General features: G+C 43.8%; 5 protein-coding genes across 6 annotated transcripts; all 5 read right to left on the reverse strand.

Annotated features, from left to right (window-relative positions):
• Positions 1-74: 74 nt before the first annotated feature.
• Positions 75-1733, reverse strand: LOC115401548 (alpha-1-antitrypsin homolog). Its single transcript, XM_030109796.1, has 5 exons — positions 1702-1733; positions 1015-1618; positions 614-884; positions 376-523; positions 75-266 (listed from the first exon to the last, which is right to left on the reverse strand). The coding sequence occupies exons 2-5, from the start codon at positions 1607-1609 to the stop codon at positions 75-77; spliced, it is 1206 nt and encodes a 401-aa protein (XP_029965656.1). The 5' UTR covers positions 1610-1618; positions 1702-1733.
• A 7504-nt stretch (positions 1734-9237) lies between these two features.
• LOC115401546 (alpha-1-antitrypsin homolog) lies at positions 9238-10779 on the reverse strand. The gene is made up of 4 exons (XM_030109794.1): positions 10185-10779; positions 9783-10053; positions 9545-9692; positions 9238-9435 (listed from the first exon to the last, which is right to left on the reverse strand). The coding sequence occupies exons 1-4, from the start codon at positions 10777-10779 to the stop codon at positions 9238-9240; spliced, it is 1212 nt and encodes a 403-aa protein (XP_029965654.1).
• A 10450-nt stretch (positions 10780-21229) lies between these two features.
• Positions 21230-22771, reverse strand: LOC115401547 (alpha-1-antitrypsin homolog). Its single transcript, XM_030109795.1, has 4 exons — positions 22177-22771; positions 21775-22045; positions 21537-21684; positions 21230-21427 (listed from the first exon to the last, which is right to left on the reverse strand). Exons 1-4 carry the CDS (start codon positions 22769-22771, stop codon positions 21230-21232), a joined length of 1212 nt encoding a protein of 403 aa, XP_029965655.1.
• A 14134-nt stretch (positions 22772-36905) lies between these two features.
• Positions 36906-38455, reverse strand: LOC115401543 (alpha-1-antitrypsin homolog). Its single transcript, XM_030109792.1, has 4 exons — positions 37861-38455; positions 37459-37729; positions 37221-37368; positions 36906-37111 (listed from the first exon to the last, which is right to left on the reverse strand). Exons 1-4 carry the CDS (start codon positions 38453-38455, stop codon positions 36920-36922), a joined length of 1206 nt encoding a protein of 401 aa, XP_029965652.1. The 3' UTR covers positions 36906-36919.
• Positions 38456-47924: 9469 nt separating this feature from the next.
• LOC115401541 (alpha-1-antitrypsin homolog) lies at positions 47925-49924 on the reverse strand. Of its 2 annotated transcripts, XM_030109789.1 has the most exons (5): positions 49672-49924; positions 48953-49589; positions 48551-48821; positions 48313-48460; positions 47925-48203 (listed from the first exon to the last, which is right to left on the reverse strand). In XM_030109789.1, the coding sequence occupies exons 2-5, from the start codon at positions 49578-49580 to the stop codon at positions 48012-48014; spliced, it is 1239 nt and encodes a 412-aa protein (XP_029965649.1). In that variant the 5' UTR covers positions 49581-49589; positions 49672-49924; the 3' UTR covers positions 47925-48011. The 2 variants fall into 2 exon arrangements, with proteins under 2 accessions (XP_029965649.1, XP_029965650.1); XM_030109790.1 differs by having other exon boundaries at positions 48953-49924.
• Positions 49925-60948: the final 11024 nt, after the last annotated feature.

Below are 60948 nucleotides of genomic sequence, written 5' to 3' on the forward strand. Positions count from 1 at the left end.
CACTGATACAGACGTTGGTCACGCTCTGACGTTGAGGTAAACATGAGCCGAAGTGCTTCCCCCCTGGCTTCCTCTTACAAGGCCGTGGGGTTGTTGATCTTGCCCATGAAGAGGATGGTCTCCGTGCTGGAATCCACGATGAAGACCAGGAAGGGTCTGTTGAGTTTGACCAACCTGGGCAAGGTAAAGGGCACGAATTCGACGGTGGTCGCGGCTGCCGCCTCCGTCCCCGTCTCATCCACGCTCAGCACGGCCTGGTGGGAAACCTGAGGAACAACGGGGAGGTCAGAGTCAGAGTCCAGTCACTGCAGGCTGAACGGTTCTCTCTGATGACACCTGTCAGTTCCACGAAACATTTGCGTGTTGCGGTTCTACCTTTGAGACTTTGAGTTTAATGTCTTCAGACAAGCCAGAGAAATCCGCGGCGTTTGAGAAAGCGTCAGTTACTCCCAGTTCTTGAAGTATCTGTTCCAGGGAGGCTTCAGCAGAGATGGAGAACTTGGGCAAGGAAAGGTCGAAGATACTGAGGAGTGAAGGAAATCAGTGGCATCAGAGTCAGTCGGAACTCATCACAGAAACAAATACAGGTCTAAAGAGGACGTTTCTGACTTACTTCTTGAAGAAGGATTGTGTCCAGTGTTGGAAACGCTCCATGGTGAAGCCGTCCTCCACCTCCTTCATCTTACCCTCATCGGGCAGGACAATGATCATGGAGGTGTTGCCCTTGTAGGGCAGCCTGACGACCGTGGTGTGGTTGTCATTGTCCTTATAGATATCGTAGCGCCCCGTCCTCTTCATCATGTCCACCTGAACTGTGGTAGACTCGTCCACATGGAAGTCTTCTTTGCTCGTCAGTATGGCTTCAAAGGGGTGTTCCCACTGTCCTGCATGGGATAAATGTAGAACATGGCGTAGAAATTATCGACTGTGGTCACTGATGTTGTTTCATCGATGTGCCTTGCTTCATGCTGCATCTGTCTGGAAGAACATTGTGTGTCCAGATGTGGTTGCTACCTCTGAAGTAGACGTAGTTCAGCAGCATCATGACCGTCCCAGGGTCCAAGTCCTTCACCATGTCTTTGATCTTGTCATGCGTTTTGCTGGCGATCAGTTTGTTCATCTGGGCTGCAGCTTCCTCGGGGTTGGCGAAGTCGACACTGAGGAGCTCGCCGACGTAGTGTTGCTTTATATCCGCCACAAACTGTTGGCTGGGCTGGAAGCCTGTTCTCACTGCGACGATGTTTCCCACATCCAGCTGCTGGTTCGTCTGGTGATGTTCAAGAACGTGGAAAAAATGCTCATAACTGTCATCTACCTGGGTCTGGTTCAGAGCGGCGTAGCCCAGGGTGGACATCAGCTGGCTGCGGGTGTTACCGCGGGCCCCGGAAGATACCATGGACAGGGCGGCCGAGATGCTGATCGGAGAGTAAAAAATGTTCTTTCCAGCTGCAGTGTGGGCATCCAGCTTCTTGTAGAGGGTGAGCGCAAACTCAGCGTTGGGCTCGGACAGCTTGTGACAGGCGTCGGCTTCCTCATGGCCGTGGTGATCAGCCAGGGCTACGGCCACAAACACTGCTGCGATAACGCAGCTGGCAAAGGTACTATGCATCTTTGGAGCCTGTTCGGGAAAAGTTGAGTTAATTTCCCTCGCACTTCTACATTTGAACATATACGGAACGACAACTCGGCAGTGGGGCTTACCTTTGATGTCCACTTTGCTGCAGACAGTTCGCCAGAAAATTCCGCCTTATATACAGGAGCTGTGAGAGCCAGCTGACAGTCTGGTTAACGATTAACTGAGTGCAGATTTGTCCTGCGAAGTATCTGGCTGGGCCATCGTGACTCATGCAATACAACTCATACATTATGTCAAACGGATGAACCACCCCTGGAAGAGACCGGTCTACTCATCCACCTTACAGTTTTTCTCCATTGGTTTGGCTCATTTCTTGAAACTGAAATTACATTTTCAAAACTCGAAGATCATTTGGCAAAATGGTCTTACAGTTCAGCTCAACACCTTAGTACACTTGCAAAAGCTCATCTCTCTCCCAAAACTATTCACACATGTTTCAAAGCTACATTTCTTTCCCGTATAAATAGTCAGAGCCTCCAAAATGTAAAGATCCCTCTTAACGGCTTCGGTTCATTTCTCCAAACAGACCGGACGTTCTGAATTCTCTTGGTTCTCTTGTCAAAAACAACCTGGACGGTTCACTAAAACACCATGGTTCACCTGTCAAAGATCACATCTCTGCCAAAACAGTTCACTCAGGTGGAAAAACTAAATTTCTTTGTCAACAAATGGTCAATGTCCTCAAAATGTCATATTTTTTATTCACACACAAATTAACTTACATCCATCGGAGTTCAATATACTGTAAAATAAAAACAAGGAAACAAAAACTAAACTAAACAAAAATTGTATGTTGCCCACAGAGCTGTAAAAGATGCTGGAGTTTCAAAGCTCACGTCTTCACTGGTCTCCCTCCTCGCCCTCCTGACTGTCCTCCTCACCTTCATGCAAACAGATCCATGTCTGGTATTCCTGGTATTGAAGTATGTTTTTGATTCATTTTGACAGTTCAACAGATGATTTTGCAGGTGGTGACTGATACAATGAAATCATGCCAATTTGTTTTGGAGAGAAAAACCATCAGGCTGAGAATCAATCAATCAGTTTAGATCAACATGGCCTATTCACTTGGGAATTGTGTTAAATACATCCTTACTGTGCTTAATCATTTGCAAAGATTTTCTGAGACACTGAGACTTATACTATTTGGTGGTGGGGGGGGTTGTTTATGTTTTTGCTTTTTGTTTTTTCTTTTCTTCCTTTTCTCCTATGGAATATGGAAAATTTTGTTTTGGTTGAAAAGGGTTAGGCAAAATAAGTTTTGACTTCAGCCTAAACCCTTCGGTCACAGGATGATGAAGTTGATGATGATTTCGATGATGAATTGTTGATGTTGACGATGATAATTTATGTGGATGGCGATGATGATGCCATCATAGTACACAGTTGTTACAATGTTTACTTTTTTCTTTGCTGACCAAATAAATCTTCTACTACTACTACTATTACTACCTCTGCTCCCCGTCGGACGAGTTCTCCAGGCTTTCATACACTCCACATTTTCACATCAGCAATGCCGGCATCGTGAAACTTCTCCGCTTCTCCTCTCACCATCCTGGCACCGTCACGCCCTGAGCCCGGCCAGACTCCAGCTTTGGGGAAGTGTGTGTTGCGGAACGTCGGTGTTGAAAGCACATCGATCCCCGTGGCAAAGATTTTGACCCTTGGGTCGAGCACAAGCAAACAATAGCAGCTTGTGTTTAGTTTCTTAGAATTTCACCAGTAAAGAATATCGGTATGGAATCTGAGGGCAGTGACAGCACAGCAGACTCATTCCTTACCGGCAATACACAGTTTGGTCAACATGGACTTTGAACATGCAAACAATCAATGCAAACGGTTGTATCGCTGGAGTTTGATGGTATATGCAGTCACAGAAACATCCAGAAGGAAAGCCTGTCCTCATGACATGCGACAACGATCCTCACAACTGAGATGAAAAACAGCCAAACTGTACACATTTTCAGCCACAAATGACACATTAAGAGGCTGCAAAATGCCAACGAGCTCATTAAATACGATCAGATAAATATTTGCCCTGAGGGAAATTCGGTGACACAGATAGAGAGTGGGCCCGGCCTGAGGTGTCCCTGTTCGGCATTTTCTTCTCCTCCACTTCCTCGCCGCAGCCTCCATCACTACTACTCTGTTCTCCAACAGCTCTCCCCTGTTGCCTCTCCTCTTTTCTTCCACTCTCAGCTCCTGGCTCCGGGTCAAACTCACCTCTGTTGTTCGATATTTCTCTCAGGAAACTTTCATTCATGTCCAGATTAAACTTCCTGTGAACTTCTGACTCGTCCTCAATGAGTGATCCCTGATCTAAATCTTCACTCTGTAATGTTGGGCTCTCCAGGCCACCGTTAACTGTCTGACACGCTTCTGGATGTTTCGACGCTTCAAACATTTCTTCTGCCGTTTCCTCCTCAACCTTTGGTACTTGTCTCTTCAGCTGAATATACGGCTGAAAAACGTCTTTATTTAGGTCCAGGATGGAGCTGTAAGCGTCCTCTTCATCTGAATCCAATGCTGGCAGGGTATAGATTCCTTCCTCGGAGCTCAGGGAAATGTGATTATCGTCGGATCTCCGCTTGCCGTGGCCCCGACCTGAATCCATCTCCATCCAAGACTGGATTTCTGGACTGATCACGGTGGCGTCCAGCGGACTGGGTGGCTGCAGAGAGCTTCAACTCCTGCCAGCGTTCCTTACTAAAGGTCTCTCAGAGACGCTTTGGTCTCTTTTCCTGAAGAACACGTCTGAGGTTTCAGCTCCGTTTGTTCCGAGCAGAGCGGGACGCGTGCTTCCTGATTTCCTGGACCACCGTTTCCACAGCTGCTGCTCGCTGCTCGTCTCCAAGCCTTTGAGGAACGTTTGTGCTTCTGGATCGTCAGCGAGAGTTTCACCCAGATCGACTGACTCTGGACATCTGGACACAAAAATAGGATCTTTGTGGAAAGAGACCGGAGCTCCACAGAGGCTCCGGAGCCGGACCGCAGCCGGACCACAGCCGATCCGCGGCCGGTGTGCATCACAGCATTGATTTTAATGACTACAGATTAGCTGCGGTGTCCGGACCGGAGCCGTTCCGGAGCCGGACCGCATCCAGTGTGCATCAGGGGTTACAGTGAAGGCCACACCCTCTCCTGAAGGCACAGCGCTGCTCTGCCTTTATCTGTCATGTCGTTGCAATGATTTGTGTTCGCGCAGGCGCGGTCAGTTTCACCATCTAAAAATCATGTACGCAAAAAGGCAGATCGCTACGCTGCCTTTTTTACGATACTCTGCTTTGCCAATGCTCTACGTACCTTCATGGAGAATTAGTGGATCGGTCCTTTTCAGGTGACATCACTCTGTTGCATTATGGGATTTAATCGCCATTTCGCAGGCCGCGGTCTCTCTCTGTGATTCACGTCTTTGAGTGCGGCATTATTTCTCAGAAATGGGACGATCGTGTTGCGTGATTGGCTGCCATAATAAGTCGCATCGACGGAATGGGAGCAGGACAGAAGACAGGCTCCGCTTTTTCCAGTTTCCCACGTGGAAAAGAAATGATGGGGAGCAGACTGAGGAAATAAGGAAGAGGCGTCAGACGGCGGGGGTCGCAGCGTGACATGAAAGAGCATCACTTTCCACTCCATATCTGTCAACATGGTTGTTTGCTCTCAACGTTTTCATAAAGGCAAGTAAGCGAGTTTATTTGTTTTTAAGCAGTGTTACTGAAAATGTGGTTTCTCTCTGAATGAAGTCACGTTAGCCGCTAATGTTTATCGCACCAGCGAGCTAGCTTCACCCAGCTGCGAACCAACTTCACTTGTGAAATCCAGTCAGCGGAGGAGGGCAGTGGAGAATCACTTCATGCTACATCTGTTCACTGTGATAACTGTGTGAATGGCATGAATTAGAGGCAAGAGGAGCGGCACATATGTGCAGTAGAACTTTGAGTATGTTGTTTTTGGTTGTTGCTTTCAGGTGTTAAATGTGTGTTGGGGTGTGGACCCCAGAGAGAGAGACGTTTCAGCACCGCAGACAGCTCCGCGTTCAAATTGTCATTTTCTCACTCATTTTGCGTCTCGATCACAAACAAGGAATGCGCTGTGTGGTCATGAGATATAAAGTTAATTGGGAGAGTCTTGGGACTGCTATTAAGTCATTGTTTAAGCTTTTTTAATGGTGTTATACGATCTTGATTTTGTCAGAGTAAGCTGGCACAGTTACCTGCCTACACATGTAAATTGTCATTGGTGTGTCCGTCGCAATTTGCGACTGTCTGCCTCCCTAACCCTGGAGCTCACGGCACGTGCCTGATAAGAATGTACCTCGAAGCTGCACACGCTGATCTCTGATCTCTCCCTCTGGTTTCCTCTGTGAATCCCAGTCATCCTGCATCCTCAGTCAAAGTGAGTCACTCTGCTACTGCTCCATCGTAGTGCGACATAAAAGACTTGGAAACGTCGACAATTAGAGGAGCTCCGAGGTTTCCCCGCAGAGTAACCGTGGAGGAAAGGTAGAGCGAGGAAGACAGCCCGTCCTGCCTGAACACGCTGAAGCCGCTGGCACCACTCCCACTCACACACTAGCAGGCCGGGGTTTGGAAGTCTGCAGTTCTTCAAATGTTTAAATTATAGCTGGGCCGTTAACGGCGATAACGTGCTGCGTTATCGCCAGAGTCTTATCGCGCGAAGAAAAAAATGTCGCCGTTAATCTAATCTGTCCTGTGCCCAGAGCCCGAGAGTCACACCGCGCTCCAGCTGAGCATCAAAGAAACACACACGCACTTTTAGCGATGAAACACGGTCCATTCCTCATTACTTGCCATATTGAACTCGGCCGAATTATCAGAAAAATCAAGAGGAAAAGGCTGGTGTGAGGCACAAACTGAAATAAGGAGCGCAAATAAGAAGAAAATGCAAGTGAAACTTAAATCGTGTGTTTTGTCGGTGCAGCATTTCGGCCAGCTGGGCATTTTTAAGGCGCTGAAAACGCAAAAATAAAGTACATTTCCCTTCAACACACAATCTGGTTTAATAAAGGTAAGTATGAGGCAAAAATCGGCGTGACTGAATTTAGGCTGTCTTGGAGATAGGATGAAGTTTGAGGAAGTGAGCTAATAAGAAACTGCTATTTTTCATCGCTCTGTCATTGCTGGGGTGTGTGTGTGTGTGTGTGTGTGTGTGTGTGTGTGTGTGTGTGTGTGTGTGTGTGTTGGTGGCAATCTTGGTAAAGACTTGGTATTTTAAGCTATTATAAATCATATTTGATGAATTGTAAAATTATTTATGTAACACACATTTTGAATGGAATTGGCAGACTTCAAATGAGCCATTTTAATCGCGATTAATTGCGATTAACTCCAGGATTGGGGTGCGATTAATCACGATTTAAAAAAATTATTGTTGCCCAGCTCCAGTTTAAATGAAGTCTGAAATGACTGCTGGAAGTTACAGGCTGAGAGGAGAGCTGGAATGCTTGATTCTCCTCACACCAGGGGTGGGCAGCCAATTTTCCCAAAGGGCCACATGAAACAGAACTGCTTATTGAAGGCCGAGAGGACAGCTGACTTGAATTTTCTTCAACAACAGCTACATATCTCTTGATAGAAATTTGTTTCACAGCTTTAATGAGTTATTGTTGCTCGAGGTCACTTTTTCTGAGTCTGTCCGTCTTCATCAAGATTACATGTTTCTAAATTTAGAGTCTGATTAAATAAAAACCAAACTGTTTCATTAATCATCTTTATTTCTACTGTGAAACAACAACTTTGTAAGGTAACAGTTGCTAGATAAACAACGTGGCCAATAATATGCAAAATGTGAGCATTTTGGATGGAATGAGCCAATAGTAATAGTAATTTTCATTTTTATCAGGATTTCTCAGTGATAAATTAGCTGTCGTTGCCTCAGACTGCAGGAAGACAGTGAGGATGTGTTTATAGGCTGAAATTCCTGATTTTGTATTTTCGTTGTTTTCTGTTTGCAGAAAAGAGTTAGCAGTTTTCATGACAACACATAACTTGCAGGGTCTTAATCTAATCAGAACAACGCCACTTTTTTCCAGTGTTTCTGACATAGTTTTCTATGTTTCTGCTGCCTTTTGCCTTTTGCTTCGATGTGAACATGACTTTTTTTGGACCTGTGAAACTGCAACAGCCACACGGCTTTAAACATTATTTTATCTGTTATCAAATAAAAAAATAAAACACCTGTCAGGGAAAACAACGGCTTCATGTGAAGAAGTCCCGGCGAATGTGAGTCTTCTTGTAAACTGTGTGGAAAATGTTAAAGCTGAAGAACATTTATGCAAAGTTTTTCAAATAAAAGAGACGTTTTTCCACAGTTTCCACCTAATATAATTTCTTGGAATTGGAAACCTTGTTTAATATAGAAAATAACAGCACATATAATCACATGCATTGTTTTTATATTTGTTTTCCAGAACAGTATTTTATGTTGTATTGATGAATTTTAACAGTTTTGACTGTTTTAATGGTTTTAAAGGTGCTGTCGGCACGATTTTGCTAGTCAATGCTAATTTTTCTGTGTTTTCTTTGGATTAAATGTTAGAGTATCCATTGATAATCCTTTAGGAGTGTAGCATAACTGCACTACCGCGAGGGCGCAACGTTTCCATCTGTCTCTGTTCTCAGCTGAAAAGGAATCTCGACAGCTCCAGGTGTCTTTCACCAATCAGAAGAGCCCATGAGGCTCTAACTGTGATTGGTCAAGGGGCGTTCGTCGCATGTTCTTGTGGGAGGAGCTTAACTTGTGTAAGGGCGTGATGTCAGAGAAAACAGGAAAGGATTGGCTGTGCTGGGTTTCAAATCGCCATATTAGATGTGTCAAATCGCCATCTTGGCGGAAATGCAGAATCCTGCCTACAGCACCTTTAACTGTTCAGTTTTTTGGGGTTTTTTTTGTAGCTGCACAGCAGTTTTTGCTCTTATATTTTAGGTTTTATTAGCCGCTAAATGAAAGTATTTTCTTTTTAGGATTTGTCTGTACCGAGCTTTCCAAGACGTGCTTTTGGAAACTGGGTGTGTATCAGCTGCAGCCAAAGACAGCAGCCAATAACATCAAAAGGTGCATGCAGCTCTGGGGTCAGAGGTCAGGGGGAGCAGACTGTGTGTTTATTGGTTCTGACAGGAAAAAAAAGAAAACAGCTCTGACCTGCAGTCTGACTTGCATTGCTTCCTGTATGAGTAGATCTCTTTACACATATCACACTGTTCGTCCTTGAATGAACTGCAACCTAACAAGCAAATACGTTGTATCAGACAGTATTGTAGTGTGATCAATAAAGTACAGTTGATCCTGGTCATTTCCCTGAAAACTGTTCAAGTGTCTGTGTGTATTTAAAAAAGGAATAAATAGCTAGAATATTGAATTTTTTTATTTCACTTTGTGTTAAAACAGCAACAGTACAATAACAAGCTTGTGCGATGTGTTCATGGATGCTTTGAATGGAACCATTATTTCCAATCCAAAATGTCATGAGTTTGTTAGAACTGCATTGACCGAGGCAGGTTCAGAATACACTGATACAGACGTTGGTCCCGTTCTGACGTTGAGGTAAACATGAGCCGAAGTGCTTCCCCCCTGGCTTCCTCTTACAAGGCCGTGGGGTTGTTGATCTTGCCCATGAAGAGGATGGTCTCCGTGCTGGAATCCACGATGAAGACCAGGAAGGGTCTGTTGAGTTTGAGTTTGAATGACTCGAGCAAGCTCATGCGCTCGAATTCGATGGTGGTCGTGCCCGCTGCCTCCGTCCCCGTCTCATCCACGCTCAGCACGGCCTGGTGGGAAACCTGAGGAACAACGGGGAGGTCAGAGTCAGAGTCCAGTCACTGCAGGCTGAACGGTTCTCTCTGCTGACACCAGTCAGTTCCACAAAACATTTGCGTGTTGCGGTTCTACCTTTGAGACTTTGAGTTTAATGTCTTCAGACAAGCCAGAGAAATCCGCTGCAACTGAGAAAGCGTCAGTTACTCCCAGTTCTTGAAGTATCTGTTTCAGGGAGGCCTCGGCAGAGATGGAGAACTTGGGCAAGGAAAGGTCGACGTTACTGAGGAGTGAAGGAAATCAGTGGCGTCAGAGTCACTCGGAACTCATCACAGAAACACATACAGGTCTAAAGAGGATGTTTCTGACTTACTTCTTGAAGAAGGATTGTGTCCAGTGTTGGAAACGCTCCATGGTGAAGCCGTCCTCCACCTCCTTCATCTTGCCCTCATCGGGCAGCACAATGATCATGGAGGAGTTGCCCTTGTAGGGCAGCCTGACGACCGTGGTGTGGTTTTGATTGTCGCCATAGATGTCGTAGCGCCCCGTCCTCTTCATCATGTCCACCTGAACTGTGGTAGACTCGTCCACATGGAAGTCTTCTTTGCTCGTCAGATTGGCTTCAAAGGGGTGTTGCCACTGTCCTGCATGGGAGAAATGTAGAACATGGCGTAGAAATTATCGACTGTGGTCACTGATATTGTTTCATTGATGTGCCTTTGCTTCATGCTGCATCTGTCTGGAAGAACATTGTGTGTCCAGATGTGGTTCCCACCTCTGAAGTAGACGTAGTTCAGCAGCATCATGACCGTCCCAGGGTCCAAGTCCTTCACCATGTCTTTGATCTTGTCATGCGTTTTGCTGGCGATCAGTTTGTTCATCTGGGCTGCAGCTTCCTCGGGGTTGGCGAAGTCGACATTGAGGAGCTCGCCGACGTAGTGTCGCTTTATATCCGCCACAAACTGCTGGCTGGGCTGGAAACCTGTTCCAACTGCGACGATGTTGCCCACATCCAGCTGCTGGTTCGTCTGGTGATGTTCAAGAACGTGGAAAAAATGCTCATAGCCGTCATCTACCTGGGTCTGGTTCAGAGCGGCGTAGCCCAGGGTGGACATCAGCTGGCTGCGGGTGTCACCGCGGGCCCCGGAAGACACCATGGACAGGGCGGCCGAGATGCTGATCGGAGAGTAAAAGATGTTTTTTCCGGCTGCAGTGTGGGCATCCAGCTTCTTGTAGAGGGTGAGCGCAAACTCAGCGTTGGGCTCAGACAGCTTGTGACAGGCGTCGGCTTCCTCATGGCAGTGGTGGTCAGCCAGGGCTACGGCCACAAACACTGCTGCGATAACGCAGCTGGCAAAGGTACTATGCATCTTTGGAGCCTGTTCGGGAAAAGTCGAGTTAATTTCCCTCGCACTTCTACATTTGAACATATACGGAACGACAACTCGGCAGTGGGGCTTACCTTTGAAGTCCACTTTGCTGCAGACAGTTCGCCAGAAATTTCCGCCTTATATACAGGAGCTATGAGAGCCAGCTGACAGTCAGGTTAACGATTAACTGAGCGCAGATTTGTCCTGCGAAGCATCTGGCTGGGTCATCGTGACTCATGCAATACAACTCATACATTATATCAAACGGATGAACCACCCCTGGAAGGGACGGGTCTACTCATCCACCTTACAGTTTTTCTCCATTGGTTTGGCTCATTTCTTGAAACTGAAATTACATTTTCAAAACTCGAAGATCATTTGGCAAAATGGTCTTACAGTTCAGCTCAACACCTTAGTACACTTGCAAAAGCTCATCTCTCTCCCAAAACTATTCACACATGTTTCAAAGCTACATTTCTTTCCCATATAAATAGTCAGAGCCTCCAAAATGTAAAGGTCCTTCTCAACAGCTTCAGTTCATTTCTCCAGACAGACCGGACGTTCTGAATTCTCTTGGTTCTCTTGTCAAAAACAACCTGGACCGTTCACTAAAACACCATGGTTCACCTGTCAAAGATCACATCTCTGCCAAAACAGTTCACTCAGGTGGAAAAACTAAATTTCTTTGTCAACAAATGGTCAATGTCCTCAAAATGTCATATTTTTTATTCACACACAAATTAAATTCCATCCATCGGAGTTCAATATACTGTAAAATAAAAACAAGGAAACAAAAACTAAACTAAACAAAAATTGTATGTCGCCCACAGAGCTGTAAAAGAAGCTGGAGTTTCAAAGCTCACGTCTTCACTGGTCTCCCTCCTCGCCCTCCTGACTGTCCTCCTCACCTTCATGCAAACAGATCCATGTCTGGTATTCCTGGTATTGAAGTGTGTTTTTGATTCATTTTGACAGTTGAACAGATGATTTTGCAGGTGGTGACTGATACAATGAAATCATGCCAATTTGTTTTGGAGAGAAAAACCATCAGGCTGAGAATCAATCAATCAGTTTAGATCAACGTGGCCTATTCACTTGGGAATTGTGCTCAATACATCCTTACTGTGCTGAATCATTTGCAAAAATTTTCTGAGACACTGAGACTTATACTATTTGGTGGTGGGGGGGGTTGTTTATGTTTTTGCTTTTCGATTTTTCTTTTCTTCCTTTTCTCCCGATGAAATTTGGAAAATTTTGTTATGGTTGAAAAGGGTTAGGCAAAATAAGTTTTGACTTCAGCCTAAACCCTTCAGTCACAGGATGATGAAGTTGATGATGATTTCGATGATGAATTGTTGATGTTGACGATGATAATTTATGTGGATGGCGATGATGATGCCATCATAGTACACAGTTGTTACAATGTTTACTTTTTTCTTTGCTGACCAAATAAATCTTCTACTACTACTACTATTACTACCTCTGCTCCCCGTCGGACGAGTTCTCCAGGCTTTCATACACTCCACATTTTCACATCAGCAATGCCGGCATCGTGAAACTTCTCCGCTTCTCCTCTCACCATCCTGGCACCGTCACGCCCTGAGCCCGGCCAGACTCCAGCTTTGGGGAAGTGTGTGTTGCGGAACGTCGGTGTTGAAAGCACATCGATCCCCGTGGCAAAGATTTTGACCCTTGGGTCGAGCACAAGCAAACAATAGCAGCTTGTGTTTAGTTTCTTAGAATTTCACCAGTAAAGAATATCGGTATGGAATCTGAGGGCAGTGACAGCACAGCAGACTCATTCCTTACCGGCAATACACAGTTTGGTCAACATGGACTTTCAACATGCAAACAATCAATGCAAACGGTTGTATCGCTGGAGTTTGATGGTATATGCAGTCACAGAAACATCCAGAAGGAAAGCCTGTCCTCATGACATGCAACAACGATCCTCACAACTGAGATGAAAAACAGCCAAACTGTACACATCTTCAGCCACAAATGACACATTAAGAGGCTGCAAAATGCCAAAGAGCTCATTAAATACGATCAGATAAATAATTGCCCTGAGGGAAATTCGGTGACACAGAGAGTGGGCCCGGCCTGAGGTGTCCCTGTTCGGCATTTTCTTCTCCTCCACTTCCTCGCCGCAGCCTCCATCACTGCTACTCTGTTCTCCAACAGCTCTCCCCTGTTGCCTCTCCTCTTTTCTTCCACTCTCAGCTCCTGGCTCCGGGTCAAACTCACCTCTGTTGTTCGTTACTTCTCTCAGGAAACTTTCATTCATGTCCAGATGAAACTTCCTGTGAACTTCTGACTCGGCCTCAATGAGTGATCCCTGATCTAAATCTTCACTCTGTAATGTTGGGCTCTCCAGGCCACCGTTAACTGTCTGACACGCCTCTGGATGTTTCGACGCTTCAAACATTTCTTCTGCAGTTTCCTCCTCAACCTTTGGTACTTGTCTCTTCAGCTGAATATACGGCTGAAAAACATCTTTATTTAGGTCCAGGATGTAGCTGTAAGCGTCCTCTTCATCTGAATCCAACGCTGGCAGGGTATAGATTCCTTCCTCGGAGCTCAGGGAAATGTGATTATTGTCGGGTCTCCGCTTGCTGTGGCCCCGACCTGAATCCATCTCCATCCAAGACTGGATTTCTGGACTGATCACAGTGGCATCCAGCGGACTGGGTGGCTGCAGAGAGCTTCGACTCCTGCCAGCGTTCCTTACTAAAGGTCTCTCAGAGACGCTTTGGTCTCTTTTCCTGAAGAACACGTCTGAGGTTTCAGCTCCGTTTGTTCCGAGCAGAGCGGGACGCGTGATTCCTGATTTCCTGGACCACCGTTTCCACAGCTGCTGCTCGCTGCTCGTCTCCAAGCCTTTGAGGAACGTTTGTGCTTCTGGATCGTCTGCAAGAGTTTCACCCTGATGGACTGACTCTGGACATCCAAAATTAGGGATTTCAGGAATTTCTGAATTTGTTGTACGACCCTGTAATACAAAAAGAACTCAGTCAATCCCATAATAACCTTTCAAATGAAGCTTTAAAGTTTATCTTTGTTGTGGAGCAGAATATAACTCATGAAAATGTCAATATTTTTACAAAAGAACAACCAATTCCTCCCAAAAATGGCTAGAATATCAACATAAAGTCAATTTTTATGAAATATTCTGGTGCAATATGTCCAACAGACTTCATTGATAGCTGTTCCATGATGCATGTTTTGACAGAACCACCCTGACAGCACGGCTTTGGGTGCCTCCACTGTTGCTATTGTCCATCTACTTGAAGAAGATCTATTTACTACGGCTGTGGTCCACATGAGCAGCAGCAGTGATTCAGAAAAGTTCCACACTCTTCAACAAGCTTCTAACACCACTTGATTTAATACATGGATCCAAGTACAAAATTGTAATTAGTTGAGTTTGATAAACTTTCTAAGTTCCAAACTTATTTTTTTCAAGTTATGAATAAATAAACATGTTCCTTATTACATCAACTTAATTTTGCTTGCAATTTGATCTCAAAATTCAGCGTTGATTGGTTTTAAAACAAAATTCAAGTTGTTATAACTTAGCAAACTTGGCTTGATGATTTAATTTTATTCAACGCTGACTTCACAATTTGAAGTTCCCTCTCGCCACACAACATGCCTGGACAAGTTGGACAGTGGGTTAGCAGGATGAAAAACCTTGATACAAGCAACATTTCATGATGAGTAGAATTTATTTCTAATAGTTCTAGTGGGGTGAGGACACCACATCGGCATAGTTGGTGTTGGTCACAGCATGAAGGAAATGGGCTCTTTGAAGAATTTAACAATGATAATGGTAGTGCCGTAATGCATCATGGGAGTTTGGGATGAGATATTCCAGATTTAAACATTGATTTCACGATTTATTTCGATGCTCTGATGTTAAAAGTGTTATTGATAGTTGTGTTTGGTTGTGTTCTTGTTGTTCAGTTCATCTAAATAGTGTAGTTACTTTTCGTGTCAAACCTGGAATGAGAAGTATTGAGCATTTAATCTGCCCCTGCTACGACTCTATAACTTCAACTGAATAGTTCCCATGTACCTCTGGGCTTATTAAAAGCCTGCGACTGCCTGCGAAGAATGAGTCCACATTGGCTGTGACAGCATTGTATTCCCAAATAATCACAGTACCGTTACTTACGCACGATAAGGTGCATGTAAAAGCCTGTAATTTTCTCAAAATCCAACAGAGCGCCTTATAATTCGATGCGCCTTTTTTGCAGGAATTACGGTAATCACCCTGATCATATGCGCAAACAACCCTGTTTGCTAAGCTGCTAAGCTAGCGAGTTTAAACAAAACGGAGCACGGCTCGCGGCTGCACAGCCAGCCGATGTGGGGAGCGGTTGGACGCTGGGCGGCAGCCTCCACGCTGCGACTCCGTGAACGGCCGCCCCCCGCCCGGCAGCCCACCCGCCGGGACGCCGGGAGCAGCTGAGCTGTCGGTGGAGCACTTCACTCAGGAGACCGCAGCTGGCTGAACCCCGGTGACCAAGCGAGTTGGACCAGTCGTGGCCGCTCTGAGCTGCACATCCGTGAAGAGGAGCGATCCTCAGTCAAACTCGCTCTGATATGTCACTTTACTCACACATTTCAACCGAGCATGTAACCACCTAGACTGCCAATATGTATTTCTCTCATACTATTCTGTACATCCTATGCGCCTTAAAATGTGGTGCGCCCCATGTATGAATTTTTTTTTTTAATAAAAACCATTCATTCACTGTGCGCCTATTAATCCAGTGAGCCTTATAGTGCCGAAAATACGGTATTAAAGGTGCTGTAGGCAGGATTTTGCTAGTCAATGCTAATTTTTCTGTGTTTTCTTTGGATTATATGTTAGAGTATGCATTGATAATCCTATCGGAGTGTAGCATAATTGCACTACCGCGAGGGCGCAGCGATTCCATCTGTCTCTGTTCTGAGCTGAAAGGCAATGTCGACAGCTCCAGGTATCTTTGACCAATCAGAAGAGCCCCTGAGGCTCTAACCGTGATTGGTCGAGGGGCGTTCGTCACACGTTCTTGTGGGAGGGGCTTAACTTGCGTAAGGGTGTGATTTCAGAGAAAACAAGACAGGATTGGCTGTGCTGGGTTTCAAATCGCCATCTTGCTTAGGTAAACCGAAGTAAGATGGCGGAGGTGCTGAATCCTGCCAACAGCACCTTTAAGGTTCAACAGAAATTGGCCATTTTAACTACTTAAAAGCAGTCAGCCAATTTATTTGCGTTATCAACTTAAAAATCTTGCATTTATTAAGTAAGCAGCACTTAAAATGATCTTTGACTGATGACAAAAAATGAATTCACCCAAAGTCATACAGTTTGTTGGTTCAATGTCATTTCTAATGAGGTTGCCATAACTTAAAAAGACTAATGCAAACTGTTGTGTTGATTTTTTTTTTTTTTTGAGTCTAGACCTTTCTTTTTAGAGTGCATGCCTCTCTACAGAGTTTCAGACTGAAGCTGATTGAGCAATCCAACGCTAGAGACACATACTGAAAGGCTACTTTACAAAGTAGTGAATGAGGAGAAATGCGGCAAATACAAAAGAATTTCTCTTCCCTTACAGCTCCATACGCTGGGACTGAACTGTTAAGATGACTCGGTGTAAGTAATTTCCATAAGAATCAGTGACGTGCAGTCAGGGTAGGCGGGGTAGGCACTGCCTCCCCTGGGCTGATCGGAAAAAATGAAATCAGTCCATTTTCATAATTATTTTTTCTAATTTTTTTCAATTACTTTATTATTATTTCATATATAATTTTTCAAATTTTAATTTCCGATATAGTACTATATATAGTACCTTTCGGTTTGAAAGTAACAGCATTTAGTGCTTTTCACAGCCCAGTAAAAATGACTCAACACAGACTCCTCCTGGCCAAGCAGAGAAGCTGCACAAGTAACTTCCCCTTGTGCTGTATTACAGTGAAGGCCACGCCCTCTCCTGAAGGCACAGCGCTGCTCTGCCTTTATCTGTCATGTCGTCGCAATGATTTGTGTTCGCGCAGGCGCAGTCAGTTTCACCATCTAAAAATCATGTACGCAAAAAGGCAGATCGCTACGCTGCCTTTTTTACGTTACTCTGCTATGTCAATGCTCTACGTACCTTCACGGAGAATTAGTGAATCGGTCCTTTTCAGGTGACGTCACTCTGTTGCATTGTGGGATTTAATCGCCATTTCGCAGGCCACGGTCTCACTCTGTGATTCACGTCTTTGAGTGCGGCATTATTTCTCAGAAATGGGAAGATCGTGTTGCGTGATAGGCTGCCATAATAAGTCGCATCGACGGAACGGGAGCAGGACAGAAGGCAGGTTCCGCTTTTTCCAGTTTCCCACGTGGAAAAGAAATGACGGGGAGCAGACTGAGGAAATAAGGAAGAGGCGTCAGACGGCGGGGGTCGCAGCGTGACATGAAAGAGCATCACTTTCCACTCCATATCTGCCAACATGGTTGTTTGCTCTCGACATTTTCATAAAGGCAAGTAAGCGAGTTTATTTGTTTTTAAGCAGTGTTACTGAAAATGTGGTTTCTCTCTGAATGAAGTCACCTTAGCCGCTAACGTTTAGCGCACCTGCGAACTAGCTTCACCCAGCTGCGAACCAACTTCACTTGTGAAATGCAGTCAGCAGAGGAGGGCAGTGGAGAATCACTTCATGCAACATCTGTTCACTGTGATAACTGTGTGAATGGCATGAATTAGGGGCAAGAGGAGCGGCACATATGTTGCCGTAGAGCTTTGAGCATGTTGGTTTTGGTTGTTACTTTCAGGTGTTCTTTCATTAAATGTGTGTTGGGGTGTGGACCCTGTAGAGAGAGACGTTTCAGCACCGCAGACAGCTCCGCGTCTGAATTGTCATTTTCTCACTCATTTTGCGTCTCGACCACAAACAAGGAATGCGCTGTGTGGTCATGAGATATAAAGTTAATTGGGAGAGTCTTGGGACTGCTATTAAGTCATTGTTTAAGCTTTTTTAATGGTGTTATACGATCTTGATTTTGTTAGAGTAAGCTGGCACAGTTACCTGCCTACACATGTAAATTGTCATTGGTGTGTCCGTCGCAATTTGCGACTGTCTGCCTCCCTAACCCTGGAGCTCACGGCACGTGCCTGATAAGAATGTACCTCGAAGCTGCACACGCTGATCTCTGATCTCTCCCTCTGGTTTCCTCTGTGAATCCCAGTCATCCTGCATCCTCAGTCAAAGTGAGTCACTCTGCTACTGCTCCATCGTAGTGCGACATAAAAGACTTGGAAACGTTGACAATTAGAGGAGCTCCGAGGTTTCCCCGCAGAGTAACCGTGGAGGAAAGGTAGAGCGAGGAAGACAGCCCGTCCTGCCTGAACACGCTGAAGCCGCTGGCACCACTCCCACTCACACACTAGCAGGCCGGGGTTTGGAAGTCTGCAGTTCTTCAAATGTTTAAATTATAGCTGGGCCGTTAACGGTGATAACGTGCTGCGTTATCGCGAGAGTCTTATCGCGCGAAGAAAAAAATGTCACCGTTAATCTAATCTGTCCTGTGCCCAGAGCCCGAGAGTCACACCGCGCTCCAGCTGAGCGTCAAAGAAACACACACGCACTTTTAGCGATGAAACACGGTCCATTCCTCATTACTTGCCATATTGAACTCGGCTGAATTATCAGAAAAATCAAGAGGAAAAGGCTGGCATGAGGCACAAACTGAAATGAGGAGCGCAAATAAGAAGAAAATGCAAGTGAAACATAAATCGCACGTTTTGTCGGTGCAGCATTTCGGCCAGCTGGGCATTTTTAAGGCGCTGAAAACGCAAAAATAAAGTACATTTCCCTTCAACACACAATCTGGTTTAATAAAGGTAAGTATGAGGTAAAATTCGGCGTGACTGAATATAGACTGTCTTGAAGATATGGTAAAGTTTGAGGAAGTGAGCGCTCATAAGAAACTGCTGTTTTTCATCGCTCTGTTATTGGTGGTGTGTGTGTGTGTGTGTGTGTGTGTGTGTGTGTGTGTGTGTGTGTGTGTTGGTGGCAATCTTGGTAAAGACTTGGTATTTTAAGCTATTATAAATCATATTTGATGAATTGTAAAATTATTTATGTAACACACATTTTGAATGGAATCGGCAGACTTCAAATGAGCCATTTTAATCGCGATTAATTGCGATTAACTCCAGGATTGGGGTGCGATTAATCACGATTTAAAAAAATTTATTGTTGCCCAGCTCTAGTTTAAATGAAGGAGTCTGAAATGACTGCTGGAAGTTACAGGCTGAGAGGAGAGCTGGAATGCTTGATTCTCCTCACACCAGGGGTGGGCAGCCAATTTTCCCAAAGGGCCACATGAAACAGAACTGCTTATTGAAGGCCGAGAGGACAGCTGACTTGAATTTTCTTCAACAACAGCTACATATCTCTTGATAGAAAATTTGTTTCACAGCTTTAATGAGTTATTGTTGCTCGAGGTCACTTTTTCTGAGTCTGTCCGTCTTCATCAAGATTACATGTTTCTGAATTTAGAGTCTGATTAAATAAAAACCAAACTGTTTAATTAATCATCTTTATTTCTACTGTGAAACAACAACTTTGTGAGGTAACAGTTGCTAGATAAACAACGTGGCCAATAATATGCAAAATGTGAGCATTTTGGATGGAATGAGCCAATAGTAATAGTAATTTTCATTTTTATCAGGATTTCTCAGTGATAAATTAGCTGTCGTTGCCTCAGACTGCAGGAAGACAGTGAGGATGTGTTTACAGGCTGAAATTCCTGATTTTGTATTTTCGTTGTTTTCTGTTTGCAGAAAAGAGTTAGCAGGTTTCATGACAACACATAACTTGCAGGGTCTTAATCTAATCAGAACAACGCCACTTTTTTCCAGTGTTTCTGACATAGTTTTCTATGTTTCTACTGCCTTTTGCCTTTTGCTTCGATGTGAACATGACTTTTTTTGGACCTGTGAAACTGCAACAGCCACATGGCTTTAAACATTATTTTATCTGTTATCAAATAAAAAAAATAAAACACCTGTCAGGGAAAACAACGGCTTCATGTGAAGAAGTCCCGGCTTCATGTGAGTCTTCTTGTAAACTGTGGAAAATGTTAAAGCTGAAGAACATTTATGCAAAGCTTTTCAAATAAAAGAGACGTTTTTCCACAGTTTCCACCTAATATAATTTCTTGGAATTGGAAACCTTGTTTAATATAGAAAATAACAGCACATATAATCACATGCATTGTTTTTATATTTGTTTTCCAGAACAGTATTTTATGTTGTATTGATGAATTTTAACAGTTTTGACTGTTTTAATGGTTTTAAAGGTGCTGTAGGCACGATTTTGCTAGTCAATGCTAATTTTTCTGTGTTTTCTTTGGATTAAATGTTAGAGTATCCATTGATAATCCTTTAGGAGTGTAGCATAACTGCACTACCGCGAGGGCGCAACGTTTCCATCTGTCTCTGTTCTCAGCTGAAAAGGAATTTCGACAGCTCCAGGTGTCTTTGACCAATCAGAAGAGCCCATGAGGCTCTAACTGTGATTGGTCGAGGGGCGTTCGTCGCATGTTCTTGTGGGAGGAGCTTAACTTGTGTAAGGGCGTGATGTCAGAGAAAACAGGAAAGGATTGGCTGTGCTGGGTTTCAAATCGCCATATTAGATGTGTCAAATCGCCATCTTGGCGGAAATGCAGAATCCTGCCTACAGCACCTTTAACTGTTCAGTTTTTTGGGGGGTTTTTTGTAGCTGCACAGCAGTTTTTGCTCTTATATTTTCGGTTTTATTAGCCGCTAAATGAAAGTATTTTCTTTTTAGGATTTGTCTGTACCGAGCTTTCCAAGACGTGCTTTTGGAAACTGGGTGTGTATCAGCTGCAGCCAAAGACAGCAGCCAATAACATCAAAAGGTGCATACAGCTCTGGGGTCAGAGGTCAGGGGGAGCAGACTGTGTGTTTATTGGTTCTGACAGGGAAAAAAGGAAAACAGCTCTGACCTGCAGTCTGACTTGTATTGCTTCCTGTATGAGTAGATCTCTTTACACATATCACACTGTTCGTCCTTGAATGAACTGCAACCTAACAAGCAAATACGTTGTATCAGACAGTATTGTAGTGTGATCAATAAAGTACAGTTGATCCTGGTCATTTCCCTGAAAACTGTTCAAGTGTCTGTGTGTATTTAAAAAAGGAATAAATAGCTAGAATATTGAATTTTTTTATTTCACTTTGTGTTAAAACAGCAACAGTACAATAACAAGCTTGTGCGATGTGTTCATGGATGCTTTGAATGGAACCATTATTTCCAATCCAAAACGTCATGAGTTTGTTAGAACTGCATTGACCGAGGCAGGTTCAGAATACACTGATACAGACGTTGGTCCCGTTCTGACGTTGAGGTAAACATGAGCCGAAGTGCTTCCCCCCCTGGCTTCCTCTTACAAGGCCGTGGGGTTGTTGATCTTGCCCATGAAGAGGATGGTCTCCGTGCTGGAATCCACGATGAAGACCAGGAAGGGTCTGTTGAGTTTGAGTTTGAATGACTCGAGCAAGCTCATGCGCTCGAATTCGACGGTGGTCGCGGCTGCTGCCTCCGTCCCCGTCTCGTCCACGCTCAGCGCGGCCTGGTGGGAAACCTGAGGAACAACGGGGAGGTCAGAGTCAGAGTCCAGTCACTGCAGGCTGAACGGTTCTCTCTGCTGACACCAGTCAGTTCCACGAAACATTTGCGTGTTGCGGTTCTACCTTTGAGACTTTGAGTTTAATGTCTTCAGACAAGCCAGAGAAATCCGCGGCAGCTGAGAAAGCGTCAGTTACTCCCAGTTCTTGAAGTATCTGTTTCAGGGAGGCCTCGGCAGAGATGGAGAACTTGGGCAAGGAAAGGTCGACGTTACTGAGGAGTGAAGGAAATCAGTGGCGTCAGAGTCAGTCGGAACTCATCACAGAAACACATACAGGTCTAAAGAAGATGTTTCTCACTTACTTCTTGAAGAAGGATTGTGTCCAGTGTTGGAAACGCTCCATGGTGAAGCCGTCCTCCACCTCCTTCATCTTGCCCTCATCGGGCAGCACAATGATCATGGAGGAGTTGCCCTTGTAGGGTAGCCTGACGACCGTGGTGTGGTTTTGATTGTCGCCATAGATGTCGTAGCGCCCCGTCCTCTTCATCATGTCCACCTGAACTGTGGTAGACTCGTCCACATGGAAGTCTTCTTTGCTCGTCAGATTGGCTTCAAAGGGGTGTTGCCACTGTCCTGCATGGGATAAATGTAGAACATGGCGTAGAAATTATCGACTGTGGTCACTGATGTTGTTTCATCGATGTGCCTTTGCTTCATGCTGCATCTGTCTGGAAGAACATTGTGTGTCCAGATTTTGTTCCCACCTCTGAAGTAGACGTAGTTCAGCAGCATCATGACCGTCCCAGGGTCCAAGTCCTTCACCATGTCTTTGATCTTGTTGTGCGTTTTGCTGGCGATCAGTTTGTTGATCTGGGCTGCAGCTTCCTCGGGGTTGGCGAAGTCGACATTGAGGAGCTCGCCGACGTAGTGTTGCTTTATATCCGCCACAAACTGCTGGCTGGGCTGGAAGCCTGTTCCAACTGCGACGATGTTGCCCACATCCAGCTGCTGGTTCACCTGGTGATGTTCAAGAACGTGGAAAAAATGCTCATAGCCGTCATCTACCTGGGTCTGGTTCAGAGCGGCGTAGCCCAGGGTGGACATCAGCTGGCTGCGGGTGTCACCGCGGGCCCCGGAAGACACCATGGACAGGGCGGCTGAGATGCTGATCGGAGAGTAAAAGATGTTTTTTCCGGCTGCAGTGTGGGCATCCAGCTTCTTGTAGAGGGTGAGCGCAAACTCAGCGTTGGGCTCAGACAGCTTGTGACAGGCGTCGGCTTCCTCATGGCCGTGGTGATCAGCCAGGGCTACGGCCACAAACACTGCTGCGATAACGCAGCTGGCAAAGGTACTATGCATCTTTGGAGCCTGTTCGGGAAAAGTTGAGTTAATTTCCCTCGCACTTCTACATTTGAACATATACGGAACGACAACTCGGCAGTGGGGCTTACCTTTGAAGTCCACTTTGCTGCAGACAGTTCGCCAGAAATTTCCGCCTTATATACAGGAGCTATGAGAGCCAGCTGACAGTCAGGTTAACGATTAACTGAGCGCAGATTTGTCCTGCGAAGCATCTGGCTGGGTCATCGTGACTCATGCAATACAACTCATACATTATGTCAAACGGATGAATCACCCCTGGAAGGGACTGGTCTACTCATCCACCTTACAGTTTTTCTCCATTGGTTTGGCTCATTTCTTGAAACTGAAATTACATTTTCAAAACTCGAAGATCATTTGGCAAAATGGTCTTACAGTTCAGCTCAACACCTTAGTACACTTGCAAAAGCTCATCTCTCTCCCAAAACTATTCACACATGTTTCAAAGCTACATTTCTTTCCCATATAAATAGTCAGAGCCTCCAAAATGTAAAGGTCCTTCTCAACAGCTTCGGTTCATTTCTCCAAACAGACCGGACGTTCTGAATTCTCTTGGTTCTCTTGTCAAAAACAACCTGGACGGTTCACTAAAACACCATGGTTCACCTGTCAAAGATCACATCTCTGCCAAAACAGTTCACTCAGGTGGAAAAACTAAATTTCTTTGTCAACAAATGGTCAATGTCCTCAAAATGTCATATTTTTTATTCACACACAAATTAACTTCCATCCATCGGAGTTCAATATACTGTAAAATAAAAACAAGGAAACAAAAACTAAACTAAACAAAAATTGTATGTAGCCCACAGAGCTGTAAATGAAGCTGGACTTTCAAAGCTCACTTCTTCACTGGTCTCCCTCCTCGCCCTCCTGACTGTCCTCCTCACCTTCACGCAAACAGATCCATGTCTGGTATTCCTGGTATTGAAGTGTGTTTTTGACTCATTTTGACAGTTGAACAGATGATTTTGCAGGTGGTGACTGATACAATGAAATCCTGCCGATATGTTTTGGAGAGAAAAACCATCAGACTGAGGATCAATCAATCAGTTTAGATCAACATGGCCTATTGACTTGGGAATTGTGCTAAATACATCCTTACTGTGCTTCATCATTTGCAAAGATTTTCTGAGACACTGAAACATGTACTATTGGGGGGGGGGTTGTTTATGTTTTTGCTTTTTGATTTTTCTTTTCTTCCTTTTCTCCGATGAAATATGGAAAATTTTGTTATGGTTGAAAAGGGTTAGGCAAAATAAGTTTTGACTTCAGCCTAAACCCTTCAGTCACAGGATGATGAAGTTGATGATGATTTCGATGATGAATTGTTGATGTTGACGATGATAATTTATGTGGATGGCGATGATGATGCCATCATAGTACACAGTTGTTACAATGTTTACGTTTTTCTTTGCTGACCAAATAAATCTTCTACTACTACTACTATTACTACCTCTGCTCCCCGTCGGACGAGTTCTCCAGGCTTTCATACACTCCACATTGTCACATCAGCAATGCCGGCATCGTGAAACTTCTCCGCTTCTCCTCTCACCATCCTGGCACCGTCACGCCCTGAGCCCGGCCAGACTCCAGCTTTGGGGAAGTGTGTGTTGCGGAACGTGGGTGTTGAAAGCACATCGATCCCCGTGGCGATGATTTCAACTATTGGGTCGAGCACAAGCAAACAAGAGCAGCTTGTGTTTAGTTTCCTAGAATTTCACCAGTAAAGAATATCTGTGTAATCTGAGGGCAGTGACAGCACAGCAGACTCATTCCTTACCGGCAATACACAGTTTGGTCAACATGGACTTTGAACATGCAAACAATCAATGCAAACGGTTGTATCGCTGGAGTTTAATGGTATATGCAGTCACAGAAACATCCAGAAGGAAAGCCTGTCCTCATGACATGCGGCAACGATCCTCACAACTGAGATGAAAAACAGCCAAACTGTACACATTTTCAGCCACAAATGACACATGAAGAGGCTGTAAAATGCCAAAGAGCTCATTAAATACGATCAGATAAATAATTGCCCTGAGGGAAATTCAGTGACACAGATAGAGAGTGGGCCCGGCCTGAGGTGTCCCTGTTCGGCATTTTCTTCTCCTCCACTTCCTCGCCGCAGCCTCCATCACTGCTACTCTGTTCTCCAACAGCTCTCCCCTGTTGCCTCTCCTCTTCTCTTCCACTCTCAGCTCCTGGCTCCGGGTCAAACTCACCTCTGTTGTTCGTTACTTCTCTCAGGAAACTTTCATTCATGTCCAAATGAAAACTTCCTGTGAACTTCTGACTCGGCCTCAATGAGTGATCCCTGATCTAAATCTTCACTCTGTAATGTTGGGCTCTCCAGGCCACCGTTAACTGTCTGACACGCCTCTGGATGTGTTGACGCTTCAATCATTTCTTCTGCCGTTTCCTCCTCAACCTTTGGTACTTGTCTCTTCAGCTGAATATACGGCTGAAAAACGTCTTTATTTAGGTCCAGGATGTAGCTGTAAGCGTCCTCTTCATCTGAATCCAACGCTGGCAGGGTATAGATTCCTTCCTCGGAGCTCAGGGAAATGTGATTATCGTCGGATCTCCGCTTGCCGTGGCCCCGACCTGAATCCATCTCCATCCAAGACTGGATTTCTGGACTGATCACGGTGGCGTCCAGCGGACTGGGTGGCTGCAGAGAGCTTCGACTCCTGCCTGCGTTCCTTACTAAAGGTCTCTCAGAGATGCTTTGGTCTCTTTTCCTGAAGAATACGTCTGAGGTTTCAGCTCTGTTTGTACCAAGCAGAGCGGGACGTGCACTCTAATAAATAAAGCACTGTGCCAACACAAAAACTTGTGTTAACGTTTTCCACTAGAATTTTTAAGTTGAACCAATTGCTGGCAGAATTACATTAATTCAAAGCAATTTTTTGAGTACGTTGAATTACCTGTTAGTACGCACTAAAACACATTTCTTAGTACACTGAACTTAATAATTATAAACATGGATGCAATTATTTAAGTTGAACCAATAGAATGTTTTAAGTAAGGTGAAGAAGCTTTTAGGCCACAATGAAACATATTTCTTGTACACTGAATGTAATAATTGTCAACATGGATGCAAGTGTTTAAGTTGATCCAATAGAATCTTTTAAGTTGGTTGAAGAAGCTTTTTGGCCACAGTAAAACACATTTCTTAGTACATTGAACTTAATTCAGTTGATCTCTGCAAGCGTGAGGGAAAATAGCTCTGACAGCAAGAAGATGACAAACACCTTCTGAACGGTTGTATTAGGCGTATCTACAAACATGAAGGGGATGTCAAAACATGGCAACTGGCCAACAGCTAAGGAATTCTTTCCTGCTGCTCAAAATGAAGAAAAAATCAGACAGAAATAATCACATTTATAAGAAACATTTAATAAAGTTAACATCAATAAATCCTTAGTGGCAATAAATCCTTACAAGTGCAAACAGCAAATACACTAACACCCTCACAGAACACAGGCAGAAATAAAAAACAAGCAGGTGTGAGTGTTTGTGATGTAAGCATCTCACTCAAGCAAGGTTGATGAACTCTGCTCTGAAGATTGGTCTTGATGAAGATTAAGAGCATAGATTATTCCCATGAGCAAGGCACAGGATCTGGCGACATCAATCCCCTGCAGGATCTTGTTTCCCTCAACGACGATGGTTGCATGTCCATTACCAATGATGGCAATCTTCATCACTTGCATGGAGAGGTCTTCGTCCAGCTCCTCCACATCCTTGCAGAAGCAATAAGGTGTTAGAATCAGGTTTTAACTTATTCCTTTTTTGTTTTTTCATGTTTCAGCTTCTGTTTAGATCTTGTAATCTTTTAGGTTTAGTGATGCCCAGGTGAAGGCGAGCTCATAATCTGGATGGATGGAGAATGAGCAACTGTTGTCCTGCATCGCTGATTTCTCTAACACTTTCACTGTTTCCAGGTCATTCCTTTCAAAGGATTACCTCTATATCTGATAGTGAACACCCACCAGGACCCGCTACACAAGCAACTCAACCAAGATTCAAAACAAGTGTCATCAAGTACTTACACAGTACTGTTTGAAAAGGTCCTCTTCTTTCTCTCCAAGATAGACTATGAGGCAGCGAATGGCAATTTCTCTCCACTTTTCAACCATGTTGTCCTGGTTCATAGAATAGATAAAAAAACAAAATAAGATGCAAGCCCCACCCAAAATCATGACAACATGAAACAGGGAGCAGACACATATCTAAAATAAAGGTCTATTTGTAACAAAGTTGATTATACCTCAAGGAGCATGTCCTTAATGTGTCTTATCTTCATGCCTGCAGCTCCTCCTCTTGATTGGGTCAAGGCCATCAATTTTGGGGTGTACTGGTCCAGCTTGGCCAGAAAGGTCGATTCACAGCTGATTGTTGTTATCTTCTTGAACTCTTCACATATCTACAGGGCACACCAGGATGAGAACCAAACAGGAATCATTGAATCAATCAGCAGTGGAAAAATAATGGTTTAAAAAAACAGTTATACACTTCTTCACACTCACTTCAGAAGAATAACCAAATCCACAACACCTGGATACCAGGTGAAGATAAAGCCAGTTTTTTTTGTCCTCGCAAGGCCCACAGGAAGGTGGCTGAAGACCTCAGTAGGGAAATAAAGGATAAGTAAATTAAGTAAAAGCACAGTTTTAAACATGCATATAAGAAACCTTACAAAACATTTAAATGAACTTAATTACTTAATTACTATTCTTTCTAATACAATGCAAAATGCCAGTTTTCTTATGGCCTGTGTACTTATCACTTCAAATCAAACATAAATGTACAGTCCTCTTTTTTAATTAGTTCTCACATTAGCTGTTTTAACGTCAATATTAATTTATTTACATGTACAAATGAAATATGGTTCTTTGCAACCGACTGATTGCAATAGTAACTTGTTTGCTGCAGGGGCGGAGCAGAATGCGGAAAACGTGGAATGAGGGGGTAAAGTTTTTAGAGTGCGCGAAAAAAAACAAAACAAACAAAAAAAAAAAAACTCATGGTCGCCCGTTCAAAAATGGCGCACAGCTCCGGACACGCTGTCTGGACAGTGGACACGCACTGCATGCAGTAAGCCCAGCGTGCAGGGACATGATGCACGGAATCTGAAATGACAGAACGCATGCGTGCGGCTCTATGCTGTCAAGCTAAGGCTTTAGAAACTCTGAACGGAGAGGAAATGGGGTACTGGCATGTTTACCCGGTTAATGAAATGCGGAAATGAACGCGATATCTTTGAAGTGTGCGCTGCCTGCTGTTAATGACGGCGCTGCTCCAATATGGTGAAACGGCGCAAAGACCATTCCTTACCGTCCAATACGGGACAATTCGGTTTTTCAATGGGTGATTAATAACCCTAGTAAGACTATGATTTAGATTTTGTTAATCACCTACCGGAAGTAAACCATTACTCCTGCATTTAAGCCTTAGTCAATGACTGGCATCAGCTAGCTAACTCTGCCTCTGCACACAGACTGCACTACCAACACTGCTCAGATTTCAAAGTCACCACTTCCAGATTTCAGTATTCGGTTTCATCAACTCAATCCTGAGCAAATGAAAATTGGCATAATTAAGCATAAAATGACTTACCATTCACTGCAGCGCTTCAATGAGCTTCCGCTGGGCCCACCATGTGCTCACCCTCTGGCCGTGAACGTTTCCGCTGCACGCGGAGGGAAACTGCGCCGTTGACACGTCATCAAAATGTATTTTACATTAGCAGAACTTAAAATCTAATCATTTCATGACTGACTGAAAATTTTACACTCTGACAAGTCAACGATAGTATATTGAATCAAAAGGCATGATTTGTGTGTCATCCAAGCTCAATAAAATAACGTTTGCAAGTAAATAGTCTAACAGCAACTCAGAACTTGATTTTTGATTTCACAACAACATGTTTATTTGAGTAATGAGTAAAGGTCACCTGAATTAGTTTTTAGAGTGTGTGCTTACTGATTTCCTGGACCACCGTTTCCACAGCTGCTGCTCGCTGCTCGTCTCCAAGCCTTTGAGGAACGTTTGTGCTTCTGGATCGTCTGCGAGAGTTTCACCCTGATGGACTGACTCTGGACATCCAAAATTAGGAATTTCAGGAATTTCTGAATTTGTTGTACGACCCTGTAATACAAAAAGAACTCAGTCAATCCCATAATAACCTTTAAAATGAAGCTTTAAAGTTTATCTTTGTTGTGGAGCAGAATATAACTCATGAAAATGTCAATATTTTTACAAAAGAACAACCAATTCCTCCCAAAAATGGTTAGAGTATCAACATAAAGTCAATTTTTATGAAATATTCTGGTGCAATATGTCCAAAAGACTTCATTGATAGCTGTTCCATCATGCATGTTTTGACAGAATCACCCTGACAGCACGGCTTTGGGTGCCTCCACTGTTGCTATTGTCCATCTACTTGAAGAAGATCTATTTACTACGGCTGTGGTCCACATGAGCAGCAGCAGTGATTCAGAAAAGTTCCACACTCTTCAACAAGCTTCTAACACCACTTGATTTAATACATGGATCCCAGTACAAAATTGTAATTAGTTGAGTTTGATGAACTTTCTAAGTTCCAAACTTATTTTTTTCAAGTTATGAATAAATAAACATGTTCCTAATTACATCAACTTAATTTTGCTTGCAATTTGATCTCAAAATTCAGTGTTGATTGGTTTTAAAACAAAATTCAAGTTGTTATAACTTAACAAACTTGGCTTGATGATTTAATTTTATTCAACGCTGACTTCACAATTTGAAGTTCCCTCTCGCCACACAGCATGCCTGGACAAGTTGGACAGTGGGTTAGCAGGATGAAAAACCTTGATACAAGCAACATTTCATGATGAGTAGAATTTATTTCTAATAGTTCTAGTGGGGTGAGGACACCACATCGGCATACATGATGGTAGTGCCGCAATGCCTCATGGGAGTTTGGGATGAGATATTCCAGATTTAAACATTGATTTCATGATTTATTTCGATGCTCTGATGTTAAAAGTGTTATTGATAGTTGTGTTTGGTTGTGTTCTTGTTGTTCAGTTCATCTAAATAGTGTAGTTACTTTTTCGTGTCAAACCTGGAATGAGAAGTATTGAGCATTTAATCTGCCCCTGCTACTACTCTATAACTTCAACTGAATAGTTCCCATGTACCTCTGGGCTTATTAAAAGCCTGCGACTGCCTGCGAAGAATGAGTCCACATTGGCTGTGACAGCATTGTATTCCCAAATAATCACAGTACCGTTACTTACGCACGATATGGTGCATGTAAAAGCCTGTAATTTTCTCAAAATCCAACAGAGCACCTTATAATTCGATGCGCCTTTTTTGCAGGAATTACGGTAATCACCCTGATCATATGCGCAAACAACCCTGTTTACTAAGCTGCTAAGCTAGCGAGTTTAAACAAAACGGAGCACGGCTCGCGGCTGCACAGCCAGCCGATGTGGGGAGCGGTTGGACGCTGGGCGGCAGCCTCCACGCTGCGACTCCGTGAACGGCCGCCCCCCGCCCGGCAGCCCACCCGCCGGGACGCCGGGAGCAGCTGAGCTGTCGGTGGAGCACTTCACTCAGGAGACCGCAGCTGGCTGAACCCCGGTGACCAAGCGAGTTGGACCAGTCGTGGCCGCTCTGAGCTGCACATCCGTGAAGAGGAGCGATCCTCAGTCAAACTCGCTCTGATATGTCACTTTACTCACACATTTCAACCGAGAATGTAACCACCTAGACTGCCAATATGTATTTCTCTCATACTATTCTGTACATCCTATGCGCCTTAAAATGTGGTGCGCCCCATGTATGAATTTTTTTTTTTTTATAAAAACCATTCATTCACTGTGCGCCTATTAATCCAGTGAGCCTTATAGTGCCGAAAATACGGTATTAAAGGTGCTGTAGGCAGGATTTTGCTAGTCAGTGCTAATTTTTCTGTGTTTTCTTTGGATTATATGTTAGAGTATGCATTGATAATCCTATCGGAGTGTAGCATAATTGCACTACCGCGAGGGCGCAGCGTTTCCATCTGTCTCTGTTCTGAGCTGAAAGGCAATGTCGACAGCTCCAGGTATCTTTGACCAATCAGAAGAGCCCCTGAGGCTCTAAACGTGATTGGTCGAGGGGCGTTCGTCACACGTTCTTGTGGGAGGGGCTTAACTTGCGTAAGGGTGTGATTTCAGAGAAAACAAGACAGGATTGGCTGTGCTGGGTTTCAAATCGCCATCTTGCTTAGGTAAACCGAAGTAAGATGGCGGAGATGCTGAATCCTGCCAACAGCACCTTTAAGGTTCAACAGAAATTGGCCATTTTAACTACTTAAAAGCAGTCAGCCAATTTATTTGCGTTATCAACTTAAAAATCTTGCATTTATTAAGTAAGCAGCACTTAAAATGATCTTTGACTGATGACAAAAAATGAATTCACCCTAAGTCATACAGTTTGTTGGTTCAGTGTCATTTCTAATGAGGTTGCCATAACTTAAAAAGACTAATGCAAACTGTTGTGTTGATTTTTTTTTTTTTTTTGAGTCTAGACCTTTCTTTTTAGAGTGCATGCCTCTCTACAGAGTTTCAGACTGAAGCTGATTGAGCAATCCAACGCTAGAGACACATACTGAAAGGCTACTTTACAAAGTAGTGAATGAGGAGAAATGTGGCAAATACAAAAGAATTTCTCTTCCCTTACAGCTCCATACGCTGGGACTGAACTGTTAAGATGACTCGGTGTAAGTAATTTCCATAAGAATCAGTGACGTGCAGTCAGGGTAGGCGGGGTAGGCACTGCCTCCCCTGGGCTGATCGGAAAAAATGAAATCATTCCATTTCAATAATTATTTTTTCTAATTTTTTTCAATTACTTTATTATTATTTTATATATAATTTTTCAAATTTTAATTTCCAATATAGTACTATATATATAGTACCTTTCGGTTTGAAAGTAACAGCATTTAGTGCTTTTCACAGCCCAGTAAAAATGACTCAACACAGACTCCTCCTGGCCAAGCAGAGAAGCTGCACAAGTAACTTCCCCTTGCGCTGTATTACAGTGAAGGCCACGCCCTCTCCTGAAGGCACAGCGCTGCTCTGCCTTTATCTGTCATGTCGTCGCAATGATTTGTGTTCGCGCAGGCGCAGTCAGTTTCACCATCTAAAAATCATGTACGCAAAAAGGCAGATCGCGACGCTGCCTTTTTTACGTTACTCTGCTATGTCAATGCTCTACGTACCTTCACGGAGAATTAGTGAATCGGTCCTTTTCAGGTGACGTCACTCTGTTGCATTGTGGGATTTAATCGCCATTTCGCAGGCCACGGTCTCACTCTGTGATTCACGTCTTTGAGTGCGGCATTATTTCTCAGAAATGGGGCGATCGTGTTGTGTGATAGGCTGCCATAATAAGTCGCATCGACGGAATGGGAGCAGGACAGAAGGCAGGCTCCGCTTTTTCCAGTTTCCCACGTGGAAAAGAAATGACGGGGAGCAGACTGAGGAAATAAGGAAGAGGCGTCAGACGCCGGGGGTCGCAGAGTGACATGAAACAGCATCACTTTCCACTCCATATCTGCCAACATGGTTGTTTGCTCTCGACATTTTCATAAAGGCAAGTAAGCGAGTATATTTCATTTTAAGCAGTGTTACTGAAAATGTGGTTTCTCTCTGAATGAAGTCATGTTAGCTGCTAACGTTTAGCGCACCTGCGAACTAGCTTCACCCAGCTGCGAACCAACTTCACTTGTGAAATCCAGTCAGCAGAGGAGGGCAGTGGAGAATCACTTCATGCTAAATCTGTTAACTGTGATAACTGTGTGAATGGCATGAATTAGAGGCAAGAGGAGCGGCACATATGTGCAGTAGAGCTTTGAGCATGTTGTTTTTGGTTGTTGCTTTCAGGTGTTAAATGTGTGTTGGGGTGTGGACCCCAGAGAGAGAGACGTTTCAGCACCGCAGACAGCTCCGCGTCCGAATTGTCATTTTCTCACTCATTTTGCGTCTCAATCACAAACAAGGAATGCGCTGTGTGGTCATGAGATATAAAGTTAATTGGGAGAGTCTTGGGACTGCTATTAAGTCATTGTTTAAGCTTTTTTAATGGTGTTATACGATCTTGATTTTGTTAGAGTAAGCTGGCACAGTTACCTGCCTACACATGTAAATTGTCATTGGTGTGTCCGTCGCAATTTGCGACTGTCTGCCTCCCTAACCCTGGAGCTCACGGCACGTGCCTGATAAGAACGTACCTCGAAGCTGCACACGCTGATCTCTGATCTCTCCCTCTGGTTTCCTCTGTGAATCCCAGTCATCCTGCATCCTCAGTCAAAGTGAGTCACTCTGCTACTGCTCCATCGTAGTGCGACATAAAAGACTTGGAAACGTCGGCAATTAGAGGAGCTCCGAGGTTTCCCCGCAGAGTAACCGTGGAGGAAAGGTAGAGCGAGGAAGACAGCCCGTCCTGCCTGAACACGCTGAAGCCGCTGGCACCACTCCCACTCACACACCAGCAGGCCGGGGTTTGGAAGTCTGCAGTTCTTCAAATGATTAAATTATAGCTGGGCCGTTAACGGCGATAACGTGCTGTGTTATCGCGAGAGTCTTATCGCGCGAAGAAAAAAATGTCGCCGTTAATCTAATCTGTCCTGTGCCCAGAGCCCGAGAGTCACACCGCACTCCAGCTGAGCGTCAAAGAAACACACACGCGCTTTTAGCAGTGAAACACGGTCCATTCCTCATTACTTGCCATATTGAACTCGGCTGAATTATCAGAAAAATCAAGAGGAAAAGGCTGGCATGAGGCACAAACTGAAATAAGGAGCGCAAATAAGAAGAAAATGCAAGTGAAACTTAAATCGCGCGTTTTGTCGGTGCAGCATTTCGGCCAGCTGGGCATTTTTAAGGCGCTGAAAACGCAAAAATAAAGTACATTTCCCTTCAACACACAATCTGGTTTAATAAAGGTAAGTATGAGGCAAAATTCAGCGTGACTGAATATAGACTGTCTTGGAGATAGGATGAAGTTTGAGGAAGTGAGCGCTCATAAGAAACTGCTATTTTTCATCGCTCTGTTATTGGTGGTGTGTGTGTGTGTGTGTGTGTGTGTGTGTGTGTGTGTGTGTGTGTGTGTGTGTTGGTGGCAATCTTGGTAAAGACTTGGTATTTTAAGCTATTATAAATCATATTTGATGAATTGTAAAATTATTTATGTAACACACATTTTGAATGGAATCGGCAGACTTCAAATGAGCCATTTTAATAGCGATTAACTCCAGGATTCGGGTGTGATTAATCGCGATGAAAAAATTTAATCGTTGCCCAGCTCTAGTTTAAATGAAGTCTGAAATGACTGCTGGAAGTTACAGGCTGAGAGGAGAGCTGGAATGCTTGATTCTCCTCACACCAGGGGTGGGCAGCGAATTTTCCCAAAGGGCCACATGAAACAGAACTGCTTATTGAAGGCCGAGAGGACAGCTGACTTGAATTTTCTTCAACAACAGCTACATATCTCTTGATAGAAAATTTGTTTCACGGCTTTAATGAGTTATTGTTGCTCGATGTCACTTTTTCTGAGTCTGTCCGTCTTCATCAAGATTACATGTTTCTAAATTTAGAGTCTGATTAAATAAAAACCAAACTGTTTCATTAATCATCTTTATTTCTACTGTGAAACAACAACTTTGTGAGGTGACAGTTGTATGTATGTTGTAATAATATGCAAAATGTGAGAATTTTGGATGGAATGAGCCAATAGTAATAGTAACTTTCATTTTTATCAGGATTTCTCAGTGATAGATTAGCTGTCGTTGCCTCAGACTGCAGGAAGACAGTGAGGATGTGTTTACAGGCTGAAATTCTTGATTTTGTATTTTCGCTGTTTTCTGTTTGCAGAAAAGAGTTAGCAGTTTTCATGACAACACATAACTTGCAGGGTCTTAATGTAATCAGAATAACACCACTTTTTTCCAGTGTTTCTGACATAGTTTTCTATGTTTCTGCTGTCTTTTGCCTTTTGCTTCGATGTGAACATGACTTTTTTTGGACCTGTGAAACTGCAGCAGCCACACGGCTTTAAAAATTATTTTATCTGTTATCAAATAAAAAAAATAAAACACCTGTCAGGGAAAACAACGGCTTCATGTGAAAAAGTCCCGGCGAATGTGAGTCTTCTTGTAAAGTGTGTGGAAAATGTTAAAGTTGAAGAACATTTGTGCAAAGATTTTCAAATAAAAGAGACGTTTTTCCACAGTTTCCACCAAATATAATTTCTTGGAATTGGAAACCTTGTTTAATATAGAAAATAACAGCACGTATAATCACATGCATTGTTTTTATATTTGTTTTCCAGAACAGTATTTTATGTTGTATTGATGAATTTTAACAGTTTTGACTGTTTTAATGGTTTTAACTGGTGATGTGCGAGTACTGATACCAGGTATCGGTATCGGGCCGATACTGGACTTATTTCAAGGTATCGGGTACTCGTGAAGGCTACCGATGCCAGCCGCCGATACTCACGGCAAGAAAACCCCACGCGTAGTAAGCCCTCCTCACCAGCAGGTGGCGGTAGTGCAACCAAATGGGATGCAAGCTGCCGACAAGCATGAGGGAGGAAGAAGCTCCTCTCTGGAGCGCTGACAGGCGCAGGGCTACACTGCAGCGTGCTGACTTCTCCATGAGTCTCATCCAGAGCAGAGACAACAGGATGAATCCAGAACGGCTGCTCGTCTCACCAAAACCGCCGGTGTGGAAATTCTTTTATACAAGTGAAAACGAGCCGAGCTTTGCAGAATGCTAACTCTGCAATGCTAAAATTGCTAAAGGAGGTGCGCGATGTTGTTCATTTACCACAAGTAATTTGTTTAAACACCTCAGGGCGAAGCTTGTGGACGAGAGTCTGACGCTGTTGTGCTGGAAAAAAGAAAACTCCGGCAGCAACTCGACGGCAAACTCTGCAGAAGACCGAGAAACTGAAGAGCAGAGATCCGAGAGCAGCACAAATAACACGAGCAACTCTTTAAACTCGGGGGTTTTTCTATCTTTGACTTTAGTTCATAAAAAAATCATTAAAATTAGTACATTTAAAAACCGTAGTTTATGTAAAGTGTGAAACTCAGAGAAATTGTTTTATCTTGCACTTAATTTCATTTAAATAAGTGCAAACTCAGAGTTGCTTGTTTTATTTTTCAGACTATGATTTTGGACTTAAACGTAGTGGCTGGGCTACCTTTTTATTAGAAATAAAATTCATTTTCAAAAATAATCTCATTGCATTATTTTACATTTATGTATATAAAGTATCGGTATGCGAGTATCGGTATCGGTGAGTACTGAAGATGAAGTACTCGTACTTGGTATCGGTCTGAAAAAAAGTGGTATCGCACATCCCGAGTTTTAAATGTTCAGTTTTTTTTGTTTTTTTTGTCGCTGCACAGCAGTTTTTGCTCATATATCAGGTTTTATTATCCGCTGAATGAAAGTATTTTCTTTCGAGGATTTACCCGTACCGAGCTTTCCAAGACGTGCTTTTGGAAACTGGGCGTGTATCAGCTGCAGTCAAAGACAGCAGCCAATAACATCAAAAGGTGCATGCAGCTCCGGGATCAGAGGTCAGGGGGAGCAGACTGTGTGTTTGTTGGTTCTGACAGGAAAAAAAAAAAACAGCTCTGACCTGCAGTCTGACTTGCATTGCTTCCTGTATGAGTAGATCTCTTTACACATATCACACTGTTCGTCCTTGAGTGAACTGCAACCTAACAAGCAAATACGTTGTATCAGACAGTATTGTAGTGTGATCAATAAAGTACAGTTGATCCTGGTCATTTCCCTGAAAACTGTTCAAGTGTCTGTGTGTATTTAAAAATGAATAAATAGCTGGAATATTGCATTTTTTAATTTCACTTTGTGTTAAAACAGCAACAGTACAATAACAAGCTTGTGCGATGTGTTCATGGATGCTTTGAATGGAACCATTATTTCCAATCCAAAATGTCATGAGTTTGTTAGAACGGCATTGACCGAGGCAGGTTCAGAATACACTGATACAGACTTTGGTCCCGTTCTGACGTTGAGGAAAACATGAGCCGAAGTGCTTCCCCCTGGCTTCCTCTTACAAGGCCGTGGGGTTGTTGATCTTGCCCATGAAGAGGATGCTCTCCGTGCTGGAATCCACGATGAAGACCAGGAAGGGTCTGTTGAGCTTGACCGACTTGGGCAAGCTCGTAGGCAGGAGTTCGACGGTGGTCGCGGCTGCTGCCTCCGTCCCCGTCTCGTCCACGCTCAGCACGGCCTGGTGGGACACCTGAGGAACAACGGGGAGGTCAGAGTCAGAGTCCAGTCACTGCAGGCTGAACGGTTCTCTCTGCTGACATCAGTCAGTTCCACGAAACATTTGCGTGTTGCGGTTCTACCTTTGAGACTACGAGCTTAATGTCTTCAGACAAGCCAGAGAAATCCGCGAAGTCTGAGAAAGCGTAAGTTACTCCCAGTTCTTCAAGTATCTGTTCCAGCGAGGCCTCGGCAGAGATGGAGAACTTGGGCAAGGAAAGGTCGACGACCCTGAGGAGTGAAGGAAATCAGTGGCGTCAGAGTCAGTCGGAACTCATCACAGAAACACATACAGGTCTGAAGAGGATGTTTCTCACTTACTTCTTGAAGAAGGATTGTGTCCAGTGTTGGAAACGCTCCATGGTGAAGCCGTCCTCCACCTCCTTCATCTTGCCCTCATCGGGCAGGACAATGATCATGGAGGTGTTGCCCTTGTAGGGTAGCCTGACGACTGTGGTGTGGTTGTCATTGTCCTCATAGATGTCGTAGCGCCCCGTCCTCTTCATCATGTCCACCTGAACTGTGGTAGACTCGTCCACATGGAAGTCTTCTTTGCTCGTCAGTTTGGCTTCAAAGGGGTGTTCCCACTGTCCTGCATGGGATAAATGTCGAACATGGCATAGAAATTATCGACTGTGGTCACTGATGTTGTTTCATCGATGTGCCTTTGCTTCATGCTGCATCTGTCTGGAAGAACACTGTGTGTCCAGATGTGGTTCCTACCTCTGAAGTAGACGTAGTTCAGCAGCATCATGACCGTCTCAGGGTCCAAGTCCTTCACCATGTCTTTGATCTTGCCGTGCGTTTTGCCGGCGATCAGTTTGTTCATCTGGGCTGCAGCTTTCTCGGGGTTGGTGAAGTCGACATTGTGGAGCTCGCCGACGTAGTGTTGCTTTATATCCGCCACAAACTGCTGGCTGGGCTGGAAGCCTGTTTTAACTGCGACAATGTTGCCGACATCCAGCTGCTGGTTCGTCTGGTGATGTTCAAGAACGTGGAAAAAATGCTCATAACCGTCATCTACCTGGGTCTGGTTCAGAGCGGCGTAGCCCAGGGTGGACATCAGCTGGCTGCGGGTGTCACCGCGGGCCCCGGAAGACACCATGGACAGGGCGGCCGAGATGCTGATCGGAGAGTAAAAGATGTTCTTTCCGGCTGCAGTGTGGGCATCCAGCTTCTTGTAGAGGGTGAGCGCAAACTCAGCGTTGGGCTCGGACAGCTTGTGACAGGCGTCGGCTTCCTCATGGCCGTGGTGATCAGCCAGGGCTACGGCCACAAACACTGCTGCGATAACGCAGCTGGCAAAGGTACTATGCATCTTTGGAGCCTGTTCGGGAAAAGTCGAGTTAGTTACCTCGCACTTCTACATTTGAACATATACAGAACGACAACTCGGCAGTGGGGCTTACCTTTGAAGTCCACTTTGCTGCAGACAGTTCGCCAGAAATTTCCGCCTTATATACAGGAGCTATGAGAGCCAGCTGACAGTCTGGTTAATGATTAACTGAGCGCAGATTTGTCCTGCGAAGCATCTGGCTGGGTCATCGTGACTGATGCAATACAACTCATACATTATGTCGAACGGATGAACCGCCCCTGGAAGGGACTGGTCTACTCATCCACCTTACAGTTTTTCTCCATTGGTTTGGCTCATTTCTTGAAACTGAAATTACATTTTCAAAACTCGAAGATCATTTGGCAAAATGGTCTTACAGTTCAGCTCGACACCATAATTCACTTGCAAAAGCTCATCTCTCTCCCTACTGGGAGACGACCATCCATCGGAGTTCAATATACTGTAAAATAAAAACAAAGAAACAAAAACTAAACTAAACAAAAGAAAACAAAAAGGAAAATTGTATGTAGCCCACAGAGCTGTAAATGAAGCTGGAGTTTCAAAGCTCACTTCTTCACTGGTCTCCCTCCTCGCCCTCCTGACTGTCCTCCTCACCTTTATGCAAACAGATCCATGTCTGGTACTCCTGGTATTGAAGTGTGTTTTTGACTCATTTTGACAGTTGAACAGATGATTTTGCAGGTGGTGACTGATACAATGAAATCATGCCAATTTGTTTTGGAGAGAAAAACCATCAGACTGAGAATCAATCAATCAGTTTAGATCAACATGGCCTATTCACTTGGGAGTTGTGCTAAATACATCCTTACTGTGCTTCATCATTTGCAAAGATTTTCTGAGACATTGAGACATGTACTATTGGGGTTTGTTTTTTTCTTGTTGTGTTTTTGCTTTTTGTATTTTTCTTTTCTTCCTTTTCTCCTATGGAATATGGAAAATTTTGTTTTGGTTGAAAAGGGTTCGGCAAAATAAGTTTTGACTTCAGCCTAAACCCTTCGGTCACAGGATGATGAAGTTGATGATTATTTCGATGATGAATTTTTGATGTTGACGATGATAATTTATGTGGATGGCGATGATGATGCCATCATAGTACACAGTTGTTACAATGTTTACTTTTTTCTTTGCTGACCAAATAAATATTCTACTACTACTACTATTACTACCTCTGCTCCCCGTCGGACGAGTTCTCCAGGCTTTCATACACTCCACATTTTCACATCAGCAATGCCGGCATCGTGAAACTTCTCCGCTTCTCCTCTCACCATCCTGGCACCGTCACGCCCTGAGCCCAGCCAGACTCCAGCTTTGGGGAAGTGTGTGTTGCGGAACATGAGTGTTGAAAGCACATCGATCCCCGTGGCGATGATTTCAACTATTGGGTCGAGCACAAGCAAACAACAGCAGCTTGTGTTTAGTTTCCTAGAATTTCACCAGTAAAGAATATCTGTGTAATCTGAGGGCAGTGACAGCACAGCAGACTCATTCCTTACCGGCAATGCACAGTTTGGTCAACATGGACTTTCAACATGCAAACAATCAATGCAAACGTATGTATCACTGGAGTTTGATGGTATATGCAGTCACAGAAACATCCAGAAGGAAAGCCTGTACTCATGACATGCGCCAAAGATCCTCACAACTGAGATGAAAAGCAGCCAAACTGTACACATCTTCAGCCACAAATGACACATTAAGAGGCTGCAAAATGTCAAAGAGCTCATTAAATACGATCAGATAAATAATCGCCCTGAGGGAAATTCGGTGACACAGATAGAGAGTGGGCCCGGCCTGAGGTGTCCCTGTTCGGCATTTTCTTCTCCTCCACTTCCTCGCCGCAGCCTCCATCACTGCTACTCTGATCTCCAACAGCTCTCCCCTGTTGCCTCTCCTCTTCTCTTCCACTCTCAGCTCCTGGCTCCGGGTCAAACTCACCTCTGTTGTTCGTTACTTCTCTCAGGAAACTTTCATTCATGTCCAGATTAAACTTCCTGTGAACTTCTGACTCGGCCTCAATGAGTGATCCCTGATCTAAATCTTCACTCTGTAATGTTGGGCTCTCCAGGCCACCGTTAACTGTCTGACACGCCTCTGGATGTTTCGACGCTTCAAACATTTCTTCTGCCGTTTCCTCCTCAACCTTTGGTACTTGTCTCTTCAGCTGATTATACGGCTGAAAAACATCTTTATTTAGGTCCAGGATGTAGCTGTAAGCGTCCTCTTCATCTGAATCCAACGCTGGCAGGGTATAGATTCCTTCCTCGGAGTTCAGGGAAATGTGATTATCGTCGGATCTCCGCTTGCCGTGGCCCCGACCTGAATCCATCTCCATCCAAGACTGGATTTCTGGACTGATCACAGTGGCATCCAGCGGACTGGGTGGCTGCAGAGAGCGTCGACTCCTGCCAGCGTTCCTTACTAAAGGTCTCTCAGAGACGCTTTGGTCTCTTTTCCTGAAGAACACGTCTGAGGTTTCAGCTCCGTTTGTTCCGAGCAGAGCTGGACGCGTGCTTCCTGATTTCCTGGACCACCGTTTCCACAGCTGCTGCTCGCTGCTCGTCTCCAAGCCTTTGAGGAACGTTTGTGCTTCTGGATCGTCTGCGAGAGTTTCACCCTGATGGACTGACTCTGGACATCCAAAATTAGGGATTTCAGGAATTTCTGAATTTGTTGTACGACCCTGTAATACAAAAAGAACTCAGTCAATCCCATAATAACCTTTCAAATGAAGCTTTAAAGTTTATCTTTGCTGTGGAGCAGAATATAACTCATGAAAATGTCAATATTTTTACAAAAGAACAACCAATTCCTCCCAAAAATGGCTGGAGTATCAACATAAAGTCAATTTTTATGAAATATTCTGGTGCAATATGTCCAAAAGACTTCATTGATAGCTGTTCCATGATGCATGTTTTGACAGAATCACCCTGACAGCACGGCTTTGGGTGCCTCCACTGTTGCTATTGTCCATCTACTTGAAGAAGATCTATTTACTATGGCTGTGGTCCACATGAGCAGCAGCAGTGATTCAGAAAATTTCCACACTCTTCAACAAGCTTCTAACACCACTTGATTTAATACATGGATCCAAGTACAAAATTGTAATTAGTTGAGTTTGATAAACTTTCTAAGTTCCAAACTTATTTTTTTCAAGTTATGAATAAATAAACATGTTCCTAATTACATCAACTTAATTTTGCTTGCAATTTGATCTCAAAATTCAGTGTTGATTGGTTTTAAAACAAAATTCAAGTTGTTATAACTTAGCAAACTTGGCTTGATGATTTAATTTTATTCAACGCTGACTTCACAATTTGAAGTTCCCTCTCGCCACACAACATGCCTGGACAAGTTGGACAGTGGGTTAGCAGGATGACAAACCTTGATACAAGCAACATTTCATGATGAGTAGAATTTATTTCTAATAGTTCTAGTGGGGTGAGGACACCACATCGGCATACATGATGGTAGTGCCGCAATGCCTCATGGGAGTTTGGGATAAGATATTCCAGATTTAAACATTGATTTCATGATTTATTTCGATGCTCTGATGTTAAAAGTGTTATTGATAGTTGTGTTTGGTTGTGTTCTTGTTGTTCAGTTCATCTAAATAGTGTAGTTACTTTTCGTGTCAAACCTGGAATGAGAAGTATTGAGCATTTAATCTGCCCCTGCTACGACTCTGTAACTTCAACTGAATAGTTCCCATGTACCTCTGGGCTTATTAAAAGCCTGCGACTGCCTGCGAAGAATGAGTCCACATTGGCTGTGACAGCATTGTATTCCCAAATAATCACAGTACCGTATTTTACGCACTCTCAGGCGCACGTAAAAGCCTGTAATTTTCTCAAAATCCAACAGAGCGCCTTATAATTCGATGCGCCTTTTTTGCAGGAATTACGGTAATCACCCTGATCATATGCGCAAACAACCCTGTTTGCTAAGCTGCTAAGCTAGCTAGTTTAAACAGAACGGAGCACGGCTCGCGGCTGCACAGCCAGCCGATGTGGGGAGCGGTTGGACGCTGGGCGGCAGCCTCCACGCTGCGACTCCGTGAACGGCCGCCCCCCGCCCGGCAGCCCACCCGCCGGGACGCCGGGAGCAGCTGAGCTGTCGGTGGAGCACTTCACTCAGGAGACCGCAGCTGGCTGAACCCCGGTGACCAAGCGAGTTGGACCAGTCGTGGCCGCTCTGAGCTGCACATCCGTGAAGACGAGCGATCCTCAGTCAAACTCGCTCTGATATGTCACTTTACTCACACATTTCAACCGAGAATGTAACCACCTAGACTGCCAATATGTATTTCTCTCATACTATTCTGTACATCCTATGCGCCTTAAAATGTGGTGCGCCCCATGTATGAATTTTTTTTTTTTCATAAAAACCATTCATTCACTGTGCGCCTATTAATCCAGTGAGCCTTATAGTGCCGAAAATACGGTATTAAAGGTGCTGTAGGCAGGATTTTGCTAGTCAATGCTAATTTTTCTGTGTTTTCTTTGGATTATATGTTAGAGTATGCATTGATAATCCTATCGGAGTGTAGCATAATTGCACTACCGCGAGGGCGCAGCGTTTCCATCTGTCTCTGTTCTGAGCTGAAAGGCAATGTCAACAGCTCCAGGTATCTTTGCGTTCGTCACACGTTCTTGTGGGAGGGGCTTAACTTGCGTAAGGGTGTGATTTCAGAGAAAACAAGACAGGATTGGCTGTGCTGGGTTTCAAATCGCCATCTTGCTTAGGTAAACCGAAGTAAGATGGCGGAGATGCTGAATCCTGCCAACAGCACCTTTAAGGTTCAACAGAAATTGGCCATTTTAACTACTTAAAAGCAGTCAGCCAATTTATTTGCGTTATCAACTTAAAAATCTTGCATTTATTAAGTAAGCAGCACTTAAAATGATCTTTGACTGATGACAAAAAATGAATTCACCCAAAGTCATACAGTTTGTTGGTTCAATGTCATTTCTAATGAGGTTGCCATAACTTAAAAAGACTGTTGTGTTGATTTTTTTTTTTTTTGAGTCTAGACCTTTCTTTTTAGAGTGCATGCCTCTCTACAGAGTTTCAGACTGAAGCTGATTGAGCAATCCAACGCTAGAGACACATACTGAAAGGCTACTTTACAAAGTAGTGAATGAGGAGAAATGTGGCAAATACAAAAGAATTTCTCTTCCCTTACAGCTCCATACGCTGGGACTGAACTGTTAAGATAACTCGGTGTAAGTAATTTCCATAAGAATCAGTGACGTGCAGTCAGGGTAGGCGGGGTAGGCACTGCCTCCCCTGGGCTGATAGGAAAAAATGAAATCATTCCATTTTAATAATTATTTTTTCTAATTTTTTTCAATTAATTTATTATTATTTTATATATAATTTTTCAAATTTTAATTTCCAATATAGTACTATATATAGTACCTTTAGGTTTGAAAGTAACAGCATTTGGTGCTTTTCACAGTCCAGTAAAAATGACTCAACACAGACTCCTCCTGGCCAAGCAGAGAAGCTGCACAAGTAACTTCCCCTTGTGCTGTATTACAGTGAAGGCCACGCCCTCTCCTGAAGGCACAGCGCTGCTCTGCCTTCATCTGTCACGTCGTCGCAATGATTTGTGTTCGCGCAGGCGCGGTCAGTTTCACCATCTAAAAATCATGTACGCAAAAAGGCAGATCGCGACGCTGCCTTTTTTACGTTACTCTGCTTTGCCAATGCTCTACGTACCTTCACGGAGAATTAGCGAATCGGTCCTTTTCAGGTGACGTCACTCTGTTGCATTGTGGGATTTAGTCGTCATTTCGCAGGCCGCGGTCTCACTCTGTGATTCACGTCTTTGAGTGCGGCATTATTTCTCAGAAATGGGAAGATCGTGTTGCGTGATTGGCTGCCATAATAAGTCGCATCGACGGAATGGGAGCAGGACAGAAGGCAGGCTCCGCTTTTTCCAGTTTCCCACGTGGAAAAGAAATGACGGGGAGCAGACTGAGGAAATAAGGAAGAGGCGTCAGACGGCGGGGGGTCGCAGCAGTGACATGAAAGAGCATCACTTTCCACTCCATATCTGCCAACATGGTTGTTTGCTCTCGACATTTTCATAAAGGCAAGTAAGCGAGTTTATTTGTTTTTAAGCAGTGTTACTGAAAATGCGGTTTCTCTCTGAATGAAGTCACGTTAGCTGCTAACGGTTAGCGCACCTGCGAACTAGCTTCACCCAGCTGCGAACCAACTTCACTTGTGAAATGCAGTCAGCAGAGGAGGGCAGTGGAGAATCACTTCATACTAAATCTGTTAACTGTGATAACTGTGTGAATGGCATGAATTAGGGGCAAGAGGAGCGGCACATATGTGCAGTAGAGCTTTGAGCATGTTGTTTTTGGTTGTTGCTTTCAGGTGTTCTTTCATTAAAGCTGGGGTTGGCGATCTTGGAAAACTAGCATGTAGCACGAATGTAGCATCTCCCCAAGGCTCCGCCCAGCTCCCACCCCATTGGAGGTGCTCCGTTGGGAGCGGAGACGGGGAGACGCGCAGCGCTTCTGCGTCCAGTGCGTTCCTGGCGTAACCTGTCCTCAGCGCTTCGTTTCTTCGTTTTTCTTTATTTGCACTACGCCAAGTTATGGCGCACTCACCGGTAAGTAAACCCCCAAACATTCTTCTCCGCCGTTCTGCAACGACGCTCCGTCCTTCTACGCGCGCACTGAACCAGGGTCAGTGCACGCCATTGACATGTACGCGCAGGGGGCAGGTTGAACGGCGAAGGGATTTGATTGGTTTAAAAAAAGGTGTCCCGTCAAGACGATTGGTTGCTGTTTTTCCCGTTTTACTCCTGCTGTAGATAGCGGATATTTTCCAAACTACTTTAAGAACACGCCATGAATTGCTTCCTATCGGGTCATAAAGATCATTTTAACCAGTATTTAAAAAAATGTATCTCATTCAAATCGCCAACCCGAGCTTTAAATGTGTGTTGGGGTGTGGACCCTGCAGAGAGAGAGACGTTTCAGCACCGCAGACAGCTCCGCGTCCGAATTGTCATTTTCTCACTCATTTTGCGTCTCGATCACAAACAAGGAATGCGCTGTGTGGTCATGAGATATAAAGTTAATTGGGAGAGTCTTGGGACTGCTATTAAGTCATTGTTTAAGCTTTTTTAATGGTGTTATACGATCTTGATTTTGTTAGAGTAAGCTGGCACAGTTACCTGCCTACACATGTAAATTGTCATTGGTGTGTCCGTCACAATTTGCGACTGTCTGCCTCCCTAACCCTGGAGCTCACGGCACGTGCCTGATAAGAACGTACCTCGAAGCTGCACACGCTGATCTCTGATCTCTCCCTCTGGTTTCCTCTGTGAATCCCAGTCATCCTGCATCCTCAGTCAAAGTGAGTCACTCTGCTACTGCTCCATCGTAGTGCGACATAAAAGACTTGGAAACGGCGGCAATTAGAGGAGCTCCGAGGTTTCCCCGCAGAGTAACCGTGGAGGAAAGGTAGAGCGAGGAAGACAGCCCGTCCTGCCTGAACACGCTGAAGCCGCTGGCACCACTCCCACTCACACACCAGCAGGCCGGGGTTTGGAAGTCTGCAGTTCTTCAAATGTTTAAATTATAGCTGGGCCGTTAACGGCCCAGGTATAATATATCTTAATATATATATATATATATAAGGTATAATAATATCTTGAAGATATGATGAAGTTTGAGGAAGTGAGCGCTCATAAGAAACTGCTACTTTTCATCGCTCTGTTATTGCTGGGGTGTGTGTGTGTGTGTGTGTGTGTGTGTGTGTGTTGGTGGCAATCTTGGTAAAGACTTGGTATTTTAAGCTATTATAAATCATATTTGATGAATTGTAAAATTATTTATGTAACACACATTTTGAATGGAATCGGCAGACTTCAAATGAGCCATTTTAACTGTGATTAATTGCGATTAACTCCAGGATTCGGGTGTGATTAATCGCGATGAAAAAATTTAATCGTTGCCCAGCTCCAGTTTAAATGAAGGAGTCGGGAATGACTGCTGGAAGTTACAGGCTGAGAGGAGAGCTGACTTGAATTTTCTTCAACAACAGCTACATATCTCTTGATAGAAAATTTGTTTCACGGCTTTAATGAGTTATTGTTGCTCGATGTCACTTTTTCTGAGTCTGTCCGTCTTCATCAAGATTACATGTTTCTGAATTTAGAGTCTGATTAAATAAAAACCAAACTGTTTCATTAATCATCTTTATTTCTACTGTGAAACAACAACTTTGTGAGGTAACAGTTGCTCGATAAACAAGGTGGCCAGTAATATGCAAAATGTGAGCATTTTGGATGGAATGAGCCAATAGTAATAGTAATTTTAAAGTAGTTTTCTATGTTTCTGCTGCCTTTTGCCTTTTGCTTCGATTTGAACATGACTTTTTTTGGACCTGTGAAACTGCAACAGCCACACGGCTTTAAAAATTATTTTATCTGTTATCAAATAAAAAAAATAAAACACCTGTCAGGGAAAACAACGGCTTCATGTGAAGAAGTCCCGGCGAATGTGAGTCTTCTTGTAAACTGTGTGGAAAATGTTGAAGCTGAAGAACATTTGTGCAAAGATTTTCAAATAAAAGAGACGTTTTTCCACAGTTTCCACCTAATATAATTTCTTGGAATTGGAAACCTTGTTTAATATAGAAAATAACAGCACGTATAATCACATGCATTGTTTTTATATTTGTTTTCCAGAACAGTATTTGTAAATTGTATTGATGTACAATTGTATTGATGAATTTGAACAGTTTTTGACTGTTGTATTGGTTTTAACTGTTCAGTTTTTTTGTTTTTTGGTTGGTTTTTTTTGTTTTTTTGTCGCTGCACAGCAGTTTTTGCTCATATATCAGGTTTTATTAGCCGCTGAATGAAAGGATTTTCTTATTTACCCATACCAAGCTTTCCAAGACATGCTTTTGGAAACTGGGCTTGTATCAGCTGCAGTCAAAGACAGCAGCCAATAACATCAAAAGGTGCATGCAGCTCCGGGGTCAGAGGTCAGGGGGAGCAGACTGTGTGTTTGTTGGTTCTGACAGGGAAAAAAAAAACAGCTCTGACCTGCAGTCTGACTTGCATTGCTTCCTGTATGAGTAGATCTCTTTACACAAATCACACTGTTCGTCCTTGAGTGAACTGCAACCTAACAAGCAAATACGTTGTATCAGACAGTATTGTAGTGTGATCAATAAAGTACAGTTGATCCTGGTCATTTCCCTGAAAACTGTTCAAGTGTCTGTGTGTATTTACATAAGGAATAAATAGCTAGAATATTGAATTTTTTTTATTTCACTTTGTGTTAAAACAGCAACAGTACAATAACAAGCTTGTGCGATGTGTTCATGGATGCTTTGAATGGAACCATTATTTCCAATCCAAAATGTCATGAGTTTGTTAGAACTGCATTGACCGAGGCAGGTTCAGAATACACTGATACAGACGTTGGTCCCGTTCTGACGTTGAGGTAAGCATGAGCCGAAGTGCTTCCCCCCTGGCTTCCTCTTACAAGGCCGTGGGGTTGTTGATCTTGCCCATGAAGAGGATGGTCTCCGTGCGAGAATCCACGATGAAGACCAGGAAGGGTCTGTTGAGATTGACCAACCCGAGAGAGCTCTTGCGACCCAATTCAATGGTGGTCGTGCCCGCTGCCTCCGTCCCCGTCTCATCCACGCTCAGCACGGCCTGGTGGGAAACCTGAGGAACAACGGGGAGGTCAGAGTCAGAGTCCAGTCACTGCAGGCTGAACGGTTCTGTCTGCTGACACCTGTCAGTTCCACGAAACATTTGCGTGTTGCGGTTCTACCTTTGAGACTATGAGTTTAATGTCTTCAGACAAGCCAGAGAAATCAGCGGCAACTGAGAAAGCGTCAGTTACTCCCAGTTCTTGAAGTATCTGCTTCAGGGAGGCTTCGGCAGAGATGGAGAACTTGGGCATGGAAAGGTCGACGATACTGAGGAGTAAATTAAATCAGTGGCGTCAGAGTCACTCGGAACTCATCACAGAAACACATACAGGTCTAAAGAGGATGTTTCTGACTTACTTCTTGAAGAAGGATTGTGTCCAGTGTTGGAAACGCTCCATGGTGAAGCCGTCCTCCACCTCCTTCATCTTGCCCTCATCGGGCAGGACAATGATCATGGAGGTGTTGCCCTTGTAGGGCAGCCTGACGACCGTGGTGTGGTTGTCATTGTCCTCATAGATGTCGTAGCTCCCCGTCGTCTTCATCATGTCCACCTGAACTGTGGTAGACTCGTCCACATGGAAGTCTTCTTTACTCGTCACTTTGGCTTCAAAGGGGTGTTCCCACTGTCCTGCATGGGATAAATGTAGAACACGGCGTAGAAATTATCGACTGTGGTCACTGATGTTGTTTCATCGATGTGCCTTTGCTTCATACTCCATTTGTCTGGAAGAACACTGTGTGTCCAGATGTGGTTCCTACCTCTGAAGTAGACGCAGTTCAGCAGCATCATGACCGTCCCAGGGTCCAAGTCCTTCACCATGTCTTTGATCTTGTTGTGCGTTTTGCTGGCGATCAGTTTGTTGATCTGGGCCACAGCTTCCTCGGGGTTGGCGAAGTCGACATTGTGGAGCTCGCCGACGTAGTGTTGCTTTATATCCGCCACAAACTGCTGACTGGGCTGGAAGCCTGTTCTAACTGCGACGATGTTGCCCACATCCAGCTGTTGGTTCGCCTGTTGATGTTCAAGAACGTGGAAAAAATGCTCGTAACCGTCATCTACCTGGGTCTGGTTCAGAGCGGCGTAGCCCAGGGTGGACATCAGCTGGCTGCGGGTGTCACCGCGGGCCCCGGAAGACAGCATGGACAGGGCGGCCGAGATGCTGATCGGAGAGTAAAAGATGTTCTTTCCGGCTTCAGTGTGGGCATCCAGCTTCTTGTAGAGGGCCAGCGCAAACTCAGCGTTGGGTTCGGACAGCTTGTGACAGGCGTAGGATTCCTCATGGCTGTGGTGGTCGTGGCCGTGGTGGTGGTCGTGGTCGTGGTGATCAGCCAGGGCTACGGCCACAAACACTGCTGCGATAACGCAGCTGGCAAAGGTACTATGCATCTTTGGAGCCTGTTGGGGAAAAGTCGAATTAGTTCCCTCGCACCTCTACATTTGAACATATACGGAACGACAACTCGGCAGTGGGGCTTACCTTTGAAGTCCACTTTGCTGCAGACAGTTCGCCAGAAATTTCCGTCTTATATACAGGAGCTGTGAGAGCCAGCTGACAGTCTGGTTAACGATTAACTGAGTGCAGATTTGTCCTGTGAAGCATCTGGCTGGGCCCTCGTGACTCATGCAATACAACTCATACATTATTTCAAACGGATGAACCACCCCTGGAAGGGACTGGTCTACTCATCCACCTTACAGTTTTTCTCCACTGGTTTGGCTCATTTCTTGAAACTGAAATTACATTTTCAAAACTCGAAGATCATTTGGCAAAATGGTCTTACAGTTCAGCTCGACACCATCGTTCACTTGCAAAAGCTCATCTCTCTCCCAAAACTATTCACACATGTTTCAAAGCTACATTTCTTTCCCATATAAATAGTCAGAGCCTCCAAAATGTAAAGATCCCTCTTAACGGCTTCGGTTCATTTCTCCAAACAGACCGGACGTTCTGAATTCTCTTGGTTCTCTTGTCAAAAACAACATGGACGGTTCAGTAAAACACCATGGTTCACCTGTCAAAGATCACATCTCTGCCACAACAGTTCACTCAGGTGGAAAAACTAAATTTCTTTGTCAACAAATGGTCAGTGTCCTCAAAATGTCATATTTTTTATTCACACGCAAATTAACTTCCATCCGTCGGAGTTCAATATACTGTAAAATAAAAACAAAGAAACTAAAACAAAACTAAACAAAACAAAACAAAAAGCAAAGTTGTATGTAGCCCACAGAGCTGTAAAAGAAGCTGGAGTTTCAAAGCTCACTTCTTCACTGGTCTCCCTCCTCGCCCTCCTGACTGTCCTCCTCACCTTCATGCAAACAGATCCATGTCTGGTATTCATGGTATTGAAGTGTGTTTTTGATTCATTTTGACAGTTGACCAGATGATTTTGCAGGTGGTGACTGATACAATGAAATCCTGCCGATTTGTTTTGGAGAGAAAAACCATCAGACTGAGAATCAATCAATCAGTTTCGATCAACATGGCCTATTCACTTGGGAATTGTGCTCAATACATCCTTACTGTGCTGAATCATTTGCAAAAATTTTCTGAGACACTGAGACATGTACTATGGGGGGTGGGGGGGGTTGTTGCTTTTGTTTTGCTTTTGGTCTTTTCTTTTCTTCTTTTTCTCCTATGAAATATGGAAAATTTTGTTTTGGTTGAAAAGGGTTAGGCAAAATAAGTTTTGATTTCAGCCTAAACCCTTCGGTCACAGAATGATGAAGTCGATGATGATTTCGATGATGAATTGTTGATGTTGATGATGATAATTTATGTGGATGGCGATGATGATGCCATCATAGTACACAGTTGTTACAATGTTTATCTTTTTCTTTGCTGACCAAATAAATCTTCTACTACTCCTACTATTACTACCTCTGCTCCCCATCGGACGAGTTCTCCAGGCTTTCATACACTCCACATTTTCACATCAGCAATGCCGGCATCGTGAGACTTCTCCGCTTCTCCTCTCACCATCCTGGCACCGTCACGCCCTGAGCCCAGCCAGACTCCAGCGTTGGGGAAGTGTGTGTTGCGGAACGTGGGTGTTGAAAGCACATCGATCCCCATGGCAAAGATTTTGACCCTTGGGTCGAGCGCAAGCAAACAATAGCAGTTTGTGTTTAGTTTCCTAGAATTTCACCAGTAAAGAATATCGGTGTGTAATCTGAGGGCAGTGACAGCACAACAGACTCATTCCTTACCGGCAATGCACAGTTTGGTCAACAAAGACTTTGAACACGCAAACAACCAATGCAAACGTATGTATCACTGGAGTTTGATGGTATATGCAGTCACAGAAACATCCAGAAGGAAAGCCTGTCCTCATGACATGCGCCAAAGATCCTCACAACTGAGATGAAAAACAGCCAAACTGTACACATCTTCAGCCAAAAATGACACATTAAGAGGCTGCAAAATGCCAAAGAGCTCATTAAATACGATCAGATTAATCTCGGCCCGTCAATATGGCTTCAATCAAACGTGCGGGATCGTTGCACCCTCTTGTGCTGCAAGAAAAATGTCTCTCAGAGCATCCTGCCGTTCCCTTGCTGTGATGACACCCGCTGAAGAGACTGCCTCCCACTTTGGATTGCCTGTGGTTTGATTTTGTCTAACAAACTTCTTTGCTGCTCTCCAGATGAATGCAACTGTCTTGACCAGTCCAGCCATATCACTGAATCGCTTGACATCCACTCGGCTCCGAATGACTGAGCTTGCAGGTGGTCTCCTTTGTTCTGTTTGGTTCTCTTTGTGACGTTGTCTTGGGTCCTGCTTGGGTTCTTGTCTCATTTCCTTTGCTCTTGTAAGTGCAGCACCAAATGCCTTCTTTTGCAGCTTGTTGACACTTTCTCTTGCTGTGGCTGCAAGTTCTTTGGCAGACTGGATCGGCCATTCATCCACTGGCAGGCTCAGAAATGCTGAACCATTTTGCCACTCTGAGTCCTCACCCAGGTCCTGGGGAGTGGCCCCTCTGGTAACTCTATCAGCAATGTTCTGCGAGCCAGAAATCCACCACCAGTCCTGAATTCTTGTGTTGCTTTGAATTTCCTCGATTCTGTTAGCAAAAAATGTCTGATAGCCATCACTGTCCCGCTGAATAGCACCAAGGACAGTCTGGCTATCTACAAAATGGTACCACTTCTCAACTTGGATGTGACTGTGAAGTTCAAAGTATTTCTTTAGCCACGAGGCAAACACCGCTCCACACATCTCTGCTTTCACAGCTTCACCTCTTTGATCCAAGGGAGTTAGTTTGGCTTTGGATTCCACTAATCTGATGATTGGGCCCTGGCTTGAGTCCCATCTCAAGTACATTACAGCCCCATATGCATGCTCACTTCCATCAGAAAAAGTGATCGCAGTGGGCCTTCCAGTGGAGCCTGGAGGAGTCAGTGCTCTGTTGAACTTGACTTTGCCAAGCTGGACGAACTCCTCAAAAAGTTTTATTGCATCCTCCCTGAGGTTATCTGAGAGTGCTGTGTCCCATGTCTCTTTCACCGGATATCCGCTGCCCTTTGCCTCTTGGAATGCCCTCCTAACCAGGATGGCTCCTTTCTGTTTTGCAGGGGTTACCAGGCCGAGTGGATCATACAGCCCCGATACTTGGCTGAGCAGCTCTCGTCGTGTTAGGGGGTTTGGCGTCTGGGCACTGGTTTGCTCTAGAGGAAGATCCTGGCCAAGTCGCATCTTTTGCTTTCTTTTTGAGAAGTTGATCGCGACCATGACATGGAGTTTGTCCTCTTCTACTATATAGCCCAGACCAAGTGCTTTGTTGTCATCATCACGCATTTGGTTTGGTAGGGTCATGATTCCTGTTGCTTTTTCTTCCAACCTGTTGTCACCCTTGCTTCTTTGTGTGGTCTAAAGAATCAAAAATCAAATCAATGTGGTGTCGCAGAAGCACCAATCCATCTAAATCCACACAAATTTTAGGGTTCTAATAGGTTCGTAAGGAGATTGGCGCTGACGACCTCGCTTAGAGAGGGAAAGAAAAGAAACCTCCAACCGCAATGAAAACACCGACACCTTGCTTTTGGTAAGAAGAAAACATAGAACATGTATTAAAACAGATTTTTTAGCTTTCATGACATTGTCTCTGACGTTGTGAAAAGAGAGATTACCGGGGCCCTGGCACCTTTGGAGAAGAAGATCACTGCTTTCTCTAGTGCTATTCATGACCTGGAGCTATCGGCTAGTGAGCAAGATGGGAAGCTAACCAGCCTGCAGCATGATGTCCGCAAACAACAAGAGCAACTCGCCGCTCTATCTCGAAAATGTGAGGACTTGGAGGGTCGCTCTCGACAGAATAACATCAGGATCCTGGGAGTTCCGGAGGGAGAAGAGGGACCCCGTCCAACCGAGTTTGTGGCTGGATTTTTGCAAAACTTATTACAGCTGGATGAAAAGCCCATTCTCGACCGGGCACACCGCACTCTGCAGTCGAGACCTGCGGAGGGGGCGCGTCCGCGACCTTTCATTGCTCGTGTCAACATGTTCCAGGTACGGAACGACATCCTCCGCAAAGCCAGTGCGCAATCTCCTCTACACTACAATGGGAAGCGGGTGTTTATCTTCCCGGATTTCACGGCTGCAGTGGCAAAAAAACGAGCGAGTTTCTCCGGTGTTAAGAAGGAACTTCACGCATGCCCCGGAGTAAAGTTTGGTCTGCTCTTTCCTGCCACGCTCCGTATCACTTTACCCGGTGGGTCCACGCACAAGTTTGACGATCCTGATGCTGCCCTAGATTTTGTGAAAAAGAATGCTAAAAAAGGTGTTGTTCCGGACTCTGTTTGATGCCTGATTTGTATTAAAGGAGGCTCGAATGCAGCAGATTGCTGCTTAATGTTGGTTAAACTGACTGATAACTGCTTGGTGACTTGAGGTTGTTTATTAGTGTTTATTTTACGTAGGTAATCTGCCCTTCTTTTTTTTTTTTTCTTTTATTGTCCAGACTACACATATAGAATGTATGTGTGAATATGTGTGTATGGTTATGTGTAAGTATGCATATATGCGTGTACATATATATTTTTTATATTTTTTGTTAATTTCATTACTGCTTTGAAACAATGCTCAAGCATATGTGAAGGGATGAATAACCAAAGTCTACTGTTAGTGTTTGTGTACTATTTGTGCCTATTTGGAAGTGCAATGTTTTGCGTGCGCTTAATATACAGGTTTTTGTATCTTTGGGTATCATGTTATGATAAATGGTGGTGTATTGCAATATGTACTATATATTTTTTTATGTCGGATTCCAAGGAGAGTGGTGATATAAGAGACTACTCTTCCAGCCTTGAGAGGTTTTTTTTTTGTATTTTCTGGGGTGGGATTCGCGCATTCCGTTTGGGGGGATGCTTCGGCGAGGTTTTTCTACGTTCATGTTCAGGTGGTGGTGGGGGGGCAGGTTTTGGGGTGTGCAAATGTTTGTATCTGTGTGTGTGAGGTTTTTTTTTTCTTTTAGATGCCTGGGGGGGCAACTACCAACTTCATTTCTACCGCTGCACTATGTCAACTGACAGGTCTTTGCCAGCCAATGCCCTAGGACATGAAATCCGTTTTACCAGCTTCAACTGTAAAGGGCTCAACAATCCCATGAAACGGAGTAAGGTATTGTACCACATACAACAACTGGGATCACATGTAAGTTTTCTACAGGAGACTCATTTAAGGAACTTAGATCATACAAAACTCAAAAAGAATTGGATTGGTCATATCTATCACTCTTCATTTAACAGCAAATCCAGAGGAGTAGCAATTCTTATACACAAATCCATTCCATATGTGCATTCACATTTAATATCAGATCCTAATGGAAGATATGTTATCATCATGGGCTCCATTTGGAACATCCCCTTAGTTTTAGCCAACATCTACGCTCCAAACTACGATGATGAAAATTATTTTAAACAACTTATTTCACTTCTCCCTGATTTGACGCGTTATTATCTCGTCTTGGGAGGAGACTTTAATTGTTGGCTCGATCCTCTTTTAGATCGTTCTTCTCCTCAACCAGCACCACTCTCACACTCTGCTAAAGTAGTTAAATCTTTTATGTCTGAGTTTGCTGTTTCTGATTCCTTTCGCTTTCTAAACCCTGAACAGAAGGCTTACTCCTTCTTTTCTCCTGTGCATCACACTTTTACACGTATAGATCTTTTTCTACTTGATAACCGACTGTTGTCTTCTCTTATAAATTGCAAATATGAAGCTATTGTTCTCTCTGACCATTCTCCTGTGTCTATGACCTTAAAACTTTCTCCCCGACCCGTGGAACAAAAATTATGGCGACTAAATGTTCGCTTATTGTCAAATGAAAACTTTGTGTCTTTTGTTGAACGGCAGATTGACTTTTTTTTGGCCAATAACAGGGGACCTGATGTTTCAGCGTCATTATTATGGGAAACCCTGAAAGCCTATATTAGAGGCGAAATAATCTCTTATATAAAGTTTGAGCTTAAATTACAAAAAGAAAAATTATCCAACCTAACTAGTCGTATTTCCCAACTTGATAGTCTGTATTCAATTTCTCCAAATCCAGAACTGTATAAGGAACGTATATTATTGCAATCTGAATTTGATTTAATAATGACCCAACGTACAACTGAACTGTTACTTCAGTCAGGTGTGCAATTTTATGAACATGGAGATAAAGCCGGGAAATTACTAGCACACCAGGTTCGACAAATATCTGCTTCTCGTCAGATTGCTCAAATTCAAACAGAACAGGGTATGGTTGAAGATCCAAGGGAGATAAATGAAGCCTTTAAAATGTTTCACCAGAAGCTATATTCATCAGAATGCAATCCCTCCTTATCAGACTTTGACTCTTTTTTTGAAAACCTTGATATACCATCTATAAATAAAGCAACTGCAGATCATCTGGACAGGTCCTTAAATTTAAATGAGCTTGCTGATGCTATTAAATTAATGCAGGGAGGGAAATGTCCTGGACCTGATGGCTACCCATGTGAGTTTTATAAAAAATTTTGGGAAAAGCTCTCCCCTCTTCTGTTGGATGTATTCAACGAGTCTTTGGCATGTGGTCGTCTGCCACAAACCCTTCGTCAAGCCACTATTACTCTTATTGCTAAGAAGGGTAAAGATCCTCTGCTTTGCTCCTCATACCGTCCAATCAGTCTGCTCAATGTTGACTATAAAATTTTAGCAAAGGCCTTGGCACTCCGCTTAGAAACTGTTCTTCCCGCTATCATTAATCCAGATCAAACTGGCTTTATTCAAAGTAGACACTCTTTTTCCAACATAAGAAGGCTTTTCAATATTATTTATAACCCTGGTCCTTCAAACTCTCAAGAGGCCGTGATATCCCTTGATGCCGAAAAGGCTTTCGATAGAGTGGAGTGGGCATATTTATTTTATACAATTAGAAGATTTGGCTTTGGTGAACATTTTTTAGCCTGGATCCAACTTCTTTACTTGGACCCACATGCGTCTGTTAGGACAAATAATATTAATTCCAAATATTTTAGTCTCTGCCGATCGACAAGACAAGGATGCCCGTTGAGCCCATTGCTATTTGCTGTAGCAATAGAGCCTTTAGCAATTGCGCTGAGATCTAATCCGAACATTAAAGGGATAATTAGGAACGGGGTAGAAACAAAAACTTCTTTATATGCTGACGACCTCCTTTTGTACGTTACGGATTTCAATTCCTCTGCCCCTGCAGCAATTGACATGCTGAATGACTTTGGTCGCTTATCAGGCTATAAACTAAATTTCAAAAAAAGTGAATTATTCCCTGTAAACTCTTCTTTTGTAAACGTATCCTCAAGGTCTTTGCCATTTAAATTTGCACCTCATAGTTTTACTTATCTGGGAATTCAAGTAACCCAAAAGTATAATGATCTTTTTGCTGCCAATTTTACTCCCCTGTTGACACGGGTCAAAGAAGACTTTGAGCGTTGGTCAGTACTTGGCCTTTCTTTGGTCGCCCGAATTAACTGTATCAAGATGAACGTTCTTCCACGTTTTTCTTACTTATTTCAATGCATCCCGATTTTTCTCACTCAGTCATTCTTTAGTAAACTTGATTTTATTATTCGTGAATTTCTTTGGGCCAAGAAAGCTCCCCGTTTGCGCATTCAATATCTTCAAAAATCCAAAAAGCTCGGAGGCATGGCCTTGCCCAACTTCAAGTATTATTACTGGGCGTGTAATATTAGGACCTTTAGATACTGGCTTCAGTTAGATTCTTCTCCCTTAGGTTGGCTTACAATGGAAGCTAATTCTGTGAAACCCGTAACTTTGGCATCCTTACTTTACTCTCCAATTAAATGTTCAACTGCACCCTACACACGAAATCCCATTGTTAGAGGGGCTTTAAAAATTTGGTCCCAGTTTAGACACCATTTTGGTTTTCAGGGCTTTTCTCTCTCTGCTCCTTTAGCTTGCAATCATGCCTTTTCACCTTCTCTTAGAGATGGGGTCTTTATAACATGGGCTCGAAAGGGGATTAAATCAATGAAAGACCTGTATATAAACAATACGTTTGCCTCCTTTCAACAACTCTCCGAGAAGTACTCTCTGCCGCACAGTCATTTTTTTCGTTATTTACAGGTACGCAGTTTTGTTCGTAGTATGTCTACAACTTTTCCAAATTTTCCTGGCGATTCCCCTTGTGATGTGTTTTTACAACCTCTTCCTTTGTTGAAAGGTGCTATCTCTAATACATATAATCAAATTACTTTGATTCGTCCGCAGGCTGTTGATACAGTCAGGGGACTCTGGGAGGAGGATTTGGGACAAAGCATATCAGAAGAACTCTGGTCACAAATCTTGCTGTTGGTACACAAATCATCTATTTGTGCCAGACATAGCTTAATCCAGTGTAAATTACTGCATCGCATCTATTATACCAAAGCTCGTCTGGCCAAAATTTATCCAAACACCTCACCTAATTGTGACAGGTGTAATTATCCATCAGCAAACCTTATTCACACATTTTGGCTTTGCCCTGAACTCTCTGACTACTGGACCAGGGTTTTCTCAATAATATCAGATGTAGTTGGGCAAACAGTAACCCCAAATCCCCTGAGTGCTTTGTTTGGTATCACACCTTCACAGCTGTCCCTTTCCTCCTCTCGGAAATCTTCAATAGCATTTATGACTTTGCTTGCACGTCGAGCAATATTGATAAAGTGGAAATCTCCTCATCCCCCTTCTCATGTTCACTGGTTGCGTGACCTCCTTTATTTTCTTAAATTGGAGAAAATTCGTTTTATTTTGAAAGACTCCTCTGATAATTTCAGCAAAGTGTGGAACCCTTTATTTCATGCTTTGGAAAAAATTGATTTTCCTGGCATTCCGGACTAGCTGGCAAACTATATTACTATCTTATCTGCAAGACTTTGAAGACTGTTGGACACCCCCCCCCCCCCCCCCCACATCATACAAAGTTTTTGTTTGTTTTTTGTTTCTGTTTGTTCGTTTGTTTTGGTCCTTCCTCATTTAATTACTTAACTCGTATTTGTTTTTGATGTTATCCACCATCTTATCCCTACTTCCGTTTCTGAAATGTAACTTTTATATATCTGTGTGTGTGTGTGTGTGTGTGTGTGTGTGTGTATGCATGTCAAAGTGGTTTTTGGTGTTTTTTTTTTGTTTGTTTGTTTTTTTTTCTCTTCTTCTTCTTTCTTTTTTTTTTTGAAATCCAAGAAAATTTATTGTGTTATTATATTGTTACATTTTGTATCTTTTTTGTGAAAATGAATAAATAAAGTTTTGAAAAAAAAAATAAAACAGATTTTTAACTCTTCCAAAACAAAACAATGATACAACCGTAGAAATATACCAACAAAACAGATGATACAATGTCCATTTCAGTTCAGATCCTTCTCTTGTAGTTTCACAGTCTCTTTTTGTTATGGTTAGTATCTATTTTTATGGTTAGTCTCTATTTTTATAGTCAGTCTCTATTTTTATAGTGAGGCCTGACTCAAAAAAAACGGGGGTTGGGGGGTGGTCTGAGATCTCAGATTAATGGGGGGAAAAGGGAGATTCACTCCCAAAGAAAATGGTGAATTGGATTTCTCTCCTACCGCCCTCCTGGGAAGTAGGTGACCTCTGAATTTGGGATCCTCTGTGGTCTTCGCAGATGCAATCCGGCCCATGGACAACACAGATCAGTTCCTCAATTCACTTTGATCAATCCCATATAAAAAACCAGCCTGCACAAAACATGCAGAGCCATCAATAAATGAGCAAATAAATTTCACAGTTAATCCTTTTGTCACAAAATAATGCAGAACATCTTCCAACAAATCTCTCTTTCTTGTTCCCAAGTTTCACAATTATAGGCCAATACAACATTTTATCTATGAAAAACACAAAAAAACAGTCATATCAGGCCCACGTGTCACTCTACACAGTGTGTTGATTCAATCCACAGTGCATTGCGTCTGCAGGAAAAAAACGTTTAGATGCACAACTTACTTTGTACATTTTCTACAGAAATTAACATTTCACCAAAGTCAAAACACATTTCCTCATTTCTGTGCAAAAGAAAGAACATATCCCGACTGGTTTTTTTTTAAATAGGTTTGCATACACTCAGTTTCACTTTTTTTTCCCTCATGGTGGAACACGATGCAATTTACACACATTTTCAGCCACTCACCGGCAGTGTTGGGAATAACGGCGTTAGAATAAACGGCGTTAGTAACGGCGTTATTTTTTTCAGTAACGAATAATCTAATTAGTTACTTTTCCCATCGTTGCAACGCCGTTACCGTTACAAAGAATATGAAGTGGCGCGTTACTACTGACTGAATGAAGCGCGAGTGTCCGCTGCTGCCGCACACATCAGCTGCAGGAGAGAGCAGGGAGGAGGGGGGAGAGGGGAATGGGGGGGGGGGGGGGGGGGGGGGGGGGGGGTGATGAAGACGCGATGCTGATTGGTTGGTGGGCGGGCATGCCCTGCCCCTGCCCACGTGCTTCACTCGCTGCACGCGCTGACCGGTAAACACAAGACAGAGACAATGGCGTGGAGCTCGAGCCCAGGACACAGAAAGGTAGCGTTCTGAAACTGGAAGCCTCACTGGAAGACTTTATCCACGTCTGCCACATGCTAGCATGACACTTGTTGCTGCTGCTGCTAACCCGACCCCGAGTCCAAACTTAGCAGGAGGGAGACGAGCCGCTCAGTTAAAACAAGCAACCAGCAGGCGACCAGAGCCGAGCTGAACACTGACTGCAGGTCCACTGGTACACAGTAGGCCTAATGTACAGTTACAGAGATTTGCAATACTTAATGGCCAGAAGTTTACATTTGTGTTTTCTTAACAGGCTGCAATTTAGTTCAAATAAATACTAAATGTTCTAAAATACTGTATAAAGTGTTTTTTATTCTTCAATCAGTTGATATAAACATCTTTGATGTTATAGATGTTATAAAATGTGGTAATGTGTAGAACATGAAAAATAACGTCAGTTACTTTGCTGAGTAACTAATTACTTTTTCAGTGAGGTAACTGAGTTACTAACTCAATTACTTTTTGGGAGAAGTAATTTGTAATTCTAACTAATTACTTTTTTAAAGTAACTTGCCCAACACTGCTCACCGGAATATTCTTGAACTCTCTGCTAAAGGTATCACTTGAACTCAGCACAGACGCTTCCTTGTCCCAAAAAAAATGAAGTATCTCCAACAAAAAATACAGATTTATCTGAGTCACGTCTCCTCCGACTCCCACAGAACCGAAAGTAAAACGGAAGCTGCACGAGGTG

This window comes from Salarias fasciatus, chromosome 15, assembly GCF_902148845.1.
Source record: "Salarias fasciatus chromosome 15, fSalaFa1.1, whole genome shotgun sequence".
NCBI classification, from domain to species: domain Eukaryota; kingdom Metazoa; phylum Chordata; class Actinopteri; order Blenniiformes; family Blenniidae; genus Salarias; species Salarias fasciatus.

What these genes read in the sequence shown, in the direction of transcription:
- LOC115401547 (XM_030109795.1), bottom strand. Translation starts at nt 22,771, where the DNA reads ATGCATAGTACCTTTGCCAGCTGCGTTATCGCAGCAGTGTTTGTGGCC. An exon ending in GAACTACGTCTACTTCAGAG is followed by an intron (nt 22,046 to 22,176) that starts GTGGGAACAAAA and finishes TATCCCATGCAG; the next exon opens with GACAGTGGCAACACCCCTTT. An exon ending in ACACAATCCTTCTTCAAGAA is followed by an intron (nt 21,685 to 21,774) that starts GTAAGTGAGAAA and finishes TTCACTCCTCAG; the next exon opens with TAACGTCGACCTTTCCTTGC.
- LOC115401543 (XM_030109792.1), bottom strand. Translation starts at nt 38,455, where the DNA reads ATGCATAGTACCTTTGCCAGCTGCGTTATCGCAGCAGTGTTTGTGGCC. An exon ending in GAACTACGTCTACTTCAGAG is followed by an intron (nt 37,730 to 37,860) that starts GTAGGAACCACA and finishes TATCCCATGCAG; the next exon opens with GACAGTGGGAACACCCCTTT. An exon ending in ACACAATCCTTCTTCAAGAA is followed by an intron (nt 37,369 to 37,458) that starts GTAAGTGAGAAA and finishes TTCACTCCTCAG; the next exon opens with GGTCGTCGACCTTTCCTTGC.
- LOC115401548 (XM_030109796.1), bottom strand. Translation starts at nt 1,609, where the DNA reads ATGCATAGTACCTTTGCCAGCTGCGTTATCGCAGCAGTGTTTGTGGCC. An exon ending in ACACAATCCTTCTTCAAGAA is followed by an intron (nt 524 to 613) that starts GTAAGTCAGAAA and finishes TTCACTCCTCAG; the next exon opens with TATCTTCGACCTTTCCTTGC. An exon ending in TTAAACTCAAAGTCTCAAAG is followed by an intron (nt 267 to 375) that starts GTAGAACCGCAA and finishes GTTGTTCCTCAG; the next exon opens with GTTTCCCACCAGGCCGTGCT.
- LOC115401546 (XM_030109794.1), bottom strand. Translation starts at nt 10,779, where the DNA reads ATGCATAGTACCTTTGCCAGCTGCGTTATCGCAGCAGTGTTTGTGGCC. An exon ending in GAACTACGTCTACTTCAGAG is followed by an intron (nt 10,054 to 10,184) that starts GTGGGAACCACA and finishes TCTCCCATGCAG; the next exon opens with GACAGTGGCAACACCCCTTT. An exon ending in TTAAACTCAAAGTCTCAAAG is followed by an intron (nt 9,436 to 9,544) that starts GTAGAACCGCAA and finishes GTTGTTCCTCAG; the next exon opens with GTTTCCCACCAGGCCGTGCT.
- LOC115401541 (XM_030109789.1), bottom strand. Translation starts at nt 49,580, where the DNA reads ATGCATAGTACCTTTGCCAGCTGCGTTATCGCAGCAGTGTTTGTGGCC. An exon ending in GAACTGCGTCTACTTCAGAG is followed by an intron (nt 48,822 to 48,952) that starts GTAGGAACCACA and finishes TATCCCATGCAG; the next exon opens with GACAGTGGGAACACCCCTTT. An exon ending in ACACAATCCTTCTTCAAGAA is followed by an intron (nt 48,461 to 48,550) that starts GTAAGTCAGAAA and finishes TTTACTCCTCAG; the next exon opens with TATCGTCGACCTTTCCATGC.